This window comes from Chiloscyllium plagiosum, unplaced genomic scaffold (assembly GCF_037043375.1).
Source record: "Chiloscyllium plagiosum isolate Xiang-an unplaced genomic scaffold, Cpla_swu_hap1 HiC_scaffold_14, whole genome shotgun sequence".
Lineage (NCBI taxonomy): Eukaryota > Metazoa > Chordata > Chondrichthyes > Orectolobiformes > Hemiscylliidae > Chiloscyllium > Chiloscyllium plagiosum.
Window position 1 is genome coordinate 28254925 of NW_028270152.1, and position 68895 is coordinate 28323819.

A 68895-nucleotide genomic window follows, 5' to 3' on the forward strand; every position below is an offset into this window, starting at 1 on the left:
TGAAAATGTGTTGATTTTCACGTTCATATATTAGTATTGACTAATGTTTTCTATGACAGCAATGAATTTGAAAGAGCTTGTGTGTTTATTACACGCTTTCACAATGCTGGGACATCCAAAGCACTAGGCAATTTTTAATTATATAATGTCGAAACTCAACTCAATAGTTATTGGTTCATTACCATTGCATCAGAAATTGTGAATAACTTTCCTTTGCGTCAGGATCTGTACATGTACACTTCCAGCAATTTGACGATGATCAGAATTGGACTTCCCCCATCCCCATTATTTGCAAATCATGTGACCTGAATTGGGCACAGTCCAAATTTCAGTTTTGGTTTTTGGTTTGTTTCTTTTTGGATAAAAATCATACCTCTTATTTCATCCCTCTTTATGTATGAGGATTTGGTTGGTGAATTGTAGCATTTTTCATTGAGTTGTATCAGTGAATGAACAAATTGCACATGCATCACTCCAGAGATCAGATACTGAAATATCACCTGCACATTAGATTAGATTGCTTACAGTGTGAAAACAGGCCCTTTGACCCAACAACTCCACACTGACCCACCGAAGCGCAACCCACCCAGACCCATTCTCCTACATTTACCCCTTCACCTAACACATTATGGGCAATTTAACTTGGCCAATTCACCTAACCTAAAAAATGTGTTGCTGGAAAAGCGCAATAGGTCAGGTAATATCCAAGGAGCAGGAGAACCGACGTTTCGGGCATAAGCCCTTCTTCAGGAATGAGGAAGGTGTGCCAAGCAGGCTAAGATAAAAGGTAGGGAGGATGGGCGTTGGGAATTCACCTAACCTGCACATTTTTGGAATGTGGGAGGAAACCGGACCACCCGGAGGAAACCCACGCAGACACGGGGAGAATGTGCAAACTCAACACAGTCACCTGAGGTGGGAATTGAACCTGGGTCTCTGGCGCTGTGAGGCAGCAGTGCTAACCACTGTGCCACCAGGCTGCCCACCGTGCACATGTCACTCAAGTTTGGAGGAAAGAGTCTATAATTTCACCAGCCCTCTTGAGATATCTTCATATTTGTGTCACTGACGTGTGTTGAAAAGGGTCACTATGCAGAGTATTTACATTAGTGGGCTTTTCCTGCATTATCATGGCCTGGCCCTGGAGTGGGAGAATTGGTGATGCACTTGAGACTTTCTGTGACCTATGGGCATTAAGACCTATGGGCATTCTGTGACCTATGGGCATTAACATGTACCACAAGAACCCAAACACTAGCACGTGGTTCTGGATTGTGGCAGTACCAATGGCCAGGTTAGGTGACTATGGGCATTGGTACTGCCCCAATCCAGAACCACGTGCTAGTGTTTGGGTTCTTGTGGTACATGTTATAACACATACAGGCAGTCCTCTGGTTGCAATTGGGTTCCATTTTAAAAATCCATTTACAAGTTGATTTGTATTCCAGTTAGAACACAATGTAAGACACTATAAAATAGCTTTCATTTATGTACAGGAAATATTTGTATGTCTGATCTTTAAAATTACATCAGGGTATGGGATCACGTTCATAAGTTGGAAGTTTGTAAACAGGTTGATTACTGTGTGGAGTTTAATATTAGAGTCATAGAGTCATAGAGTCATAGAGATGTACAGCATGGAAAGAGACCCTTCGGTCCAACCCGTCCATGTCCGACCAGATATCCCAACCCAATCTAGTCCCACCTGCCAGCACCTGGCCCATATCCCTCCAGCAGTGGCACTCCACTGGTCACAGGCCTCCAGTCTGAAAAACAACCCTCCACTACCACCCTATGTCTTCTACCTTTGAGCCAGTTCTGTATCCAAATGGCTAGTTCTCCTCCCTGTATTCCATGAGATCTAACCTGGCTAATCAGTCTCCCATGGTGAACCTTGTCAAACGCCTTACTGAAGTCTATATAGATCACATCTACTGCTCTGCCCTCATCAATCATCTTTGTTACTTCTTCAAAAAACTCAATCAAGTTTGTGAGACATGATTTCCAACGCACAAAGCCATGTTGACTATCCTGAATCAGTCCTTGCCTTTCTCCTCGTGTCTGCGTGGGTTTCCTCCCACAGTCCAAAAATTGCAGGTCAGGCGAATTGGCCACGTTAAATTGCCCACAGTTTAGGTCCATTAGTCAGGGGTAAATGTAGGGGAATGGGTCTGGGTGGGTTACTCTTTGGAGGGTCAGTGTGAACTTACTGGACTGAAGGGGCTGCCTCTACACTGTAGGGAATCTAATCTAATCTAAATCTGGTTGAGGTGGTGATGGCACAGTGGTAATGTCACTAGGCGAGTCTCCACAGCCATGATCCTGAGGGCATAAGTTCAAATCCCACCAGGGCGAATGCTGTAAAGGGGAAGGAAAGGCTGTTTTGGCACAATGGACCAGAAGACCACTAGGGGTGTTTATAAACGCAAGGCAACAGGTTGATCTAAAACATCTACACTTGAGGGCGCCTGTGCTCTAGAAAGTTTCAGGTAAGGGGGCGGAACAATCGCTTGATGGGGGGGGTGGGGTCTGTAGGGGAAGGGGCGGGGAAATCCGGGAAGGGTCTGTGATCCCAGGGGAGCGGCAAATGTGACGCCATCAGGGGGGCGGGGCTCCCGGGGAAATCTCGCGATACTCTGCTGTCTGCTGGTGCTTATGACCGGCGGTCGCGCACGGCTTCCCTTCAGTTCGTCCTCAGTGCAGGACAACGTCGGCGGAGGGTGAGCCATTTACAGTGCAGTTCGTCCTCAGTGCAGGGCAACAGCGGGCGGGACAGACTGAACTATTCCAATCCAGCCCGGCCCAGTCGCAGACGGCACCGATATCCTGTAGCATTAATCACCGGTAAGGCGCCTCTCTTGTCTGTTCCTTATTCCCTTCCCTTTTTGGAATTTGTTGGCTCCCTGCCTTTCCGCGGCGACTAGGCCCGGTTACCCCGGCGACGCCAGCTGTGCTGCTGGCCCTTTCACAACAGGGAGAGGCTCCCTTTTGCTTGGGGCAGGGGAAGGGAAAGGAGAGAGAGCCTTTTAAACCAACTTTAGCCAATCTCTGATTTGAGGGCTCGGACTTGCAGGAGCCCCCGAGATGGCATTCCTGTGTGGTGCTCCGTGTTCCCTTTGTTCGTAAAGCTGAAATATTCCTCAGCTACTTTTAAAACAAGCTGCCAGTGGAAGTGGTGGAGGCTGGTGCAATTACAACATTTTAAAAGTGCTTCCAAATAAACCTGCTGGACTATAACCTGGTATTGAGATTTTTAACTTTGTCCACCCCAGTCCAATACTGGCTCCTCCACAACATTTAAAAGGTATCTGGATGGGTATGTGAATAGGTAGGGCTCAGAGGGATATGGGCTAAATGCTGGCAAATGAGACGAGATCGATTTAGGGTATCTGGTTGGCATGGACGAGTTGTACCGAAGGGTCTATTTCTGTGTTGTACATCTGAGTGTGACTCTAAATGATCAGCTTTTTGATACCACCACCTTCACTTTATAAAGGAACTGTCACTCTCAGGAATCATGGCGTAGCTGTAGGAAATCTGAAATAAAAGTTGCTTTGTCTTGTTTAAAAAAAAAAATAGGTCAGTGTCTTTCAGAGCCATGTAAAGGTCACAAAAAGAGTTAGGAATTCTCAGCTGGTCAGGTTGCATTTGTGAAGAATGAAGGTGAAAAGTCATGAGCCTGAAATGTTGACTTAGCTCCATTCTCAGCAGATGCTACCTAATCTGAGTATTTTCCAAAGTATTTCTGATTTTTCTCCTTTTTTAGTTGATTTACTTTTTCTGTAAAACTTACTTGCTTTGTGTTTTAAATTAAGCACTGTCACTTTCTTAAATAGCTCAAATTTGTCAAATGTATATCTATGTTTTGAGTACCTTAATGTCAACATGTGCTAATTCAGTTTTTTAAAAAAAACTTTAAAATGCTTTAAAGAATATAATCACCTTTATTTTATTTTTTTGGATGAATGGCCTCATGAACCTGATGTTATGTTTTGCACCTTGCTCACAATGCAAAGATTAAGTAAATTTTACTTGAAATTATGTACCCTCACCTGTGAACTTGTTTATGGGAAAATACATTAATTTGTAGCCTAAGAGATGAGTGTGATTACTAGATGTGTGGAGTACAATTGGGGACATACTTTTTAGAGAAGGTAAACAACACTGTAGTGCAGGCTTTGACTTGGAAAGGAAGTGCTTTGATTGCAAAGCAGGTATTTTCAATAAACACCAGTTTCAGCCCCTAACAATCACTTTTGTCAGTGGCTTTGATTTCCTTGGCCTAAAAGGTTATTGCTCATTGTGGAACATTCATTGTTTTAGTTGAGTTGATGTTTGTTGCCACTTTCAAGCTATTTTTCAGTTTTGAAAATGTAGCAGAAATTTTAATATGAATAAATGTCTCATTCTTGATCACTGAGTTAAAATAGGTTAGGTGCATGTTGGCACAGTTAGTAATGTCAATGTTTCTCTCTTTGATAACGCCGTTTATATTGCTCTGACTTATTACCACTGAAATTTTACAGAGCTATGAATAATAGTCTTGCTGATGTTGCATCATAACATTGTCAATCTACTGTAATAAGATACATTAGTCCAGTCCTATGATGTAACTCTGGCAATTCCACAAGTTAATTGAAGAAGGAAATATATTGCAAAAATATATAACTATCTCTACGTTTCTAAGTTCACAGTTGATTGTGCTGAGTTTTTGAAATGGTGCTAGAAAGCTACTTTAGGTGAAGTCTGAAGTTTGTGCTCTTTATTAGCACATTCCAACTCCTGCCATTAGACAATCTAAACAGACACAGTACACTGTTTCCTCCTTCACATTTGCCACTTGTTTGGCAACAGAACTGTTTAATATCCTGTTGGGAGCATATATTTCTAATACTTAGTTTTTTTTTAAATAAATCTAATATTGAAGGCTCCCATTATGTAACATTCTGAAGATTTGAATTCAACAATAGTCCAGTAAATAGAGATGCTGGGGCCTAAATATTGTGACTAACTTCGAACAATGTTCAATTGATACAAATTCTGAAAGAGTTATCTGAATGTAACCTAAACAATTGCAGGCTATTGTTTATTGGGAGTCTTTTTCAGATATCAAATTCCTGGGAGCAGCTCATTTCTTCTTGAGTTTACTGTAATCTTCTATACAAAAGTTACAAAAATTTGACTTTGTTTTCACTTCTTCTGTTATCGCTTTCAACTTGAGGGATCATTTGAGATGGAGGTGGCTTGACTGAACTTTAGCCTAGTCTTGCTTTTGAGATGACTGCTAATAGAAACGTAAAAGGTGAAAAATGTCTAGAAAATGTGACCTTGGAAATTCTAAGTAGAAAAGTTTTAAGTTTTATTTTGTTCTATCATTGGGATCTATCCATTTAGAATCCCTAGGATCCAAGGAATTTCATGAGTTTGAGGTAGAAATTGAATGGGCTTGAGCTTTCTTTGCAACTGCAAGAGTTTTTTTAAAAATAACCTGGAATATTTCTTCTTAATAAAATAGAACTTGTGTTTATTTACTGTAAATCAGTGGCCTTGGAAATTAAAAGGCTGTGTCTTGCAGCTGGAGACTGGTATGGCTCCACAAAGAACTCATAATTGAGTCCAACTCCTGTTTTATGAACACTTGTGCTCCAATTACTTATTACAAGAAATATTGAGAAATTGATTTGACATTAGGAGTGTCATTTCATTTTCTTGTCACAAAGATTCCAGTTCGTCTCAGCCCAATTTGTACAACAATGAGAAAAATGTTTTTGAAATTTAAAAAAATACTTTTCTTCCACCTCCACTGCATTTTTTAAAAAAAACTCTTGACAGTAGTTGAAAGTATTGATCCCACCCTGTTTTTTTTTGTCAACCTCTTCTCTAATACCCACTTTGGATAGAGCATAATGTTGGTAAGTACAGTTGCAATTCAACTTTGTTAAACTGAACACTTTGGTCTTGCAACTTATAGACTTTCAACTGTGACGCTGTGTAAAGTAATTATCCATGTTGTTTGGAAGTAGACTATTTACAGTGGTGCCTACTTAAGATGTTTTTGTGTTTATAATATTTGTAACATTTCCTGCATTGTGCGTCACCAGTGAATCCTGAATTATTTTCAGCACTTCACTGTTGGCCGCAAGGAAATGAGATCCCTTCTGTTGGTCTCTTAAACGTCAAGAAAATGACTGGATTTGTCATAAATTCTAGTAAAATTTGTCACAGATAATTAAGGCTGGTATTTCATGATGCAAGAGCTCTCCTTTGTTTTAAGACTGGATTTGTTTCCGTAATGCCACTTAACCATGGGTGGCAAGAAGAAACACTTGAGGCTGTAGCATCAAGATCTCCCATTAATACTTGTGTCAAAAGTTTAATTTGTAATTTTCTCATGCTTTTCCTTGGTCTCCCATCTCACTCTTGATTCATTCTTTCTGTATCTGACTTGGAATTCACCATTTCTTCCTCTATCTTTTACATTTAAATATGATACAGCTTTATAATTTGTCTACTGTGGACTCAGATTTTCACCTGATCTAGCAGTGTCATCAATGTGCATTTCCCAAACACTTTTTTTTTTTTTTTTTTTTGTTTTGCTTCCCTAAGCTGAAGAGTGAGGGTGACGAGATCAACTCCTGGGAAATGATAAGAAATGGAAAAAGGGATCTCCATGGCAATGGTTGTAGGGCTTCTGCCTTTGAAAGACCTAGCTCCACTTTAAGTTTCTGTCCCTTGTTATCCCAGTAATTGGAAATAATATCCATGTATCTATTCAATCAAATCCTTCATAGTTTTTTAACTATTCAGTCACTAACCCCACAAACTTCTACACTCAAGGAAAACAAGTCAAGTTTATGTAAATGATGCCTTGATTTAATACTCTTAAATCCCATTATTCTGATCTACGAACAATTAAAAGCCATTCTTTTAACTGAATATAGTGGTTTGGATGATATTATTTTTAGAAAGAAATTGTTAAAATAATAAATTTAATAGATTATGTAATGCACAAATTGAGAACCTCTGCACTTTCCACTCACAAAGCTAAAATGGCCAGACAGCTCAAATTTAAACTGTACCTTGCAATCAAGTTATGTTGCTAGTACTAAAATTAAATTTAGCAAGGTTGTACTGACCTGTTTTGATGTAACTGACTATTTACAATCTATTCTGGTGAAACTGCCACTTTGTTTTGATGTTTATTTATAACAATATCAAATTTTTCATTGCCATGTTTTTTTTTCACCTCCTGGTGTGGATTAGTTGATAGTAGCAGGAGAACTATCTGCTCAAACACTGCCTCTTTAAATTAATTTTTGAACTAATTGCTAGGAAGTTCAAGGGCACTTCTCCACTTGTTTTTTAATTGTGAAGACTACCAAGCTGTATAACCAACATTGGAAGCTTATATGGTGGAGGGCCAATGCTTTTTATTGTTTATATCATACATTTTAAAAATATAGTTGTTTAACTTTGTTTTCTCCAGTGTGAATAAATCAAGTAGCATGCCAGTAAATGGTCTTAATGATCAGATATTTCTGGCAGTGTATTTTGTTTAAGGTACAAAGGCTTCTATTAAAATCTTTCATTGTCTCGGGGCTTGAATAGATGATGAGTATGTCACAACCAGCTGTCTAGTTCTGTAGCCTTATTTCAAAGCTCTTGACTGCAGCCATTTCAGATTATGTCTTGCATGCTGAACTAGGTTTATGTCTTCCAGCCTTTTTGTGAGGGAACAGTTTAGAGTACAGTAAAGATGAGTTTTTTGAGATGTGTGTTTGTTCTGTATCAGCATTACCAATGGAATTGTTCATTCGGGTGAGTTTACATTTGAGAGCTAGTTAGCTTGGTTTTAAGTTGGTATTTTCGCATTTATTGAGTTATGAATATTGTCGTAAGTAGTTGTAAAGTTTTTTTTCTCTCTATAAAATAGAAAACATCAAGATTATTTAATAATGAATCTCACTTAAAAACTGGTTTCCTTCAGCACCAAAAAAATTAGTTTTTCTTAAACTTTCGCAACGTGAAAAGTGGTAATCCAGAAGTAGCATTTTAAAATGTTGCTAACCTTTTATTCATTAGATCAGTCCTTTGGTTAACCTACTCCGATTTTCATGTATAGTGTGTATTTGTATAGAACTATACCTCCCAACCAAGCTTGAGATGAAAATCACTAGGGTAAAGAGCCACATAATGTTTAAAAGAAAATCGCAATGTTGTAGTAAGTGAGCATGCTATTCCCATCATTTAGAAAGCAGCAACTAGAACTTTTGTTTTTCTTCAATATTTCAGAAAAAAACATCAGTTTGAAACTAAACTTCAAGACATTTTTTTGTAGGGAGGGTATGAAGATATTAATTTGTCTACTGAGTTTTAACATGCGTTAAAGGCACTTTTAAAATTATGGAAGGAGCTCATCTGGTAACTCAAAATACAAATGCAACTTGTCGAAAATGTTGTAAAGCAGTAACTTCAAATAATGTTTGATCATGAGCATATGGGGCCCCTGATGAATTATCCTGTGGTTCAATATGATTGTCTCATGTTTCTGTCTTGCTCAGGAGATTGTGTTCCATGCATTTTCTGTGTGAAATGTTTGCTGATTTGGATTCCTGAACTTGTCATTTACTCGTTTGGCAATACCCCTTGCCTTGTAGTTGAAATAGTATGAAGATTTTTTTTCTATTCAGTTTACCATCTTGTTTTAAAGTTAGCCCTCCTTCAAATTTTAATCTTTTTAAAGTAAGATTTCCCTTACAATTTATTTTTAACTGCTTTGTAATGAGCAATCCCTTCTTTCTGTGCCTGGGTTCAAGTCCGCAAGTATTTCTTAAAAATGTAACATCCCAAACTTGTAATTTTAAATTTCTTTTCCTTGTAATGTAATATTTACATCTGGATTACATTTGTGAATCATTATGAAACATTACACTTCAGCCCTCATTTCTTTGAAAAAACAAACCAAGTATGTGTAATCTTTTCAGATGTAAGTAAGAGTCCAAAGTGTTGCAGTTGCACAATGAATCTTCCATAAACATGATGTTTGAGTGTTTTCTGTTCAGGATGAGTTTTTTATTTTTCCTTGACCAAAAACAGAATTTATACTATAGGTCGAATTCTTTACTTTCCTCTAGTTTAAGAACTACAATGGAGACCATTGTCCGTCGCTGTCCATTCCTTTCACGTGTATCCCAGACTTTTCTTCAGAAGGCTGGCAAGTCACTGATCTACTATGCACAACACTGTCCTGTTATGATGATGAAGGCAGGGGCTAAACCTATAACCCGGACTGTAGCCACTTCTGCTGCTCACTGTCAACAGACCAAAGAAACCACCCCGGTGAATGAGAGTAAGGATCTGCTTGTCTTTTTAAGCGTGATAACTTTTTAAAGCTGCTTTGCATATACTTAAAAGCTTTGAAAGGAGTTATTGTTGGAATATGACAAAAGGAACAAAATTATTCCTTTTTTGCTCCAACATTCTTGAGACTTGTCAATCAAATAAATGGGCATAATTGGTTATGAAAATGGTTACAGCAAAACTTGGCCTGCAGTTCACTGAATCATTTGAAGTACTTAAAGTCAATGTTAAAATGTCATTAATTTATCCTTTTTAATTGCCAAGCTGAAATAGCAACCTTTTTTTTTAGTTTAGGTGTAAGAACCCATTTTTAAAAATAGGACTCCGGTGTGACTCCATCCTGAGATTCTGCCTGTAATGGGTATACTATAATAAATTGAATTAATAGAGCTCATTAGTTTAAGAATAAAGTGGTGACAGCTTTGTTCAAATGGGTTCATATGGACAGCGGATGTGGGTAAAATAGCAAAACTATGCAATCCCTCAGTTTGGACTTATGTTTTCAGAGCTGTGTTTTTTTTTATAAATACAATAGTTGTAACCTGTAATCAGCAGTTTCTCGAGTATTTCATTACAATTGTGTAAACTATCAATCATTAGATTTAAAATAGTCCAATTTGATTGAGTTTGTTCAGTTTAACTTAATTTCGAAGCTTTTAAAGCTCCAGACCTTTCTTTAATGGTTTCTGAAGATGTTTTCCTTTTTGATTTCATGTTAAATTTTGTTGTGCTTTTCTGAATGCTTCACAGAACCTACAAGTTTGACTTCAGCCCCAAGTGCCCCAGCTTCTCTGCTTCCCCCTGGACACCCAGTCCCTAATGCTGGACAGACAATTGCTTCCAAATGTCCATTCCTTGCTGGTGAGATGAGCCATGGTAAGAGCTCTGTTGTGCGAAAGGCCAGTGTGGAGTTATCAGAGGATGTGCAACAGATGCATGCTGTGAGGAAAGGTAGGATGATCTAGGTGTTTGATTATAATTTAGTTTGTGTACTTTTAATATTGAAGGCTTGCTGTCGTTTTATATCAGATGTTACAAAGTGCTTTACAGCTGTCATTACATTTTCTTCACATGGCGTCACTGTTTTATGGGTGGATTTGGCAACTAATTTGTCTTGCAAAATTTCATGAGAAGTTGTCACACAGTAACAGGAGACTGTTATTTCGCAATTAATCTGTATGTAAAGTGGCTGCTTGATTTCTAATGATAACTAGTATCCAAGTTCCTGAAGCTACTAAATTGAGTTTTTATGATTTTAAACAACAATTGTATCCTTTTTTTTAAAATGGTATTGACTATGATATCTTCCTAAAGTGGTGTTTGATTATTCTTGACCAGAGTTACCTGTGTCATCGGTCGACTCGACTGTTACCAACATCCAAAAGGCAGATGAACAAAAGGAAGCTGGCCTGCAAAAGAACCTGAATAATGGGGCAAAGCAAAGACCTTCAATTTCTCACCTCATTCAGGATAACATACCAAAATGTGAGTGCACAACAATATAAGATTATGCGAGTATGCCATGAGTAGTACCAATTTTAACATGTTCTTACATTTTGAACAGCCATGGTCATGTTACTTGGTTTTATTTTTAAGTTTTAAAATCCTAACTTTGTATTTCTGCAGCCATTTCAGCTTTTAAATATGATGGATTCTTTGAAAAAAAGATTGATGAGAAGAAGAAAGATCATACTTACCGTGTCTTCAAAACTGTGAATCGCCGTGCTGATGTATTTCCCATGGCAGATGACTATTCTGATTCTGTGAGTGTCAAGAAGGAAGTTTCTGTTTGGTGCAGCAATGATTACCTTGGAATGAGCCGTCACCCACATGTTGTGGGCTCTATCATGTGAGTTCTTGAAATAAAAATCAAACCTGTATTATGCCACAGATCATTTCTTTAGACTTGACCAGCCTCAAATTGTTTTTTAAAAATAGTATTGGTTTCATTCTAGGAATATTTTTCAATGAACTTGAGCCATTCTGCATCTGTTGCAGTTAAATGTTCTTTGAGCTATAATGATCAGGCAATAGATTAGTCTGGCTAAATTATCAGAAGTATGCCATAGTTTTTCATTAGTGTCTTTATCCCTCAAGTTAGTACCCAGATTGACAAAGAAGTAAGAGCTAGTGTTTGACATTGATCCCTTCCTGATCCTTTGTAAACATTTGTGCGTGAATAAAGGTTTGTATGTCAGATGCCCAGTGGTGATAAAGGAGGCATCAAATTGAAAAGGTTTAAACATACTACATTTTCATATAATGCATGTGTCACTGGTCTATTTTCTTTTTCAATAGTTGGATTCTTAAATTTATATCTAGGGACACCCTTCGAAGTCATGGTGCTGGAGCTGGTGGAACCAGAAATATTTCTGGAACCAGCAAGTATCACGTTGATTTAGAAAATGAATTGGCTGATCTCCATGGCAAAGATGCAGCACTACTGTTCTCATCATGCTTTGTGGCAAATGATTCTACCCTCTTTACACTGGCCAAAATGCTTCCAGGTATGAGTTGCTACTTGTTTAGTTTATAAGTCAAACAGTCTACTTTTTAGACAAGATTTCCCATTTACCCCTCTCCCCATTTAGTGGTGCTGATCTTTGTTTTAAGGATGGACCTACCACTCACTCCCTATAATGAGTATTTTTTCTTAATAGAGGGCATTGTAGCTGTTGTCTTTTCTTTACTGTTTTGAGGAGTTGGATATAAACCAAAAGTAGGTCTTAGTTGAAGCTTCCCCTCTTATTAGTTGCATTGCTCTATTAATTCTAGCCTTTGAACTTGGCTGTTAGAGAAGACTGCACCACACTTTTTGGGGAGTGTAAATTCGTACACATCCTCCCTAACAGGATATACTTTCCTTCATCTGCAAATCGTTCCTGCTTCAGAGTTTCTCACCTAATATCTCCACTTGATTACCACAGCCTATGCGACCTAACCTGTTTATGATGCCAGTGTTGCAGTCTCTCCTTGATCATATGCAGTTTTAATCCCTCTCCTCTCTCTTCTCCCAATGACCAGGCTTCCCATTGCTCGGTTGTACTTTTTTTTTCTAAAAGCCAACTAAAGGCAGATCATATCCTGCAATGGCTTACTTTTTATTTGCAACTTTTGCTGACTTAGGAATAAGTCCTCCAGAGAACGGTCCTTTCCTCCTTCAAGCTGTATATTCTGATTTTTGTGCCTTCTTTCTGCATTTGTTCCTCAATGGGGACATCTAGACCCCACCATCTTGAATTCCTCCAGTTTTCTTTTTGATTCCCAACAGTATGGTTCAACAAGTCCACACTGACCATCTGAAGAGTAACCCAGCCAGCCCCATTCCCCTACCCTTCCTTTACCCCTGACTAATACACCTAATATTATGGGCAATTTAGCATGGCCAATTCACCGAACCCTAACATCTCTTGGATGTTGGGAGGAAATCCATGAGCAGACGGAATGTGCAGACTCAACACTGACAGCTTGAGGATGGAATCGGCACTGTAAAGCAGCAGCGCTAACCATTGAGCCATCGTGCTGCCCTTTTGTCTCTTTCTCTCTCTGTGTGTCTGTCAACAAACTTTTTGTTGAAACTTATATTATCCCTTCTGATTTCTTTGCTTTGTCCCTTTTTTTTATTTCTTCTAAATCTTTGGGTTTGAGAAGCCAAAATCTTTGCTTTGCTTTACCTGCAGTTGTCCACTTGTTCATGGAATTTAGAAGCTAAGCCTCTGTAGTGAGTGACTTCCTAGTGTCTGATAGCTGACCAGCTGGTTTAATGCAATGAAGAGATTGTGCTTAAATTTGCCAGTATCTGCAAGAGTTAGGCTGTTGTCACTAGTTTATCTCGAGGAAATGGATGAGAGTCACTTCTAAGTATGGGCGATGAGAACAAGATTGGGTTTTGCTCTGGGCACATTTATAAAGCATGACGATTTGATAAGTAGACTTGCATGTGAGGACTCTTAAGAAGGTAATGGAGGATGGTTCTACAGACTCGAACCAAAAGTCAGCAAGAGAAGAAAATGTGCAAGATGGGAATGTAACAAAGGGAGGGGGGGCAATGTGGATTTTCCTATAAGATTTTTTTATCAAAGCTTTTTGGTTTCCATCAAGAAAATAAATCATTTTTTTGTGAAATTAACATGGTTCAGACAATTTTATATTGTACAGTTAGTCACTATTGATATGATGATCTCTAAGTATTGTGCTTTATAATCTCGCTGATGTCCCAGGTGTTAAATGTGGTTTCTGTTTTACCTTTTCTTAATATGTTTTAGGATGTGAAATCTACTCTGATGCCGGAAACCATGCCTCCATGATACAAGGCATACGAAACAGTGGAGTTCCGAAGTTTATATTTCGTCACAATGACGTCAATCATCTACGAGAGCTATTGAAGAATTCTGACTCGGCTACTCCAAAGATTGTAGCCTTTGAGACAGTCCATTCAATGGATGGTAGGCAGTGCACTCCTAGTTAAATTTAAAACTTTATAGGGGAGGGGACAGTTACCATATTTAGTGTTGTAAAACATTAACCTGCAAAATTTGCCAAGCTAGCATCCTTTGTATTTCCTGATGTCATGCATAATGTAGTTTGGTTAAAGTTGATTTTTCACCTCTTGGAAGGAGTCTGTAATAAAGTGATGATGCAACATATTTGTAATTTTAAGCTTTTGAAAGCATTTCGCTGTAACCTTTTTCAGTTACTGACATCTTAGATAAGCAGTTAACCTTTTTTGGTGTTGGCGTAAAAGTTTTACTTAACTCTTCCTGGAGGAACTACTTGGCATCCTAGTTATAATCCTGATATTCTGCATTAATCAGATTTCTGAATTAAAAATTACTGAACTTAATATTGATGTTGCAAAATGCTAACTATCGCCATTCTAGTAATTCCTTGACTGTTCTATATCTATGATTCGCTATTACGTTTATCAAAACACAATCAAATTTCTCTCCAACACTGAATCACAATGCTGTGGGTCATGAAAAGAATAGATTAGATTACTTAGTGTGGAAATAGGCCCTTTGACCCAACAAGTCCACACCGTCCTGCCGAAGCACAACCCACCCATACCCCTGCATTTACCCCTTACCTAACACTACGGGCAATTTAGCATGGCCAATTTACCTGACCTGCACATCTTTGGACTGTGGGAGGAAACCGGAGCACCCGGAGTAAACCCTCACAGACACTGGCAGAACATGCAAACTCCACACAGTCAGTTGCCTGAGGCGGGAATTGAACCCGGGTCTCTAGCACTGTGAGGCAGCAGTGCTAACCACTATGCCACCGTACCGCCCAATGGTTGCCTCAGGTTTGCTGTAAATCAAGAGCTTCATTGCTCATGAAAATTTGTATCTACAGTATAATGGTAGAGGAATTCCAGAGGGTTGGACCTAGTAGGTATCAGTGAGAGGGTACTGTATAGCACTGCTGAAGAAAACCTTTTTAATTGATGGCAGGATTTGATTGGATTAGCATTGAGGAAGAATAGGCAGAGGAAAATATTTCAATGAAGATCAGGTTATGGAAATGGGAGTGGAATTCTGTGGAAGTGAAAGATAGGACCTTTTTTAATGGAGAGAGATTCAAGTGCCACTATGAATCCGGGCATGTGGAAGAAGACTACTGTCTTGGACAAGGTTGGAGCTCATTAAGAGTGCCAATACTTACTAATAGGATTAGAGGAGTATTTCTTTAAAAATGTGAATAGTGGGATATTCTGTCAAACATTTTAAACTAGAGCATGACTTCTGGCTGATGAAAACTGAATTTATATTCCAAATCATCTGGATTTTTTTTGTTTTAAAATCTAATCTTGGTTCAGGTGACCATGAAACTATTGGTTGTTGTAAACATCTATCTGGTTCACCTGATCTTTTTTGGAAGGGACAACATGCTGGCTTTGCCAGTAATGCTCACATTAATTAATAATTGTCTGGATATTTTGAGGTAACTTGTGAAAACTATCTAATGTAGTTTTTTTCCAGGTAATTTTGAGATTTAAAATGCAGTTGTGAAATATTGAGGAACAAAATAATCTAGAGTGCAAAGGTTTTTTTTAAAATCCTATTTGTTAACTTCTGACAACCCAAGCTTCTCCAGATCATTTGCTGTTATCTTTGAATGCTTAAATGGTCCTCAAAAGAAGAGGTATTGGCAGGATGACTTAAAATTACCAAGTCTTACCCTTCTTTCCCCCTCCCCGAGTTGGTTCTTGAATTATCTACTCTGGAGTAATTTTTTTTGTTTTAGTTCCTTCATACTTGGTATCTGGCTTAATGGTCAGGCATATATGCATTGTGCAGTTCTACCAGCACACTGTCCTTTTTTATGCTTTAAGTATAGGTTCATTACATGGTTGAATTTTTGTACTTGTGAACGAAAGCAGGATAAAGCAAATCTCTCCACCTTCCAAATATCAATAGGTGCGGTCTGTCCTTTGGAGGAGATGTGTAATGTAGCCCATCAATATGGTGCAATAACTTTTGTTGATGAAGTCCATGCTGTTGGCCTTTATGGCTCTAGGGGTGGAGGAATAGGAGATCGAGATGGAGTCATGCATAAAATGGATATAATATCTGGAACACTGGGTGAGTATGTTAATGCATTTTAAAAAAAAGTGTATTTTTTTTGTCTTTGAGCACGGAGTGCATGTGACAGCAAGAGTTATTGGTTAGAGTTTGATATGAAGGTTGTTTTCCTATTATCAACTTGTATGTCCTTTTAATTTTCTTTTTGTATTCTGGGTATCTATCTCTGCATAATACAGCAATTATGTTTTTGATTCTGTAATGTTACAGAAGTTACCACTTTAGGGTTGCCTCATTAGAGGCAAGGAAGAAAATGTTGTAACAAAATATTTCAATAGTAGAAGGTTAAAGAATGGTATAAAGCCATGTTGGGGTGGATATTCAAAGCATTTCTTGAAGATCTGGTTAAGGAAACAGCCATGAAATTTAATTCACCTTTTTGACATTCTTTAGTGAATTTTTTACGATTTTAACGATTTTTTGATGAGTACCCTTGGCAGTGTTTTTAAAGTCTAGTTCAGCATCCTAGTATGTAAGTTTTTGTTTTAAAACTGTTCACTTCAGAATAGCAAAATACATTAGGCCTATTTGGAATCAATTACTTAACTGTTGTTCAGTTGTCATAAGTTGAGGGAAAGGGTATTATAACTGCAGTCACTGTCAACTTCGGCTCTGCATATTTTTCTGTCAAAACAAATCATACCCAAGGATTTTATGGTAATAAAACGCAGTGAGGCAATAATTTAAAACTTCCAAAACTGAAAATAGGAAGTCTCTAAAGCTTTGTTGCAAATGTAAGGTCAACTGAAAATCTTTTTAATTCCTAGGCTCAAATTTTAAAATCTAAACTAAGTAATGTGATATAACTATTTAAATTCATTTGAAGTGCCTTCTAAATTCATGTCAGATTCTTTTTTGTCTCCAGTTACAATATGGTTGCCAAGATGCACAATCTGTTGGATCCTTATTCCTTTTGTGTGGTTTCAAAGATCTGATTTGTCTGTAGGTTTAACAGATATTGTTGTCGAGATTTGCTTGAAGCTTTCTCTACCCTTTTTGTGTATAACATTGTTCTTTGACAGTTGGCTACAATCCAAAAGTAATTTTGCAAGGGTTCACTTGGTCAGTGGCAGGCAAGAGCACACGCCTATGAGTCCTGAGACACTTGTCTTTGGCAGCTGACGGCAATCCATAGAGAACTGTACTCTGATTTTAGGCTTGTGGGGTTAAAAGGTGTGATTTAATCTGCTAGTTTTAATATACATTGGCTATACCTGTGGGTTTGCAAACCTTTTTTTTTGTAAAACTGTGCCCAACCTCTGGTGTCCGCATGATTTCTTGACTCTTGCCTTGTAAAGGAAAAGATAAACACCTCTTCTAAAACTAATAGTAAGTCTTGCTTCATAAAATAACACTACACTGACTGTATGTGCAAAAAGGAAAGTTGAGTTGTGACAATCTCCAACCACTGAAGAATGTTGACTAAGTTAGACATGCATAGATGTCCATGTCTTCTGGAGGATTTTGGATAATTTAAGTTACTTTTCTGAAAGGCGGTGTATGACTTTTTTTTTAGGAAAGTGAAGCTTGGACAGCAGTTCCACTAGGATGATTTTTAGAACATGCTAACAGCATTTGTGGTGTGAAAACCTTAATCAGCTTCCCCCTACTCCCTTCCCAAATAAAAACTGGTACTGCATTATATTTTATCTTGAATGGTGCATTGCCTATATAAATACTGTTTCTTGACTTTTTTTTTTGAAAACTGCGTATCAGTTTGAAGTTTTCATTGTCCACACTTCATGTAAACTAGTAAGGAGCCAAGTAAATAAAATCCATTGAATTAATCAGGTCATTGTGAGAACATCCTGTCCCTCTGAGAGAATTTATTGCCAGCAATCCCTTTCGAACCAAAATCTACCCTCTGAATTGTATTGAAGTTTTGAGAGGTGACGCAAGAGCACTTCATGTTGCTTTTAATTTAGAGCAATTGAATCAGTTTGATCTTTAGTAGTTGAACTAAATGCGCTTACTAGATAATTTTAATGACTTCCTGCCACATTTGATTTTGTATTGAGGTGTGGTGAACTTGGAACCTCCTTTTTTATTCTGAAATAAATGAATTTCCATCCACCAATTGTGTGCAAAATAGAAACAAAGTGCCAACACCATGTCCATGTACCCATTAATGCAATTTTGAGAATTGCTGATTTTTCTTTTATTAAATACGTTCTTTCTGTATTGTGATTTAAAGTACTATCTTTGGATTTTTGATTTATTTATAATTAAGTTGTTACATATACTGTAGTTGTGACCGAGAAGGCGGTTTCATTTCAGAGTGCAAACAAAGCACTTTTTTAGTGAAACGGCCTGCAGCCTTCTCATTCTAAACAGTTGTTTAGAATATGTTCAGAGCTGACGACAGAATGTTTAAAAATTGGAAATAGAAGTTAACAAAAACTATTAGTTGGCTAAATAGTTTAACTAGGTAGGAAATGCAAGTATGAACTGTGGAATAAAGGATTTTTTTTTTTTTGAAGATTATTTTACCACCGAGTATTTTCAGGTTTCGCTATTGCTTTTTCAAATATTGTGTCATTTGTGCAATTTGATTCTCCCACATTTGTGAGAGCATTACCTAAGTTTTGTACATCTTTGTTGAATATGTGGCTGGCTATGATGTAGTGATGCCAACAATGGGAATCCGTTCCCATACTGGCTGCGGTCACCATGGAAATCCTGACTCCTTCCCTTACCTGGGGCATGGTGACTCTCTGGCTAAACTTGCTATGCGTCATCTCTCACTAATGAGAGAGCAACCTACTGTCCTAAGAGTTTTTTGTGACTTTAAGTAAACTTAGATTTGAGTAGAGCTGTAATTAGTACTGAAATAAGGTCTCCGCAGCCTTTGAGTGTCTTTGAAAAGTCAATGCCAAGGTCACCTATTTACGTGTTGAACACAGATTCTGACCATTGGAGGGGATTGAAGGAGATTACATTATTTGTTGGAGTGGGGCATAATTTTCATGTTGAAAATTAAACTGAGGAGCATGTAAATAATTTATAAAAGCAACAAGTATTTGCAAGATTTGATTAGGATCAATCTTTCATTTTTAAAAAAACTTGACTATCCTTATCTTTTGAGCTTAAAAAAGCCCTCCTGAATTTATGCACAGAAGTCCAGCTGAAGTATTCTGCATTGCACTTTCATGTTAGTGACTGATCTAGCAAATCGTTATTGAAAGAAAATAAAGTTTTTGTATTAATTTGGACAAAAGTGGATCTGCAATGGACGTGTTACACTGGGTGGAGGAGGAGGTCAACTATAACCGAATTAGGTATGAATTGGAGAATATGGATTGGAAATGGTAAATCCACATCTGACGTGGAAGTCTTTTTTTTTTAAAGACCAGTTGATTAGAGTGCAAGGCTGGCATTTTCCTGTGAAAATGAATGATCAGAATGACAGGATTTGGGAACCTTGGATGACAGTTGTTTTTTTTTGTCGAAGCTGATAATTTTCTAAGGTCGAGGCAAATAGAAACCAAATTATTTTAAAAATGTAGAGAAATAGGCAGAGGCTCAAACAGTTAGGACTGAAAGGGGCTATGAAATCTCCTTGACCAAAAGAGTAAAGGGGGAACTCGAGGCATTTTATACATGATGAGGACCAAGAATGTAGCTCTGGAAAGAGTAGGCCAACTAAAGGATCTCTTCCCCCTTTTTTCATCTGATCTGTACAACCTTCGTCCTTTTCTCCTTGATGAATATCTTGCATCGGTACTCACCAGAGCAGGACCTGAGGGATGTTGAGGTTGGGGAAAAGTATGGGCATACACACTGGCAGGTTAACATAATGAAGGAGAAAGTATTGAGTATCTTGAAATGCATCACGGTAGACAAATTCCTAGGGCCAGGTGGGAGGTATCCCAGGATATTGTGGGAGGGAGGCAAGGGAGCAAATAGCTGAGGCCTTAACAAACATCTTTGCATCCTCTTTGGCCTCTGGTTCCAGAGCGCTGGAGAATGGCCAGTGTTGCTCCTTTGTATAAGAAGGGAAACAGGTAATTACAGGCAGGTGAGCCTGATATCAGGTGGTAAAACTGTTGAAAAAGCTACTGAGACAGGATTTATTCACATTTGAGTGAATGGACTGGCTTGTGATCAGCAGTATGGGTTTGTGCAAGGAAGATCTTGTCTCAGAGTTGATTTTTGTGGTTTTTCAGATATGGGGGAAATGCTACATGGACTTTAAGGTACATCATGACGGGCTGTTACAGAACATAGTCTCGTGGGATCCAAGGTGTGCTGACTAGATGAATACAGAACTGGCTTAGTCATTAAAAGACAATGGTGAAAGGTTCTTTTTGGAAAAGCGAGCAGTAACTAGTATTGTTTTGAAGAGATCAGTGCTAATCCTTTTCATGTTTGTAATATAAATAAATGATCTGGAAGAAAATGTCGATGGTCTGATTTAGAAAGTTTGCTGATGACACCAAAGTTGGTAGAGTTGCAGAGAGCAAGGAGGATTGTCAAAGGAATACAATGGGATTTAGGTAGCAAATTGAGAAATAGCCAATGGAGTTTAATTTGGACAAATGCGAGATGACTTATTTTGGAAGATCAAATCCAGGTGAGAGTCATACAATAAATGGCAGAGCCCTTAAGAGCATTAATGTACAGAGGGATCTGGATGTACAGGTCCACAGATTCTTGATAGTGGCAACATAGGTGGATAGGGTGGTCAAGAAGGCATACAGCATTCTTGTCACGCTTGGCTGGGGCATCGAATATAAAAGTTGGTACATTGTTAGAACTATACAAAGCTTTAGACCACATTTTGGAATATTGTGTTTTAGTTGCTACATTACCAGAAGGACATGGGTGCTTTGGAGAGGTGCAGTGAAGGTTTACCAGGATGTTGCCTGGTCTGGAGCATTTTAGTTATGAGGAGAGGTTGGATAAACTCTTTACACTAGATTGAGAGGGATTGATACTGTGAATAGTCAGAGGCTTTTTTCCCAGAGTTGTAAGGTCAGCTGCAAGAGGGTACAAGTTAAAGAGGAAATGTTTAGAGAAGTGTGGCAAACATTTTTGTGCGTGGTGGGTTCCTGGAACATGCAGATAGTGGAGGTGATGGAAGTGGAAGAAGGTGCATTAGCAATATTTAAAGCGTATCTTGATGGACATGTGAACAGGAGACAAACTAGGATTTAAAAACCCACATATGAGCAATAAGAAGCGGGCTTAAATAAGGATTAGGAATCCATGCAGGTTTGGGCTGAAGGGTCTGTTCCTATGCTGTATTGTGTGTGTGTGTGTGTGTGTGTATATATTATATATTGTATCAAGCTTCAATTTTATCCTTGTTTTGACTTATTGGTTATTTGACTCAAGTGAATTAATGCTATTTGAATTAAATGTAGCAATCTTTTTCTGCAGGAAAGGCATTCGGTTGTGTTGGCGGCTACATAGCCAGTACTGCATCTCTTATAGATACTGTGCGGTCATATGCTGCTGGCTTCATCTTCACTACCTCATTGCCCCCAATGTTGCTTTCTGGTGCTTTGCAATCTGTCCAATTCCTGAAAAGTGGGGATGGTCGAGCTCTGCGCCGTAGGCACCAGCGCAATGTTAAACACCTGCGTCAGTTACTGATGGATGCTGGTTTACCTGTGGTTCACTGTCCTAGTCACATCATTCCAGTCCGAGTAAGTGTTCATTTAAAATCCTCTGTTTGATATTTTTCTTGGTGTCCCTAGTTTCTTTATTCCATATGCTTCTCTCACCGAGGCATTCCTTCACTATTTATGAAATAAATTCCTGTTTTCTCATTTGAAAACAGCAATTTTGCAGCATGGCTTAAAAAAAAAGCACACTGGTACAGTATTGCATTGATCATTCTACAATAAATGCAAAAGAAAAATTGATTTACATTTACAATTAATTGTTTTTTTCCAAATTTGTCATGTTGCATTTGGCAGAAATTTAAAGGCATGTTAACTTCACTCTCATTTAACAAATTTGTGGTATAATGTGAGAAATTGGATGGGAAATAAGAATTCCCAAAGAAGACTTTGCCCATACAAGTAATGAAATTGACCATAGTGGTGTTGAGCTTGAAGAGTCCACTAAGACATTCCTTGATTCTTATGTATGCTTGCATTTCTAGGTTGCAGATGCAGCTAAAAACACTCAGATCTGTGATGAATTGCTAAGTAGATATAACATTTACGTCCAAGCTATCAATTACCCCACTGTTGCACGTGGTGAGGAACTCTTGCGTATTGCCCCAACCCCACATCACACCCCTGAGATGATGAATAACTTTGTTGGTAAGTAGATAACCTCCTATCAGTGATCAAAGAAATGTAGAGAGAGTAGTGCTGTGTTTAAAATTATTTCAACAAACTAATCATGGTTGTCTGTAGTTTTGAGTGTTTGGAAATGCGTCCCTAGTAATTTGTTTCTCAGGCCACTAGTTCAGCTAAAGTAGGCTTCCAGGAAGTAGTGGCAATCTTTGCGATCTATACCAAACTAGAAAGCTTTGTTCGTTCTTTTGACCAGTCCATAGATGACTGCAGAGCTTTTGTGATTTAAATGGAAGATGGGAAGTCAGTGCCCACAAGTATTACATTACTGGATAATTCAGGAAGCTGCACTAGTCACCTGAGGAAAGGGACTTGTTGGAACATCTGAATTCATTAGTTTAGAAGTGGGAATGCACCAGTTTACACCATAAGAACCTAGTCCAAGCTATTGTGCACTCTTAATGGTTATCTTCCCTTTTCCTTTCCCAACCAAATAACTCTCTTTTGTGACCAGGCTTAACCTGGTAATTCTTCCTGTTAGGCTAATTCTACAACCTTGTTTGAATCTTTGCTAAGTTAGTGTCTAGTTTCTGGACATGAGTTTCCAGCTGCTGCTTTCATCATGAACAATCAAAACAGTACTTTTTCTGCTTTAGGTACAGGACTGGCCACCTCTGTATAAGTTTCTCTTTAGATTCTTGCAGAGTATTCTTTCCATGAGGTTCAGCTAGATGTTAAACCTGATCTCAGTGATATGTTAGTTTTTCCTTCCAAAAAAAATCCCTATGGCAAAGTGAATCTTGTATCCAGGCAGAAATGCACCAGAGCTGCATCTCAATTGACCTGAACATTACATAAGTAGTTTAATGTATAGTGGTATATGGGAAAATGCAGGATTTTGGCTCTAGATAACAGCGCTAATGCCGCCATGATGGGATGAATGGCTTCCATAAATTCCATAAAACTCGTTTATAAAACCCTGCATGCCTAACACCACCCTGAGACCTGGAGAATTAATGTGACTATGGCCAGCACAGATGCTCCTGCCATATTCTGCAGCTATGAACCTCTTTTGTGCCTTCTCCCAGCAAAGCACCCTGGGTCCTGTTAACTTTAAACACCGTACTTATTCTAGCTGCTTGTCAGACAGAATTGAGAATGGTCGGATTAGTTCCTTCATGCCAGCATTTTTACCTTGAGTCTCAGACTATAACAATTTTTATAAATTTCACTTTGTAACAGGCTCTAGGAATAAGCTGATTAAATGTAATTATTTGCCTGCATGCCTAATCTAGTTCAATTCTGTTTTGTGATACGACTATACATTTTAAGTGCAGGAGGTGCTAAAATCCTCATAGCTCAATCGTGTAACTGGGAAGTTGAAGGCAAGGGTTTGAGTGTATTAATAATTTTTTGAATTGATTGTCTATTCTAATGTAAAACTAGACTTTATTAAACTTATTAAATACAGTTGCCCAAATTATCTTAATTTCTTATCCCCTTAACCAGCTCATTCTGTAGTCTAATTTTTTAGTAACATCTTCACTTGTTGATGAGTTAGATTTTAGACATGAAAATCTGACATTTTAACCACTTGTCTTTTGAAAGTCAGTTTATTGTGACTATCTTGGTTTTTTTTCTGGAATAACTCACTAAACTCGAGTGGTCAGCTTGAAATCATTGCAGAAGTTGAATAAGTTGTAATATCTTGTTTTATAAACAGAAAAACTAGTGATAACATGGAAGGATGTTGGATTGGAGTTGAAGACCCATTCCTCAGCTGAATGTAACTTCTGCAGAAGACCTCTACATTTTGAGATGATGTGTGACCGGGAAATATCCTACTTCAATGGAATGAGCAACCTGATATCTGTGAAAGCCTAGATCAATGTGATACAGGACTGTCTTTGTATGAGAACTTAAATTTAGACCATATAATGTATGTTTTTACAAAAATTTACATATTTAATTATACAAGATTATTTCCATAGACTAAAAATACTTAATTAAAAAAGGCAAAACTGTTTTTATAGTCTGTCTCATGTTATTAAAATATAAAAATGGTCTAAATTTTTTTTTCTACTCCTGAAAGTAGAGGGAACAACTGCACATTTTAACCTCCTAAAATGAAGAGTGAAATAAGAGGCCTTTAAAATAACGGGTATATTTGATTACATTTAGGGAGTTTGGGGGTGGAGGGAAATAGAATGTAGAACTTTCCAGTACAGTACAGGCCCTTCGGCCTTCTGTTGCACCGACCTGTGAAACCACTCTGAAGCCCTCTAACCTACACTATTCCATATGTTTATCCAATTCCCATTTAAAAGTCCTTAAAGCTGGCGAGTCTACTACTGTTGCAGACAGGGCATTCCACACCCTTTATTACTGAGTAAAGAACCTACCTCTGACATCTGTCCTATATTTATCACAATGTTTGATAATGGGTCACTTAAAGTCTTTTTTTTAAATTGAATTTATCAAAATCCAGCTGAAAATCCCACATTCTAAGTGGGAATATACATATCTAGCTTCCTTTTACTGTCTGTCGTCCTTGTTTAAATACGTTGATTTGGGTTGGATGCCGGCTAAGTGGTTTGTTCAGAGTAGGCTTAGATCATTTCAGTTGTCACCTGCTGCTATAAGTTCTTCTGTAATCAACAAATATCACATCTTGTCAGGAACAATTCAATCTGTAGAATGGTTCCAGTATTATTGAAAATACTTGCCCAAGCTTTTATCCAACACACATTTGGAGCTTGAACACGATGCAACCTTGAAAATGAGTTGTACAGCCTATCATACCCTATGCTTGTTTTGCTGGTACCAGCCCAAAAGTGAGATTTTTATCTAGATCCAAGATATACATTACTAATTCAGTTTGATATCAAATTAAAATTGTATTGTTGCTCTTTATGAAATAAAAATGGGATAGGAAAGAAGATATAAAATTTAGTAGCACCAAATTGATCATCCTCTCCACTAAAGATCTGAAAGCAAGCTTAGTATCCCAGTGTGTTCCATACTGTTGTTCTTAATGGGCCTAAAGTTGCAAGTGAGACTGTTGCAATGGTTCAGCAGCTGGTGAAAATATTAATGTCTTGTGAAGTTGAGGAATATTTAATTGATTTTCTTTTTGTTGTTGTGAAATGTCTTCCAACACATGCACCTAATTGAGTTTCAGATCCATCCTGTTTCTCCATTGCTTAAAATGTTAATTCATTTTTCAACCAGTGTGTTGCATCAGTTTCATTCCCTGGGTCTGATGTCTGCATAATATTACTCAATCTCTCCATTTCCTCTTAGCTTTAGTAGAATTGATCCCTTGCTTCCCACACAGAGCAAGTACTTTCTATCAACTCAGTGGAGAAACTTCTCCAAATATCTTGATTCGGTTTGCTCAAGTGGCAATGGTTTTATCATATTAGAAGTTGTCTTAACTTGCAGTTTTTCATTCTATGTATCATGTTAGACCAACACGTTTTAATAAAGGTATTCACAGTTCACTGATTTTATCCATTACACTTTTGCTCAATGTTTCTATGCTGCATAGTTATGAAACCAAAATTCTACCAGCCAAGTTTTAAATATGGCTATAGTTGTTTGTCTTTGCTTTCTAGGAATTTATTTTTATTATTGCTGTCTGTCCATCTACATCCTTCAATCTGTTGAACGTAGGCTTCTGGTGCTTGCATTTTTTTTTTTCCTTTTCACTATCCCTAGATCCTCATGGCATTACATGATTTGTTTCAGTCTCCAAAATGGCCCTTTTGAAGATATTAACATGCCTTTGAACATATACAGCTGCATATATTACAAAACCTGAAGGAACAATTTTTTTTTAATGGGTAGGATGAGGTAAAGGGTTTTTGTGTAATTTGTATTTCACAATCTAAGACAGCAATTACTGCACTCTCTGAAGGCAGAAAAATCTTGTTTTGAGAAGTTCCAAACAAATTGAAACAGTTTTCTCAAGCATAAATCTAGTATGTTACTTTTGGTATTAACTTGGCTGATGTCCCATTAATAATTTCTGCAAAATCTAGGTTTACGCTCTATGCAGTACTAGCTGTATGAAATGTTACACTGGTTAAGATATTATTTCTGTATCTGAGAAACCATTTCCTCCCCTAGACTATGGGACCAAAAATGTTTTAGTTATTGGAGATTATTGCCATTTGAGGCATCCTGGTGCACATAAAATATGTGCTGTGTTTGACTGTAATCACTGCACCATTTGCAAGTTTCCTTCTAAGCCACACACCGCCCTGACTTAGTGTCTTTCACTGTCATTAGGTGAGAATCTTGAAACTGCCTTCCTAATCACACTGTGACTGCAGTAGTTCAAGAAAGCAGCTTAGCATCATGTTCAGGGATAATTAATGTTTGGGTGATAAATGCTGGCTTGAGCAGCAATAATTGTTTACCATGAATGAATCTTGAAGAGTTAGATGAGGGTGATGGTGGTATAGTAACTATATCACTAGGTTAGTAGTAATCCAAAGTTCTGCTAATTCTGAGGACAAGGGTGCAAATTCCAACTATGATGACAGCTGGTGAAATCTAAGTTTATGCAAATCTAGATTTGAAATTATTAGCAACAATGAAACTTGCCAGTTGTCATGGCAAGGTGATTGCCTTGTGGTATTCTCGCTGAACTGTTAATTCAGAAACTAAGTTCTGGGGACCCTGGGTTCAAATTTAGCCAAATAGTGGAATCTGAATTTATTATAAAAAAAACATTCAAAGTTTACTGATTACTAAGTGGTCTTTGTCAATTGTTGGAAAAAAAAAACATCTAGCTCATTCATGTCCTTCAGGGAAGGAAATTTGCCACCCTCACCTGGTATGCCCTGCATTTGACTCCAGACTCAGGGATGTGGTTGACTCTCATCTGCCCTCTGAAATGGCTGAGCAATCCATTTGGTTGTATCAGTTGTTACAATGTCTCAACAAACCAGACAGGCAACCTGGACCCTAGAAAAAAATAGCAAAGAGCCCCACAAACCCTGCATAGTCTTGGGAGAGCTGTGTCACAGACTAATTAAGCAACATCCTGATAAGGTACATACCATTATCATCATCATTCCTATATGTGCCCTGTCCCACCACCAGGACACTCCCAGCATAGTGTATACTGTTGAATGGGAATTTCTCATTGACTCTGGATCCCATGAATTCTCATAACTTTAGGCTAAATGTAGGCAAGGAAGTGTCCTGCTAACCACTATACCCTGTCTTCCCGTGGCTGAAGGATCAATACTCCTCCATGTTGAACTACACTTGCAGGAAGTGCTGAGGGTAGCGAAAACACAAAATGTACTATAGGTGGGGGATTTCAATGTCCAACACCAAGAGTTACTTAGTAGCAGATCTGCTGATTTTTAGCTGGTTGGGTCATAAAGGATATAGCTGTTAGATTGGGTACTGCAGGTACTGAGGAAGCCAAGAAGTGGGGAAAAAGGTATTTTTCTCATCCATATCCTAATCTGCCAGCTTTCAATGCAACCATCCATGACTGCATCAATGAGTGATTAATTTACAGTCCCTATGGAGACAACGTCCCTCCTTCACAGTGAGACTACTCTCCATCGTGTTGTGTGACACTATCAAATGAATCTAGCAACTCAATGGCATCCATGAGGCGCTGTGGGCCATCAACCGCAACAGAATTGTACTCCACAATTTGGAACCTTGGCAATGCAATGGCTCAGTGGTTAGAACATTGCCTCATAGCACCAGGTTAAATTCTAGCTTGGTTGACTGTCAGTGTGGAGTTTGTATGATTCTCCCTCTGTTTGTGTGGGTTTCTCTGGTTTCCTTCCACAGTCCAAAGCTGTGCTGTTTAGGTGGATTGGCTGTGGTAAATTACCCCATAGTTTCAGGGATTGAGCAGGATATGTGGGTTGACTATGGTAAATGCAGGGTTGCAGGGATAGGTTGGGATGGGATAGGATACTCTTCAGAGTGTAGGTGCAGACTCAATGGGCTAAATGGCCTCTAGGTAAAAACAATGACTGCAGATGCTGGAAACCAGATTCTGGATTAGTGGTGCTGGAAGAGCACAGCAGTTCAGACAGCATCCGAATAATGGTAAAATCGATGTTTCGGGCAAAAGCCTCTATCTGCACTATTGGGATTCTATGATTCTCATGGCCCACTCAACAATTACCATTAAGCCAGGTGATCAACACTAGAGATATACAGCATGGAAACAAACCCTTCGGTCCAACCCGTCCATGCTGACCAGATATCCCAACCAATTCTAGTACTCCCTGTCAGCACTTGGCCCATATCCCTCCAAACCCTTCCTATTAATATGCCCATCCAAATGCCTATTAAATGTTGCAATTGTACCAGCCTCCACCACTTCCTCTGGCAGCTCATTCCATACACGTACCACCCTCTGTGTGAAAAGGTTGCCCCTTAGGTCTCTTTTATATCTTTCCCCTCTCACCCTAAACCTATGCCCTCTAGTTCTGGACTCCCTGACCCCAGGGAAAATACTTTGTCTATTTATCCTATCCATACCCTTAATGATTTTATAAACCTCTACAAGGTCACCCGTCAGCCTCCGACGCTCCAGGGAAAACAGCCCCAGCCTATTCAACCTCTTCCTATAGCTCAAATCCTCCAACTCTGGCTACATCCTTGTAAATCTTTTCTGAATCCTTTCGAGCTTCACAACATCTTTCCGATAGGAAGGATATCAGAATTGCATGCAATATTCCAACAGTGGCCTGACCAATGTCCTGTACAGCGGCAACATGACTTCCCAACTCCTGTACTCAATACTCTGACCAATAAAGGAAAGCATACCAAACGCCTTCTTCATTATCCTATATACCTGCGACTCTACTTTCAAGGAGCTATGAACCTGGACTCCAAGGTCTCTTTGTTCAGCAACGCTCCCTAGGACCTTACCATTAAGTGTATAAATCTTGATCTGATTTGCTTTACCAAAATGCAACACATCTAAATCAAACTCCATCTGCCACTCCTCAACCTGATTGGGCCCATCAGATCACGATCCTCATCACCACCTGCAAGTGCTTCTGTAAGCCACTCACTGTCACGACTTGGAAATATGTCACTCTTCCTTTACTGTCACTGGCTCAATATCCTGGAATTGCCTCCCTAACAGCACTGTGGGTCTACCTACAGAGCACAGACTGCAGCAGCTCAAGAAACAGCTCACCACCACTTTCTCAAGGGCAATAAATGCTGTACCAGCTAGTGACTCTAGTGTCATAAATTAATAAAAAACAGAATCCATCTGGTTTCATGAATGCTCTTTAGGGAAGGAAATCTGCTGTCATAACCCGGTCTGGCCTAGATGAGCCTTCAGATCCACTATTATGTAGTTGACTCTTAACTGCACTCTGAAGTTGTCTAGGAACCATTCAGGTCAAAGGCAATTAGAGACGGATAATAAATGCAGCCAACTTCCCATAAAAGAATTTTTTAAAAATTAAATCAAATTAGTCAGCTTGATTATCACTCTATTCACTACTTTTATCCAATTTAGCGTCCTCTACAAATATGCATTATGTGGGGTGCACTATAGTAACTTGTCAAAGTTCCTTCAATAATATCTTACAATACTTGTGACTGGTCCTAATCAAGCTTTGCTTGTTAATGGTTTACTGGCCACATTGATGTTTTATCTGGCGGTGGAAATTATAGAATAAAGCTCTCGCACAATCATCTTTTTTTTACTTATTCACTACACACAAGCATGGGCAATGTGGGCAATATATGAGCATTGCTGCTCTGTAGTGGTAATGTGTGAGATATATATAAAAATTAAAAAGGTTAAACAGGAAATTCAGAGAGTCTCCTAATTCTAGAGACTGGCTCTGAGTTGGCTGGGTCACAACCCATTATACTGAGTGAAGTTGGTTAAAAAAAAAACCTGTGCAGAAAATGTGTTGCTTGAAAAGCGCAGCAGGTCAAGCAGCATCCAAGGAGCAGGAGAATCGACGTTTTGGGCATGAGCCCTTCTTCAGGAATGAGGAAAGTGTGTCCAGCAGGCTAAGATAAAAGGTAGGGAGGAGGGACTTGGGGGAGGGGTGTTGGAAATGCGATAGGTGGAAGGAGGTCAAGGTGAGGGTGATAGGCCGGAGTGGGGTGGGGGCGGAGAGGTCAGGAAGAAGATTGCAGGTTAGGAAGGCGGTGCTGAATTCGAGGGATTTGACTGAGGCAAGGTGGGGGGAGGGGAAATGAGGAAACTGGAGAAATCTGAGTTCATCCTTTGTGGTTGGAGCGTTTCTAGGCAGAAGATGAGGCGTTCTTCCTCCAACTGTCGTGTTGCAATGGTCTTCCTTCCTCCAACCATCGTAGCGTATCATCCGCCGTCATTTTCGCCACCTCCAAACGGACCCCACCACCAGGGATATATTTCCCCCACCTCCCCTATCAGCGTTCCGAAAAGACCACTCCCTCCATGACTCCCTCATCAGATCCACACCCCCCCACCAACCCAACCTCCACTCCTGGCACCTTCCCCTGCAATCGCAAGAAATGCAAAACTTGCGCCCACACCTCCCCCCTTACTTCCCTCCAAGGCCCCAAGGGATCCTTCCATATCCGCCACAAATTTAACTGCACCTCCACACACATCATTTATTGCATCCGTTGCACCCGATATGGCCTCCTCTATATTGGGGAGACAGGCCGCCTACCTGCGGAACGTTTCAGAGAACACCTCTGGGACACCTCTGGAACCAACCCAACCACCCTGTGGCTCAACACTTCAACTCCCCCTCCCACTCCACCAAGGACATGCAGGTCCTTGGACTCCTTCATCGCCAGACCATAGGAACACGACGGTTGGGGGTCCTGATCTCCAGCATCTGCAGTCCTCACATTCTCCTAAAAAAAAAACCTGTGGCTGCTATCACCACGAAGGTCAAGGAGAGCAGGTGCATGGGAACATCACCAATTGCAAATTCTGCTGCAAGCCACACACTTGGAACTGTATTGTCACGCATTCACTGTAACTGGCTCAAAATCCTGAAATCCTACTTAATGACACCATTGGTGTACCCAAATCGTATAGTCCACAGCAATTTAAAAAAGTGGTTTGCAATTTCACCTTCTTAAAGCCAATTGACACTGTGCAGTAAATACTGGTCTTGCCAGAAGCGTGCATATCCCAGGAATGAATTTAAAAAGACATCAATCTATATCAATGATAGAAAAGAAAATATTAATCAAATAATGGGGATAAAACATTAAAATGAACAGGTTGAGAAGGGATATAAAAATTTCACAAGTAACATAGAAAGAGTATAAGATTGTATAACTAATATTAAAGAAAGTGAGGGGCTAATTAGAAATGAGAAAAGACATATGACGGGAAGATGGTGGAATGCCAAAGATATTAAAGATATCCTTTGCTTTCATTGAATAGTGCAATAGTAATAATAAAAGGGTCTAGGCCAAAGTGGTAGAACAATTAGATAGGATAACTAGAAAAGTAGGAGTGAGAAAGAAGTGAGCACTTGCTTGATATCTGGATTTAACCCTTTCCAGCAATTTCTTCTGGAAAGTGCATGACCAAATGCTGGGCAAAGTTTCCCAAGTTATGATGTTTCCAGGCAGGATAGCCCAAATTGTCAAGTTCTCAGCTGAGAAGAAATGTAGTGGTACTCCTTCTTTATTCATCCCCATCCTTGGTTGGTCAGAACTAGATTTTTTTCAATTGATGTGGGCATTGATGACTAGGTCAGCATTTATTGCCCATTCCTAACAGCCAATGAATTGAGTGTCTTAAAAAGCTCATCTGCTACAAATCCACTTTCCTGCCCTACCTTTTGATTTTTCTAGTGTCCAAAACTTTTAAATCTTGCCCTCAATTATTTTAGTCCAAAACAGTTTAAAGCCAATTATGTACTGTTGAAATGTACTGACTATTGTAATGTAGAAAATATGGCAACTAGTTTACAGACAGTGGGTTCCATCAAACAGCAGTAGGATAGTTACCCAGTAATCTGTTTCTTTTGTTAATTGTGGAATAAATAGCAAACTTTAGGGAGACAATGTTTAATGGTATTGTCAGTGGATTAGTAATCCAGAGTCTTAGTTCAGTTCTGGTGATCCGAGTCCAAATCCTATCTTAACAAATGGTGGAATTTGAATGCAACAGTTATATTATGCTGACTATGGAACCATTGTTAATTGCTATAAAAACATGTCTGGTTCACTAATGCCTTATATAGAAAAAAACTGTTGTCCATACCTGGTTGGGTCTACACATGACTCTATACCCACAGCAATATGGTTGATTCATAACTGGCAAGCCAATCAGCTGTATCAACTACTAACAGTCTCGAAAAAGAAAGACTGCCTGGGATCAACTAAGGGACTGGAAATAACAATGATGAAGGCAGCCTCTCTATAGTCTTTGTAAAGTTGTCCTAACAAGTGGGAGCTAGTGCCAAAATTGTGCTGTCACACAGACTAGTCAAGCAACAACCTGAGTCACGCAATCCTACCTTACATACAATGTCCCAGACAACACTATCAACATCAGCAGAGGTGGTACACAGCAACATGCAGTTCATAGAGTCATAGAGTCATAGAGATGTACAGCACGGAAACAGACCCTTTGGTCCAACTTGTCCATGCTGACCAGATATCCCAATCCAATCTAGTCCCACCTGCCAGCACCCAACCCATATCCCTCCAAACCCTTCCTACTCATAAAACCATCCAGATGCCTTTTAAATGTTGCAATTGTACTAGCCTCCACCACTTCCTCTGGCAGGTCATTCCATACACATACCATCCTCTGCGTGAAAAGTTGCCCCTTAGGTCTCTTTTACATCTTTCCCCTCTCACTCTAAACATATGCCCTTTAGTTCTGGACTACGCCACCCCAAGAAAAGACTTTGTCTATTTATCCTATCCATGCCCCCCTCATGATTTTATAAACCTTTATAAGGTCACCCCTCAGCCTCTGACGCTCCAGGGAAAACAGCCCTGGCCTATTCAACCTCTCCCTATTGCTCAACTCCTCCAACCCTGACAACATCCTTGTAAATCTTTTCTGAACCCTTTCAAGTTTCACAACATCCTTCCGATAGGAAGGAGACCAGAATTGCACGCAATATTCCAACAGTAGCCTAAACTGTACAGCCACAACATGACCTCCCACCTCCTGTACTCAGTCCTCTGACTAATAAAGGAAAGCATACCAAATGCCTTCTTCACTATCCTATCTACCTGTGACTCTACTTTTAAGGAGCTATGAACCTGCACTCCAAGGTCTCTTTGTTCAGCAACATTCCCTAGGACCTTACCATGAAGTGTAAAAGTCTTGCTAAGATTTGCTTTCCCAAAATGCAACACCTCACGTTTATCTAAATTATATTCCACCTGCCACTTCTGAGCCCATTGGCCCATCTGATCAAGATCCTGTTGTAATCTGAGGTAACCCTCTTCGCTGTCCACTGCACCTCCAATTTTGGTGTCATCTGCAAACTTACTAACTATACCTCTTATGCTCACACCCAAATCATTTATATAACTGATGAAAAGTAGTGGACCCACTACTGATCCTTGTGACACTCCACTGGTCACAGGCCTCCAGTCTGAAAAACAACCCTCCATCACCACCCTCTATCTTCTACCTTTGAGCCAGTTCTTTATCCAAATGGCTAGTTCTCTCTGTATTCCATGAAATTTAACCTTGCTAACCAGTCTTACATGGGGAACCTTGTCAAACACCTTACTGAACTCTATATAGATCATATCTACCGCTCTGCCTTCATTGTTACTTCTTCAAAAAACTCAATCAAGTTTGTGAGTTGGGAGGGTGTTCCCACGGATTCCTCAACATTGACTCCAGACCCCATGATGTCTCATGGCATTAGGTCAAGCATAAGCAAGGAAATCTCCTGCTGATTACCACATACCAGCCCAGCCACCTGATGAATCTGTACTGCTCCATTTGGAGGAGGCTGAGGATGGTAAGGGTACAGAATATACTTTGGGTGAGAGATTTTAATGTCCATCATAAAAAGTAGCTCAGCAGCATTGTTAACTGATTCAGCTAGTTGGATCCTAATGGACATAGCTGTTAGACTGGATCTGCAGCAGCTGGCAAGGGACCCAAAAAGTGGGAGAAACATACTTGACCTCATCGCCATGACAGTATCAGTAAGAGTGACTAGTGCACAGTCCTTGTGGAGACAAACTCCCATCTTCACATCAAGAATACCTTTCATCATGCTGTGTTGCGTCATCACTTTGCTGATCGGGAAAGACTTGGAGCAGATCAAGGAACTGAAACCTAGGCATCCATGTGATGCTGTGGGCCATCACAAGAGCAGAATCATACTCTAACACAAGCTGTAACTGCATGGCCCACCGTATCCCCCTCACTATCATTGTTATCAAGCTAGGTTATCAGCCCCGGTTCAATGAAGAGTGCAGGAGGGCATGTTGGGAGCAGCACCAAGCATATCTAAAAATGAGGTGCCAATCTAGTGAAACTACAAAACAGGACAACCTGTCTGCCAAACAGACTTTGCAGCAAGTAATAGATCGAGATAAGTGATTTCACAACCAACAGATCAGATCTCTGTTTGGCCGGCCTGCCTTATTTAGTTGTGAATAGCGGTAGATAATTAAGTAACTCATTAGAGGAGGCATGTCCACAAATATCAAGATCCTTAATGATGGGGAAGCCCAGCACATTCGTACAAAGATAAGGCTGAAGCGTTTGCAAAAATCTTCTGCTAAAAAGGCCAAGTAGATGATCCAACTTGACCTCAGCTACAGGTCTCCAGCATCAGAGATGCCAGCCTTTAGGCAATTCAATCTACTCCATATGACATGAAGAAATAGGTGGAGGTACTGAATACCACAAAGGCTATGGACAACATTCCAGCAATAGTATTAAAGCCATGTGGTTCATAACCTGCCAGACCTTGAGCCAAGCTCTTCTTGCAACTACAACACCAGCATTTACCCAATAGTGTTTAGAATTTCCCATGATATGTCTTGTAAACAAATTACAGGATGAATCCAACTCAGCCAACGGGAATAATTAGGTTATCTCTCCATTGGTGATTGGTGAGATTGGTGCAAAAGCTGTACTTGGGAAGATGGATGTTGTAGGGAATTTGGAGCATCGTAAGGGAATAGCAAGTTATGTTGAAGGCAGGTTAGAGTTGAGCTGATAGTCTTTCAATGGCTTTGCTGCTCTCATCCTTCTTAGTATTTAGGCTTGCAAAGGTTTAAAAGGTTATATGAGTAGCTATAATGATCAGTGCAGTATATCTTGTAGGCCAGGAATAATAGCCCAGGATTTGGTGAAAAGAATTGTGTATGAATGGTATATGCCATCAATAATGCACAAATTGCCTAGTAACCTGTAGCAAGAATGATGTACCTGTGACTTGATTTTTTTAATAGATATTTTTTATTAGAAATTTAACATTTTTACAAGTTTACAAAAATAAACAAAACTCTCAAATATAAACATTGATATACAATTAAATCAAATATACAATAGCCAAAATTTAACAAAAGAAGAGAAAAAAATACCGAAAAAGAAACAAAAACAAAACTCAACTATCTACTAATCTAACCTATAACTAACCAGAGTGTATATCTAAGTCACTTACATGCTCGGAATGTGTTAACATCAGATGTAATAAAACCCGTATTCGTGCGGGATTCCTCTCCTAAGGGGCCCCGGACCAGCCAGGTTTGTAATCTCAATTAAATAAAAGCCCTTGGTAGGATAGCCGAGATATCTGTATTTATGTAATTCAAGAAGGGCTGCCATATTTTATAAAATAATTCGGTCTTTCGGTGCACCATATTTGTAAGGAAGTCAAGGGGAATACATTCCATAATTAATTTGTGCCAATTTGAAAGTCCAGGGGGGCCCTCAGCCACCCAGTTCACCAAAATATTTTTCCTTGCACAGAAAGAAAGAATAGAAAATAGTCTCTTCCCGTACATATCCAGGGAGGGAAAGTTCGAAAAGCCCAAAAGGAGAGATACAGGGTCCACTTTAATTTCCGTTCCTAAAATTTCTGTCAGGGTCCAATATCTACACATCTTATGACAGGTCCAGAGGCATTCCTGAAAAAGGGCTTATGCCCGAAACGTCGATTCTCCTGTTCCTTGGATGCTGCCTGACCTGCTGCGCTTTTCCAGCAACACATTTTCAGCATAGGCAATGTACAAGAGTGTCCACCTCTATTTTGCATTTGGGACACATTGGAGATGCTCCTGCCTTAAATTTTGCCAATCGATCCGGTGCTATATGGGCCCTATGAAGTATCTTCAGCTGGATAGCCTGGGTTCTGTTACAGATAGTAATTCTTCTAGCATTTTCCCAAATATCATTCCACGTTTCTATAGAGATTTCTAGTCCCAGATCCTGATCCCATGTTTTAAGCAGATTATCCATATCTCCCGATACTTCATCATGTAGTAAATGATAAATAGTACTGACGGAAGATACCCCCACTGGTCGTAGGACACTACATTCTCTATCGGATTTATAAAGGCTATCTAATAACGTAGTCTTCTTCTGTATATAATCTCGAATTTGGAAGTATCGAAAGAGGTCTCCATTAGGTAATCCGAATTTCTGACGCAGCTGTTCAAAAGACATCAGGACCCCATCCTTAAATAGGTCCCCGAGACATGAGATACCCCTGGATCTCCAGAGTTTAAAAGTGGCATCTGTAAACCCTGGTTGGAATCCCCATGCTCCCACTATCGGTGCATAGGGGGATGTTTTATGTGAATTGCCCTCATTTTGCCGCATTATATTCCAAGCCTTAATTGTGTTTAGTATTATAGGGTTTTTACAGTGATCTGTAATGATTTTCTCTTGTCTGAAAATAAAAGGTTAACAAGTGGGTATTTTACTTGAGAGGCCTCGATGTCCAACCAGATTGATTGTGGATCAGACAAGACCCAATCAGCTATGTAACTTAATAGGGAACTTAACTGATATTTCCTAAAGTCTGGGAAGTCCAATCCTCCCCTTGTCTGTGGAAGCTGTAGCTTCTTCAGTTTAATGAGGGGCCATCTATGATTCCAGATAAAGGAACCCAGCCAGCCATATAATTTATGTAGAGCCATCCTCGGCAGCATCACCGGAAGCATTCTCATAGGATATAGGAGACGGGGCAGGACATTCATTTTGATTAGTGCTATTCTACCCAACCAGGAAATTGGAAGGTCTCCCCATCGCTGGAGGTCCTGCCTTATCCTTTCCAGTAAATGCACAAAATTAGCCTTATACAACTGACCAAATACTGGAGTAATAAAAATGCCTAAATATAAGAAGCCCTCCAGGGACCAACGAAAGGGAAAAAGGAATCCGTCCACTAAGTGGGCTGTCATAGCAAGGCCACCCATTGGCATAGCCTCCGATTTTGAAAAATTAATTTTATAGCCTGAGAATGCGCTAAATGTATTAAAAACTTGGATTAGGCGAGGTACGGACATCAAAGGGTTACTGAGGAATAGAAGAACATCATCTGCATAAAGGGTAATTTTATGTTTACCTGTAACAATCCTCGGGGCCGTTATATTAGGATCAGCTCGTATAGCTTCTGCTAGTGGTTCAATTATTAGCGTAAATAACAATGGCGAGAGGGGACATCCCTGATGGCAGCCCCTACCCACACTGAAACTATTCGAACCTAATCCATTGGTAACCACAACTGCTTTGGGATCACTATACGATGTTGAGACCCATTTGGTAAACACCTGTCCAATGCCAAACCTTTCCAATGTGTAAAACAAATATGACCATTCAACCCTATCAAATGCCTTTTCCTCATCTAATGAAACTACTACTCCTGGTATCTTTCCCTGATGACAGGCTTGAATCATATTCAAAACCCTTCTAATATTATTGGATGATCTACGGCCCTTAATAAACCCCGTCTGATCCTCCTTTATAATATGTGGCAGTACCCTTTCTAGTCTCAGTGCTAACGTTTTAGAAAGGATTTTAAAATCTACATTTAGCAAGGATATTGGTCTATATGATGTACAATCTTCTGGAACCTTTCCTTTTTTAAGGATAAGAGAGATATTTGCCTCTTTAAGCGAAGGCGGGAGACAGCCCTGACTATATGCATAGTTATACATGTCCATAAGTGGACCAGCCAATATTTCTGTAAATTCCTTTGAGAATTCAGCTTGAAAACCATTTGGGCCCGGTGCCTTACCACTCTGAGGTTGCCTAATTGCATCAAGTATTTCTTGGACTGTTAGAGGAGCATTTAGGACCGATACCTGTTCTGGAGTTAGGCCTGGAAAGGTCAAATTTTTTAAAAATGACTGCATCCTCCTCATCTTTTCTTCACAATCCTGCGATATATATAACTGAGAATAAAATTCTCTAAAGATCGCATTAATCTTTTTATGATCATGAGTCAGAATACCCGTACTTTCCTTGATAGACGTAATAGTCTGAGGGGCCTTTTTTCTCTTTGCAAGAAATGCTAAGTATCTACCCAGTTTGTCGCCATATTCATATAACCTTTGTTTTGCAAATAATATTTCCCTCTTAGCCGTTTGAGTAAGCGTAGTGTTTAGAGCTGTCCTAAGAGCCGTAATCCATTGCAATTTAATAATAAAAGGTCTATCATTGTATGCCGTTTCAGCTGCTTTTAAGCGAGCTTCAAGCAGACGCTGTTGTTCTCCCTTCAATTTCTTCTCGGTCGTTGAGTAGGAGATGATCAAACCTCGTGTGTAAGCTTTGATGGTCTCCCACATCATTGATGGGTTGCTAGCTGTACCTGAATTAATTTCTAAAAAAGTTTTAAATTCTTGAGAGAAGTACTTTACAAATTTACTATCTTTCATTAGGAAGGGGTCCATACGCCAATGCCGAGGGGATGTCCCATTGTTCCTCGCCCTAGTTTCCATATATACAGCAGCGTGGTCGGAAATTGCTATACTACCTATTTTACAGGATGACATAGAATTTTAAAAAATCAAGGGGGAGAAAACATATCAATTCTAGTATGACATTTATGTGGATTGGAGTAGAAAGAAAAATCTCTGCCCTGTGGATGAAGACATCTCCATACATCTACTAATCCTAATTCTTTGTTCAGATCCATCAATTGTCTAGATCTGGGAGATACTCCTGCAGTACTCTTGGGAATCCTATCTATTTCCGGATCCATAATACAATTAAAGTCTCCCCCTATAATTGTATGATGGGCACCAAAAGCCATCAATTTTGAAAAGGCTTCCATTATAAATTTAAAGGGGTGTGCCAGGGGGCAGTACAAATTTAAAATCCCATATTCCTCTCCATTTATGAGGGCTTTAATCAAAATATATTGTCCAGATTCGTCTTTTATCTGCTTTAGGATTTTGAAAGGGAAATTCTTCCGAACAAGAATAACAACTCCCCTGCTATTTGAGCTAAAAGAAGAAAAAAAGGCCTGATCAAATCCACCCTGTCATAATTTCAAGTGTTCTTTATCCGACAGGTGTGTCTCCTGTAGGAGAGTTATATCAACTCTTTCCTTCTTAAGATTTGATAATTTTTTTTCCTTTTGACTGGCGAATTACTCCCCTTGACATTCCAGGTGCACCACTTAACCGACTGATCAACCATAATCATCTGGGCAAATCCGAGACCCCTCAGGAGGGAAACCCTATCCAGAACATCCCAAGCATAGAGCATATAAAATTTACAAAAATAAAGCCTCTCTAATACACTCACACCAATACAATAAAAAAACTATTTCTAAATAAAAAAAAAAATAAAACGTATCTAAGTGGAGATTTTCCCCCTTGTTCCCAGGGGGTGTCACTTCCTCTCCAAAAGTCCATCATATCCTCTCCCAACCAATGCCCCACACTTGACCCAGGCACTCCTCAATAAAATGAGGAGAATTCAGATATAATACAAAGCTAGAGTTCACAGTGAGCACCCTACCTCCACCCATACCAACACCTGGATATATTTGGTAATGTTAATACCATATATAAACATTTAACTATAAAATTACAACCTCAACAAAATAATAATAAAATATACTAATACAAAATAACAAGGGAGAAACAACCCCGCTCCTAAAGACAGAGGTAAAATTGAATAAGGTAACCACCTCCCCCCACCAACATTAACCAAACCCCCCAGCTTTACACACACACATATACATACATCCCACATATATACATAAAATAATAAAAGAAAACAACCCCAAGGGGGGGGGGGAGAAAATCAAATCCCTCTCCCCACCCCCCATGATAATATTAATCAGTAAAGTAAGAAAAAAAAAGGGGGGAATATAAACCAAAGCGGGGGAAAAGGCAAACCAACATCCATTATGTCTTACAGTTTATCTAAGAGAGTCCAAGAATTCCTTAGCCTTTTCTGGCGATCCGAAGTTATACACGGATCCTTCATGGTTAAAGCGTAGCGTCGCTGAGTAGCGTAAGGAGTACTGAATATTTAAGTCCCTTAAATGCTTCTTTGCCTCGTCGAATGCCCTTCCTCTTTCGGACCAGAGCCGGGAAAAAGTCCTGGAATAACATGATCTTGGATCCTTTATGGATCATAGCTTGGGGGTCTTTTCCAAGATTTCTAGAGGCTTCTAGGAGTTGACGACAAGCAACATGAATTCGACTGGGACAACACTACCATTATAGGGCAAGCCAAACAAAGAACAGCCAGGGAATTCCTAGAAGCATGGCACTCATCCACAAACTCCATCAACAAACACATCAACCTGGACCCAATATACCGGCCACTACAGTGGACAGCTGAAACTGACAACCGGAAGCGGCAGGGACAGGCCACTATAAATGCCGGAGGAAACACCACAGAAGCGCTTCACAGGAGGCTCCCAAGCACTGAGGATGTCACCTAGACAGGGGACGAAACGTTTGCAACGTTTCCAGCTCGGTGAACAGAGCCACAACAACGAGCACCCGAGCTACAAATCTTCTCCCAAACTTTGAGCTTCTAGGAGTATCTGCCTCTCCTTATAGTTCTGCAGCCGGAACAGGACCGGGCGTAGGTGCTGGTTCGAGCCGGGCCCGCGTATTGCGAACTGGTAGGCCCATTCTACCCTAACCTGGCCTGATCCAGCTTCCAGATTTAAAAGCTGTGGCAGCCACTTCTCGAGGAACGCTATAAGCTGGCCTTCTTCTTCCTGTTCGGGAAGGCCCAGCAAACGAATATTTTTTCGGCGACCTCGATTATCGAGGTCATCAATGTAATTCTCTAAGGTCCGGACTCGCTGTTTGAGAGTCCGGACCCGATCCATGGCCGATTGCGCTGTAGTTTCGGAGGTCGCGGCCTTTAACTCCGCCCCTCCGACTCGGCGCTCGATCTCCTTAATGTCTCGGTCGTGCTTCTGCAGCGCGGCCGAGAGTGAGTCCCATCGACTTCGGGACTCCTCGATAAAAGCATCGATCTTCGCGTCCAGCTTGGAGATCATCTCCACAAGGCTTGTCACTGTAGGTAAGTCCCCCGGGGCGGCTGTGGACGCCTCTGCTGCAGCTGGGGAGGGTGGGGGAGGGGTTCCTGCTTGCTGAGAGCTGCGGGCTCCCTTCCCTTTGGTCATTTTTACTAAATATTAGACTGTTTAAATGTAATACTAAGCAACTAATTAAATTAAACAGCTATTATGAATGATTTGGTGAGTGTGATGGGAGTGGGTGGGAAGAGCACCATAGACTCAGACTTGCTGGGTCGCCGCCATCTTGGAGCCCCCACCTGTGACTTGTTAATCATCACAACACTCCGCTTTACTGATGTTAGGTTCGGGAAAATGGCATCTCTCTGAACCTCCCTGTGATTCTCATGCAGTTGCTGCATTTGCACATTAACCACACATTGAACTCACCACCACAAGGTAAGTTTAGCAATTAACAGCACACTTTGAACCGTGTGATAATTGTCTATAACAAATATAAAGTGCTGAAAAAATTCAGCAGATCTAGAAGCATCTGTGGAGAAACATGTTTAATGTTTCAAGCCCAATGGCCCTTCTTCGGGACTTTTGAGTTTTGAATTAAAGGCTCATTATACATGACATGTCGCCATTTTCAAGCACTTCCTGCATTATTTGCACACTTCCACCATTCACAGCATTTTGTTTTTACTTTAATGATAATGGGAATGATAACCAATCAAGTTGTCTTGTCCAGAAAATGAACAAGTGTGTATAGAGTCACATCCATAATAAAGGTGTTAATATAAGTCTTTAGTCCTTCTATGCTGCTCAGTCATACAAGCAGATGATGCCTAATCGACACCTAAAAACATCTGTCTTGTTGTGAATTGTTGTTGGAAATATATAAAATAGAACACCTTAATGCTTTTCTTACTTTTCCATCCTATCTTAATTTACCTTTCATTTAATCCAATCATCTCCCTTTTCATTATTCTTCCTACACCTAATTTGATATTGCATTCACTTACTTGTTTAAAAGAATTGTGAATGAGTCCTGGAGTAGAACCTGAATCCAGCACCCCATGATGCCTACCTCTTGATATTGTTGTAACATTAGGAAGGTATTATTCGACAGGCAGTTTAATTGGTGATTCCATAAGGCCTTAAAAATAATAGGAAGACTAAGAGTGAGAAGCTGTTGGTATGAAGCAAAATGGTTGAGTGAGTGACCAATACCAAAGAATACCCAGTTCAAACAAATATGTTGTTTCGGAAAATGTAGGGGGTGATGGATTCTCAGGGGAATGTAGCATAATCAGCCAAGTTTCTGGTATTGAGACTGACTCTAATGCAATGAGGGGTACGTCGGGTTCTAAGAGATCAATTGTGTTAGGGGATTCTCTAGTCCGAGGTACAGACAGACGTTTCTGTGGCCAGCAGCAAAAAATCAGAGTGGTGTGTTGCTTCCCTGGTGCCAGGATCAAGGGTGTCTCAGAGAGGGTGCAGAATGTTCTCAAGGGGGAGAGGGGCCAGCAGGAGGTCATTGTCCACATTGGAACCAACAACATAGGAAGGGAAAAGGTTGATATTCTGAAGGGGGATTACAGAGAGTTAGGCAGGAATTTAGAAAGGAGGTCCTCAAAAGTAGTAATATCTGGATTACTCCAGGTGCTACGAGCTAGTGAGGGCAGGAATAGGAGGATAGAGCAGATGAATGCATGACTGAGGAGCTGGTGTATGGGAGAAGGATTAACATTTTTGGGTCATTGAGATCTCTTTTGGGGTAGAAGTGACCTGTACAAGAAGGATGGATGGCTTTTAAATTGGAAAGGGACTAATATACTGGCAGGGAGGTTTGCTAGAGCTGCTCAGGAGGATTTAAACTAGTAAGGTGGGGTGGGGGGGGCCCAGGGAGATAGTGAGGAAAGAGATCAATCTGAGACTGGTACAGCCGAGAACAGAAGTGAGTCAAACAGTCAGGGCAGGCAGGGACAATGTAGGACTAATAAATTAAACTGCATTTGTTTCAATGCAATGGGCTTAACGGGGAAGGCAGAAGAACTCAGGGCATGGTTAGGAACACGGGACTGGGATATCATAGCAATTACAGAACCATGGCTCAGGGATGGGCAGGATGGCAGCTTAATGTTCCATGGTACAAATACTACAGGAAGGATAGAAAGGGAGGCAAGAGAGGAGGGGGAGCGATATTTTTGATAAGAGATAACATTACAGCTGTGCTGAGGGAGGATATTCCCGGAAATACATCCAGGGAAGTTACTTGGGTGGAACTGGGAAATAAGAAAGGGATGATCACTTTATTGGGATTATATTATAGACCCCCTAATAGTCAGAGGGAAATTGAGAAACAAACTTGTAAGGAGATTTCAGCTAAGAATGGCTAAACATGTCTGATTTTCTTTTTTTTCTCATCAACTTCAATATAGATTTGCCATAATTAATTTAGTAATATTTTACTGGGTACTGTAAATATTGAATGCTAACATTTGTTCTAAATGCATTGAGTTATTTATTCAGAAATTGAACCCAACTTAGATTTCCCTGTCTTAATAATACTGTCTGTAAGAATTATAGGGTGGTTTATGGTAGGGGATTTTAACTTTCCAAACATAGCATGGGACTGCCCTACTGTTAAGGGTTTAGATGGAGAGGAATTTGTTAAGCATGTACAAGAAAAGTTTCTGATTTAGTATGTAGATGTACCTACGAGAGAAGGTGCAAAACCTGACCTACTCTTGGGAAATAAGGCAGGGCAGGTGACTGAGGTGTCGGTGGGGGAGCACTTTGGGGCCAGCGACCATAATTCCATTAGATTTAAAATAGTGATGGAAAAGGATAGACCAGATCTAAAAGTTGAAATTCTAAGTTGGCAAAAGGCCAATTTTGCTGGTGTTTGGCAAGAACTTTCAAAAGCTGCTTGGGGGCAGATGTTCGCAGGTAAAGGGACGGCTGGAAAATGGGAAGCCTTCAGAAATGAGATAACGAGAATCCAGATAAAGTATATTCCTGTTAGGGTGAAAGGGAAGGCTGGTAGATATAGGGAATGCTGGATGATTAAAGAAATTGAGGGTTTGGTTCAGAAAAAGCAGGAAACATATGTCAGGTATGGACAGGATAGATCGCATGAATCTTTAGAAGAGTATAAAGAAAGTAGGAGTATACATAAGAGGGAAATCAGGAGGGCAAAAAGGGGACAATAGATAGATTTGGCAAATAGAATTAAGGAGAATCCAAAGGGATTTTACAAATATATTAAGAACAAAAGGGTAACTAAGGGAGAGAATAGGGCCCCTTAAAGATCAGCAAGGTGGCCTTTGTGTGGAGCCATAGAAAATGGGGGAGATAAGCGAGTATTTTGCATCAGCATTTACTGTGGAAAAAGATATGGAAGATATAGACTGGAGGGAAATAGATGGTGACACCTTGAAAAATGTCCATGTTACAGAGGAGGAAGTGCTGGATGTCTTGAAATGCATAAAAGTAGATAAACCCCCAGGATCTGATCAGGTGTACCCGAGAACTCTGTGGGAAGCTAGAGAAGTGATTACTGGGCCTTTTGCTGAGATATTTGTATCATCGATGGTCACTGGTGAGGTGCTGGAAGACTGGAGGTTGGCTAACATGGTGCCACTGTTTAAGAAGGGCGGTAAAGACAAGCCAGGGAACTATAGACCAGTGAGCCTGACAAAAGTGGTGGGCAAGTTGTAGGAGGGAATCCTGAGCGACAGGATGTACATGTATTTGGAAAGGCAAGGACTGATTAGGGATAATCAATATGGCTTTGTGCATGGGAAATCATGTCTCACAAACTTGATTGAGTTTTTTGAGGAAGTAACAAAGAGGATTGATGAGGGCAGAGCGGTAGATGTGATCTGTATGGACATCAGTAAGGCATTCAAAAGCTTCCCCATGGAAGACTGGTTAGCAAGGTTAAATCTCATGGAATACAGGGAGAACTAGCCATTTGCTTACAGAACTGGTTCAAAGGTAGAAGACAGGGGGTGGGGGTGGAGGGTTGTTTTTCAGACTGGTGGCCTGTGACCAGTGGAGTGCCACAAGGATTGGTGCTGGGCCCACTACTTTTTGTCATTTACATAAATGATTTGGATGCGAACATAAGAGGTACAGTTAATAAGTTTGCAGATGACACCAAAATTGGAGGTGTAGTGGACAGTGAAGAGGGTTACCTCAGATTACAACAGGATCTTGATCAGATGGGCCAATGGGCTGACAAATGGCAGATGGAGTTTAATTCAGATAAATGTGAGGTGCTGCATTTTGGGAAAGCAAATCTTAGCAGGACTTATATACTTAATGGTAGGGTCCTAGAGAGTGTTGCTGAACAAAGAGACCTTGGAGTGCAGGGTCATAGCTCCTTGAAAGTAGAGTCGCAGGTAGATAAGATAGTGAAGAAGGCGTTTGGTATGCTTTCTTTTATTGATCAGAGTATTGAGTACAGGAGTTGGGAGGTCATGTTGCGGCTGTACAGGACATTAGTTAAACCACTGTTGGAATATTGCTTGCATTTCTGGTCTCCTTCCTATTGGAAAGATGTCGTGAAACTTGAAAGGGTTCAGAAAAGATTTACAAGGATGTTGCCAGGGTTGGAGGATTTGAGCTATAGGGAGAGGTTGAACAGAGGAAGTGGTGGAGGCTGGTATAATTGCAACATTTAAAAGGCATTTGGATGGGTATATGAATAGGAAGGGTTTGGAGGGATATGGGCCGGGTGCTGGCAGGTGGGACTAGATTGGGTTGGGATATCTGGTCGGCATGGATAGGCTGGACCGAAGGATCTGTTTCCATGCTGTACATCTCTATGACTCTATGACAAATTCTTGAGATTTGCAACACATTCCTTATCTCTTAATCCTTGAAATTTACTGGTTGATTTGCACATTAACACAGCCTTATTTATCCAATCGAGAAGACTCCATTTTGTTGACAGTCAAATGAACTGTTCTGACCTGGACAGATGTTTCTTGCATAACTAACAGAGCATTCAAATTCTTTTGTCTGGTGGATGATGCAAATGCTGAGAAAGAGTTCTTTGGAAGTTTCGTAACTTCCAGCATTTTTCAGTTTGACAAGCAGTCACATGTCCATTTGAAATTGAGAAGTGGATTGATATCTCAGTTGATGGGAAAGATACCAAATTCAGTTCCTGATTCTGACAATGAATAATTATGTTTTCAGTGTACATTAAAACGTTTCAAAGATTACAACATGAAGGCAGATGAGGAAAATCACTATGTCACATCATTTAATTCTCTCATACATGTTGCCTTCACTGCTGCTGACTCTGAGCAAGAACTTATTGGCACGAATTCTGAATTTTCTTTTCTTCAGATTGAACTTTAACTTCCTAATCCTCTTGTCAAGTCTTGCCCAGAAGGTTGTCTGATTTATCTTGTTTTTAGTTTTCAATATAACATATTCTGTGAAGGCCTCCCTGTTGTCTTTTCTTCAAGGTTAAAGAACTTAAACTTTATCTTATATTTCTGTACCTTCAGCATTGGGAATAAGCCTCATGATTCTCATCAGCCATTATTGAATATTTCCATGTGTTGTGTCTAGGTTGGTAACATGAAAGAAAATATTCACAGTGTGTTTTGAGCAAGATAGCACACAGTTTCAATGTTGGCATATGCATAGAAGAAGGCTGTGTAGTGAGATTTATCACACTAACAGGAACATACTGTGGGGATAAATATGTAAGTAAATATGTGAAATGACTAATTGATATTGAATATATTCGTAAGAGGTTTTAACTACTACAAATAAACGGACTAGAGGAAAAAGCAAATAAGGTTCCAGGAATGGAGATTTTAAAATGGACTGAATTTTTACCAAAAATCAGCTGCATGGTACTGAAACAAACTCCTAGACAGGAACATCATGGAAACCTGATGTACAGGACACTTCTTATAGTTCTCATACAAATAAAACAAAGAACAGTGGAAGCTGAAGATCTGAACCAAAAACAGAAATTGCTGGAGAAGTTCAGGAAGTCTGGTAGCATCTATGGAGAAAAAGCAGTGTCTTTTGAGTCCAGTGACATTTTCAGAACATTTTTGAAGAAGGGTTACTGAATTCAAAACATTAACTCTGCTTTCTCTCCATGGATGTTGCCAGACCTGCTGAGTTTCTCCAGCAATTTCTGCTACTGTTGATCTTGTGGCTCATGTTGGCAGGTGAAAGAAGGTGTTGCATTGTAAATATGGTGGGCTCATGATATGGTGGTCTGACTGCTACCTCTAGACAAAGTATAGCACCATTGCCCCTCTTTCATCGTTTCATGCAAGATCTGTGGCTGTGGCTCTCCATCATCTTCTCCAAATCATGAGGGCACCTATGATTGGAAGCTCCATATTAAGACGTTGCTCCACAGCTGCTGGAGGTTGATGCTAATCCTGGACTTCCAGGTGTGGGTGTTTCTCACTCATACTCTGTATTAGTCCTTAGTACAGCAGCCACAGAGATGTGAGCAATATCAGAAACAAGGCATTTCTTAGTAAGGTAATCATCCATCAGTCACAACATGTTTGAATAATGTCCACCAAAAGTAGGGATATGAAGGTCTCCCATAAGTAAGCCAGTGGAATGTCTGTACTTGTATCTTGTTGATCTAATTCCAATGTATGCAGCACTAGCCTATTGGTACACATTACAGAGGATTGCAGGACAGATTGGAGTGATCTGTACTCCTGACTTTGATCAGCATATTCATCAAAATGTTCAAGGCCATGGGCTGAAATTGGATGATACCTCTGACCGATATTCCCTCACTATATATAGTTCTTTTTGACTTTACTGAGGATCACTCCTATTAGGCTTTCAGACATGGTCATTTGGTTGAAGCACAAGCAGTGCTTTTTAACATAAGCTGCTGGCACATTGGTGTCACATTGAGGTAACATGGTGTCATATGGCAACATGTCGAAAATGGTGCCTGTGGAACTTGAGTTGGTTGAGAGCTGCTGCTGGATAAGAATCTGTGGATAATCGCTGAAAGAAAATGAATTGGAATTCTATCTGAGGAAGTTCGGAACTTTAAAGGACTGTGTGGCAGATATTAATATCATAATGCTGAGTGATTTGCCCAATAGAAGTGGGAGATCCAGATTTCTAAATGCAAAATACGTAATTTTTAACTTATAGAGACTGTAATTTGTTTATTATCATTTATCATTTTTATGTTGACTTTGGTTAATTGTTAAAGTAAAATTTCTAGGAAGTGAGATTTTGTCCATTAATTTTTTTGTCAGGCCTAGTGGTAAATTAGTTCTTTCAGCTTCTTGGTGTCCAGAGGGAATTATGCCAGGACGCTTTCGTGCAGGAGAACTCCCAGAGCTATCCAGGCAGTAGAAGCAGTCTCAGCCAGTTTACTGTCTGCCCCTGTCACATTGTGGAGCAGCATGACTTCCATAGCATGCTGGCTTGTACACCAGAGTCATCATCTGGGCAGTAGGGAACTTCTGTCACAAAGTAGTCTCCTTTGGTCGCTCAAATACAGATGGCATAGTGGACTGCCAAAAAGCAAAGGTAATATTACTGCTGGTAGGATATCAGGTATAAACATGCATGTTATACTCTCTATGGTCACATTTCAGCTATGAATTGAGAGAGAGAGAGAGCAATCCCTATTGGCTGCAGCTTATCTCAGAGTCAATATGCAGCACCCACATTGTGATGTGCGTGCACTGTACGTCACGGGCAAGTCTACCAATCTTATAAAATCAGAAAGATACTCATTCTATCTGCTGCTCTCTGGCAAGATAGAAATCTGTTGCTCACTTTGACTGGAAACTTATGCAACAGTCAATAGCAAACTACAGAACATTGCAAATATCTCCAGTTTCATCCTGAAAGGAGCCAGATGATGCATGTGGTCTCTTTCACAGTCACTGGCAATGTAGCCCATGCCCAACTCTGAGGTTGATGTTTTGGCTGCAGAGGGTGACATTTTTTAATGAGGCCATCCTGGATGGAGCTTCGATATCTCAGACACTGTTCCTATCCGAGTTGAGAGGAGAATTGCTCCCTACACCTTCTTAGTGCACCTGGCCTCTTACAGAGAGTCATTCCTTTCCCTCTTCTGTTCTCTCACAGGTTGCCCCTCTCTTACCCAATCTCCCTGTCATGTTGTATTCAGAAGGCAATACCTACAGTATCGTTGCACTCATCTCAATACAACACCAGAGCAATAGGAATCAGACATCAATTAGCAAGAAAGTAGTTGATGATCCATTTTAATGATTCTACCTCAACTTCCTGCCCACGTTGAATGCACTGCTCTGGCCTGGGCATTGTCCAGTTATTGCAGGGCAGGGCTTTAAGCGACTCCTTATTCTGATCTCATGAACCTAAATTCACAGCTACCTGCTTCCTGCCAGTGTGCAGTTGATTCAACCTTGAGCTGGCCTCTTTCAAAATGGCTCTGGTTCTGGATGATGAAGGGGAAATAGTACAGAAGACAGTGACACAAACTATGCCTCCTATACTGTGAGTGGCAACATATTACACACAACTTTACTCTGTCAATTGTTGCTGGAAGACAGAATTTGCTGACTGTTTTAAATACAATCAATTGAGCAGGACATTGAACACTCGTCATTCACTGTTCCTTTACATGTCCAATGCTCTACCATATCCAGGTTTATTCTGTTGCAGTCTAGCTTGTCCCATTCACCCTTCCAATCTCTTCTGCTACAAAACTGCATTTTCTCTTTTTGCAGATGACACCAAAATTGGAGGTGTAGTGGACAGCGAAGAGGATTACCTCAGATTACAACAGGATCTTGACCAAATAGGCCAATTGGCTGAGAAATGGCAGATGGAGTTTAATTCAGATAAATGCGAGGTGCTGCATTTTGGGAAAGCAAATCTTAGCTGGACTTATACACTTAATGGTAAGGTCCTAGGGAGTGTTGCTGAACAAAGAGACCTTGGAGTGCAGGTTCATAGCTCCTTGAAAGTGGCGTTGCAGTTAGATAGGATAGTGAAGAAGGCGTTTGGTGTGCTTTCCTTTATTAGTCAGAGTATTGAGTACAGGAGTTGGGAGGTCAAGTTGCAGCTGTTCAGGACACTGCTTGGAATATTGCATGCAATTCTGGTCTCCTTCCTATCGGAAAGATGTTGTGAAACTTGAAAGGGTTCAGAAATGATTTACAAAGATGTTGCCAGGGTTGGAGGATTTGAGCTATAGGGAGAGGCTGAACAGGCTGGGGCTGTTTTCCCTGGAGCTTTGGAGGCTGAGGGGTGACCTTATAGAGGTTTACAAAATTATGAGGGGCATGGATAGGATAAATAGGCAAAGTCTTTTCCCTGGGGTCGGGGAGTCCAGAACTAGAGAGCTTGGGTTTAGGGTGAGAGTGGGAAGATATAAAAGAGACCTAAGGGGCAACATTTTCACAGAGAGGGTGTTACGTGTATGGAATGAGCTGCCAGAGGATGTGGTGGAGGCTCGTACAATTGCAACATTTAAAAGGCATTTGGATGGGTATATGAATAGGAAGGGTTTGGAGGGATATGGGCCGGGTGCTGGCAGCTGGGACTAGATTGAGTTGGGATATCTGGTCAGCATGGACGGATTGGACTGAAGGGTCTGTTTCCGTGCTGTACATCTCTATGACTCTATGACTCTAATTATATACCTGGCTGTCTGTTGAAATTTACTTTTGAATTTACTTTCTCCACAGTTCTCACCTCTGCTCTGGTTCCCAATTAATTTTATGATTTGGGGAAAGTAGGCTTGAATTTGTAAAGGTAATTTTAGAGGTGTTAATCTGTAACAACTAATTAAACTTGCTTTAACATAAAGTGGGGAGGATAGTGATAGCAAGAGCAATGGCAAAGTTGTAATGAGAGGAATAGATCTTCTACTTCATTGATATCTGATATGAAGAACTTCATTCCCGACAGTGCAGAGTTCCTTCAGGAGCGCACTGAAGTGTCAACTTAAATTTTGGAGTGGGATTTGAACCAACAAATTCTGACAAATGAGAGAATGAGCCATGGTTGGTATAGAGTCATAGAGTCATACAGCACAGAAACAGACCCTTCGGTCCAAACAGTCCATGCTGAACATAATGCAGAGCGAAACTAGTCCTGACTGTTAGCTTCTAGCCTGTATCTGTCCTAACCTTTCCTACTCGTGTACTTATCCAAATGTCTTTTATTGTAATTGTGCCCACATCCACCACTTCTTCAGGAAGTTCATTCCAAACACGAACCACTCTCTGTGTAAAATATTTGCCCCTCATATCTTTTTAAAATCTTCCTCCTCTCACCTTCAAAATGTGCCCCCTACTCTTGAAATCCCCGATCCTAGGGAAAAGACACCTACCATTAACCCTATCTATATCTCTCATGCTTTTATAAACTTCTACAGTCACCTCTCAACCTCCTATATTTGTTAAAAACAGTTTTTTGTAATGTGCTCAGTTTATACACTTTCTTCGTTAGGATATATTCTTGATTAGTAAGGGGATCAAAGGTTATGGGGAGAAGGCAGGAGAATGGGGTTGAGAAACGTATTAGCCATCATCGAACAACAGAGCTGATTTGATGAGCTGAACGGCCTAATTCCACTCCTATGTCTTAGGTTACATTCATACTTTTAAAAAATACATTAATGAGTTTCAGAACATTTTCTTCAAACTAGATTTTAGGCTTGGTTGAGCCAGGGCCCATCTTTGGTCTGATTGATTTGAAAAAATGAACTTGGGTTTATAACAGAAGCTATCATAACTTCAGTACACATACTCAATCCTCTTTTCAGCTTATAAAGTACATGGGACGCTGCTGTGGGCTCAGAGGTCATTTTGATGAACCAATAGACATGGCATTCCTTCAGCTGATAAAAACAATATCCTGAGGTGTAGTGGGAATTTTCAGAAAGAACGCCATGCCTAATGGTATGGACCAGTTCCCAGTGCAGTCCATATCAATCACTCAGATTGACAAATGCATCACGACTGCTTTATTGCTTACCAATATTGGTTCCTGAACCTTTCAAAATGAAATTACTACATAGCTGGTGGGAGATGGTGGCATAGTGATAGTTATGTCAATAGACTACTAAACCATAGGTGCAGGCTAGTGCTCTGGGAGCATATGTTCAAATATCTCCATGGTATTAAATTCAATCTCAGTGTCTAGTCCCAGTGCCCATGGAAAGATCTTTGACTGTTTTTCAAACCCTATCTAGTTCACTAATATCCTTTAGGGAAGTAAAATTGCCTCTTTTACCCAGCCTTTCTGAGATGTGACAACACATGTACATCAATGTAGTTGACATGTAATTGCTCTCAGAAGTGGCTTAGGAAACCAAGGGCAATTAGGGATGGACAACTAAGGTTGGCCTTGCCCGTGGCTCCCACATCTCATGAACGATGTAAAAGAGAGAAGAGAGTAGGCCCAGGAAGTTTGGTATAAGACTGATGTGGAACATGAAGTTTATTGTGCTGATAGATCTCCCCGGCTCCATCCACAATATATTATTGTACCTGTACTTATTATGTTATGCCCTTTCAGCACTCACCTCTAAACTATTCATATGGAATTTAATAATTATTTTTAGTTGCTAAGCTTGTTAAATTCATAACAGAATATTCCAGAATGTGAACAAGCAGGAACTTGATCTGCACAGAAATAACCATGTCCTTGTTTTAAAGTTTGTGATTTTTTCTTTCTTCCTTAAAGAATTACATGCACAACATTTGCAACCATTGGGCGAAGCTCTGTTTAGAATTCATAACAAGAAAAAACTGTACAGACAAGTACAAAAATAAAATTGAGACATACTGTACCTTGTCAGAATATAACACAATTATCACTAATTACTGTCCCTAGCCCTTTGCATTGATTTCATGATGGGCACTGCTCTGATAGATGTGTTTACCTTAGCTGACTGTGCATCCAAGTTTCCAGAAGACTGCTTCCACTTTTCCATGTATTTGACAAGGAAGTGCTTTCACCTGATGCTCCATCTGATTGAATACTATAAAACCCAACACATTTCAATGCTTAGGTTTTGCATCCCTGTTGAAATTTTTTTTTCGCGATCAGCAATACTATCATAAGGGATGCAGATTCCAAGTCCTTCTGATGGACCCTGTTGGAAGCTCATCTTCTCAGTTCATAATTAAGGGGTCAGTTCAGAAGGGAGTTCTGTTTCACCTAGCAGAAAAAAATCAACCTTCAATTTCAGTGGAACCAGTCACCATAACAGAAGTATTGTAGTTTGTGAAGTTTCCAAACTCAGAGTATTTGGATAGAAATCTTCAGAGTTGTGAAAGGTCATGTCAGCAGACATGGAAAGGACTCAAAAAACTGACCATGCAGTGCATGGAAAATAAATTGGGAGAAGTCCATTGATATAGGACTGAAATTTCTCTGGAATTGAAGATCTGTAAAAGGATAGTGTTTGGAAACAGACTGAGACTTTGTTCTGCTGTTTGAGTTAAGAATGTTCTTAGTGTCTTGCATGGCAATGTTTTTAATTTCTTTTGTGTAATGTCTACAGCTTATGAATATCCACAGTCTATTGTAAATATGTTTCAGTGACTAGCCAGCATGATAACCAATTGCAAGAATTGAAAGGATGATCTGTCAAGCTGACGTTCATTTCGATAACTGACTTGATCAGTATTACCAATTAGCTGGTAACATTACATCGTGCCCAATTTTTTTGCGTTCACGTGCTTATTGATATAGTGGTTCAACAAAATGTTTCAGAGAGGTGTCGCTGAATTAATACTAAAATGATCATTAGCCTGGGTCACACCAAAAGTTCAATGAGCTGAGTCCTTCCCTACTCCAAAACATTGTAAACTTTGGGGAGATATAAGATTTTTTATTTTATTTTTTCATCTATAATTTGGGATTTGGGCATCACAGGTATTTGTTACCTATCCTATTGCCCAAAAAGGAAGTGTATGTAGAGAAACTTTTTTCCCTTGTGGGTGAGTCTATAGAATCACAGAATCACCCATGGGTCACTTAGTGGTTAGCGCTGCTGCCTTATAGCGCACGGACCTGGGTTTCATTTCACCCTGGGTGACTGTGTGGGGTTTGAACATTCTCCTATGGGTGCTTTGGTTTCCTCCCACAGTTCAAAAATGTGCAGGTTAATTGGATTAGCCATGCTAAATTGCCCATGGTATCTAGGGATGTGCAGCCGAGGTCAATTAACCATCAGGGTACATCAAGGTGGGTCTGGTTGAGATACTTCTTGGAGGGTCAGTATTGATTTGATGGACTGAATGGCCTGCTTCCACAGGATTTTAATTGTTATGCTGCAGTAGGAGGCCATGCAGCTTGTCTTTCCAGAACTTGGGGGCAATTTTTAAAAAATCAGGATCGTTCTTTCAGATCAAGATGAGGAGAAATTGAGGAGATGAAGATTGTGCAACTTCAGAACAGTGGAATCCAAAGTTATTGAGGGTAGATGAGAATATGAAATTTGAACCATAACCTGATAAGCCATGATCTTGTTGAATAGTGGAATAGAAACGAGGAGCTAAATGGCCTACTTTTTCTTTTATTTCATATGTATCCCAAGCCGTGATCACCCAAAGATTGGTTTCCATGGGCACGCTAATACGTTCTACACTCTACAATCTCATTGCTTTTGATGGCTTATCTGTGCTGATGTGCAATTTTTTCAGCTAAATAATAGGAAAATCAAAGACTGGCCAAAGCACACGCAGCTTACATAATCTATGACATACTTCAGCACAATACAGTCAGTGCAGTCTTTTAGAGTTTGCTCTGTCTACCTTGTGGGATGAATGTAGAGATTCTTGGTACTGTTTGAAATCACTATTTATCAGTGGCTCAGTGGTTAGCACTGCTGCCTCACAGCACCAGGGACCTGGGTTTGATTCCTGCCTTGGGTAACTGTCTGTGTGGAGTTTGTACATTCTCCTTGTGTTTGTGTGGGTTTTCTTCCACAATACAAAGATGTGCGGGTCAGGTGAATTGGCCATGCTAAATTGCCCATAGTGTTAGGTGCATTAGTCAGGAGTAAATATAGGATAAGGGAATGCATCGGGGTGTGTTACTCTTCGGAGGTTTGGTGTGGACTTGTTGGGCTAAGTGGCCTGTTTCCATGCTGTAAGGCATCTATTCTTATTTGACTATATCTTATCATTGTGTGTGGCACTTTGCTGTTCATCACCAGTGTCAAAGCATTGGTTATCATTAATATAGAGTTTCATTTTGGCATTGATGCAACTCCAACATGTATTAGAAGAATCTTATCTGAAATATTATCTCGGAATAAACAAGTCATGAGTTTACCAAAGGCAGATTTATGCTCTGTTTGTAGAGAGATTAATTCTTACTGTAGTAACCTCATTGCAGCATTTCTGTTTACCTTGTCATTAAAATTACTGCTTGCCACATCAAATCTTGCTACTCCTGTGATAAAACGTTTTATGCACTGCGACTATTAGTTTTACTTGATAACATAGTGAGCAATTATACAACAGAAATTAAATTAACTGAATTCTGGGTTGGGGTGGGACTTAAGGTACAACAGAAATGAAGAGAAATTCTGGAAATGCGAAGCAACATTTTCCATCTAAATGCCAAGCCAATTGCATTTTCAAAGAAAGTTGACCTCTGAAATGCTTGGGTCCACAAAGTGACAGTAGACTGCAATATGCAGAGTAGAATCTATCATCTGTGCCATCCTAAATATCTGTAATCTCTGAGCCAGCTGGTTTCCATAAACCTATGAGAAGCAGGCCACATAACTTACTGGGGAGGTGCATTCAGGATTGTGCATAACTCTTTAAAGGAAATAGTGAAGTCTTGTGAGAAGCAGTTACATGAAAAGAAGAAGCACCAACATTTACCTTCTGTCAGAAATTACAGAAAGGACGAAAGCAGTTGTTGGAATAGCTGTAAAGACGGTGTCAGCAGACAGTAGCTTAGGCTGAAAGAGATAGATGTGGTTAGGAATTGCAATTCTATAACAGAAGTGCAAAAAGGTGAACAAACATCAACACCTCATTCCCACATTTCTCCACCAAGCCAACAAAGTCTGTTCCTAGTTACATAATAGGACAAGGAAATACATCATATTTACTGTCCCATTGCTTATAGTCTAAGGCCACCTCAGTCCCATAAACTCTCCGTACAGTATGAGGAGCGATTCATTTCCCTGGTCCTTCAGTACTAATTATTTGAAGTTTGATCTTCCCGATGTTGGGGAAGTCCAGAACTAAGGGTCACAGCCAAAGGATAAGTATGAGGAACCATTCAACTCCCTGGCCCTTCAGTGCTAATTCATTGGAGTATTGGACTATGTGCTAGAAGGCATGATAGGCTTGCAGGGAAAACACAGTGTTAGGAAAGAGTAAGCAAACTATGTCTACATTTACTGGATTTAAATGTGATGATGCATGGGTGCTTATTAGTCACGAGGATTGCAGTCAAACAGGAAAGTGTGTGTTAATCTAGTGCAGACATTTTAAAGTGATGGCTATTGGTAACGACATGTTGTGATGGGTGTCATGTGATATAAGGGGGTTTTGTTTAAACAAACGTCTCTTTAATTAAAAATGGCTCAAGATGACATCAGGCTATGGTGTCCCGATAGACAAAAAAAATCAAAAAGCAAAGCAATTATCTATCCTATTTCACCCCTGGCAACTGTGAATGTTGTCCAGATGTTTTCTTTCCTAAGTTATGATCCTTTGGATTTCTTCAACTTGTCAAACGACAGTCGTTTCATTGGAAGTCTAGGGGAAGACAAAGCAATGATGCTTCTGCAGATTTTGGGCATTCTGTGAATCATGAACTGGGCTGTCCAAACAATATAAGAGTGCTTTCAAAATTCTCTGTATGGTCCTCTGTGTGATCATGTGTCTTATTGTTCCCCTTTCTCTATTTCTGGTCAGTATACATAGAATGGGCTTATCTGTTATGACCACCTGGGGAATGCTTTGTTGCTGAGGAGCCAGCATTGTGATACTTTTCTTCTTTAACCGGGTCACACAGGGCTAAATGTGACCCGGTTAAAGAAGATTTGGCAACGATTCGCAAATCAGGCATTGACAAGAAGCATCCTCTGAGAGGACTTAGCATCCTAAAAATCATCAGGTAGTCTGACCACAAAGCAAGCAACGAAGGCTGTTTAAGTCTCAGTAGCGACAAATTATAGAAAAAGCATACTGAGACTGCACCTATGTGCATTTTTGGTCTCCCTATTTAAACAAAAACCCGATGATTACATTAGAAGTCATTCAGAGAAGATTCACTTGTCTCATTCCTGAGATGAGACACATTCCTGTTGAAGGGCTTATGATTCTCCTGCTCCTCTGATGCTACCTGATCTGCTGTGCATTTCCAGCGCCACATTTTTTGACTCCTCCTCCTCGTTCCTGAGATGTTAGGGTAATAGCGAGTTTTGAGAAGATTTATACCTCAGGTTTTGATTCTGGATGTAGTATTGCTGGCTGAGCTGGGAGGTTCGGTTTCAGATGTTTCGTCACCATGCTAGGTAACATCACCGGTAAGCCTCTGGATGATGCACTGGTGTATGGCCTGCCTTTTATTTATGTGTTTAGGTTTCTTTGGGTTGGTGATGTCATTTTCTGTTGTGATGTCATTTCCTGTTCTTTTTCTCAGGGGGTGATAAATGTGATCCAAGTCAATGTGTTTGTTGATAGAGTTCCGGTTGGAATGGTGACGAGACTTCTGAAACTGAACCTTCCAGCTCAGCGAGCAAACCAACATGCAGATGGGTAGGGTAATCCTATGAGGAAGAGTTGGGTTAATTCATTGGAGTTTAGAAGAATTGGAAGTGTTCTTATTCCAACATATCAATAGGGCCATGTGATGGGTCAGTGGTTAGCACTGCTGCCTCACTGTGCCTGTGTTTGATTCCACCTTCAAGCAACTGTCTGAGTGGAGTTTTATCATTCTTTCAGTGCCTGTGTGGGTTTCCTTCGGGTGCACTGTTTTGCTCCCACAGTTCATAGATGTGGAGGTTAGGTAGATTGGCAATGCTAAATTGCCCATAGTGTCCAGGGATGAATAGGTTAGGTAGATTAGGAAAATGCAGGATTATGGGGATAGAATATGGGTTTAGATCTGGGTGGGTTGCTCTTCGGAGGGTTGCTGTGGACACAATGGGCTGAATGGCCTGCTTCAACACTGTAGAGATTTTATGAATAAGATGATGAGGGAATTTGAAAAGAGTTATTCTGAGAAGATATTCCCTCTTATGGGGGTCAATTAAACGAGTGGTACAGTGATAATACATGTAAGCAAAAAAAATTGCTAAGCTAACTCCACAAGTAATGCTTGAGGGTAGCTCGCTATCGTCACAACCTTGAAAATATAGTCCAGCTAGAAGTATTTCACAACAATTGATTGCTAAGTGTTTGGTAGATGTTGACAAGGTCAAGGAAAGAAATAACTTACATTTATTTTATTACTTACCCAAGCTATCACAAAGCGCTTCACCGTTAATAAAAAAACTTCTAAACTGGAATCACAGTTAAACAGGCAGACATGACAGTCAACTTGCAGATAGTTAGGTCCTACAGAAATCAATTTCAATAGATGACCTCTCACATCTAATGTTACTGGAGACAGATGACCAGTTCATTTAAGTTAATATAACTTAATTAATTAATTATAATAAACTCAATTCAATCCATCTCTATTTGGTGGCATTGTGTGAATGAAGAATGTTGTCTGGATAATGAAAAAAATTGTGTGCTTCTTTCAAAGGGTGCAGTGTCTAAGACAGTTTAGTTATCCTTCAGTACAGTAATGCAAAAAATGTTGTTGCACACCCTTGTAGTGCTCCTCTATCTTGTCTTCATAAATTACTGAAAGAGAAAGCAATATTTTCATCCTCCAAATGAAGTGACAGATTTGAAATATGCAAAGAAGCAGAAAAGAGCAAAGAGCAGATTGTGTATGAACAAATTATCTTAAAATATTATAGTATATTATTTGTATAATTTCTAGGTTTGAACTGAAATCCTCTGAAAAATAGTGATGGCGATGTCTGGGACATTATCTGCAAGGTATTATTCCACGAGAATATTAGGTTGCTACTTGACTGTCCTGTAGGATAGCGCTCCCACATTTGACGCAAGCCCTCATATGTTAGTGAGGAGGACTTCACAGAGGCAATAATATTATAATCCCCATTGATATTACTGATAAGTTAGAGACCAAAGAAAGACCTGGCTTGATAAACAAAGGAGAAAAAAAAACTTATGGAATTCACTCTCTGAAAGTATTCTCAAGAGGCAGCCAATATGTAGCTGATCCACATTCTTCCCTTCCATTTTCCTGCCCTTTCCCATAATCTTTGATTCTCTTACTGATCAATAATCTATCTCAGCCTTAAGCATATACAAAGATTCTGCCTCCACAGCTCTTCATGACAAGGAGTTCCTAAGAGACAAGATTCCTAAGAGAGTAATCCTTTGAGACAAGACATTCTTCCTCATCTCAGTCTTAAATTGGTACCCCTTTATTCTGAGACTATGTCCTCTGGTCTGGGACTCTTCCATGAAGGAAAAACATCCTCTCAACATTTACCCTGTCAAGATCTTTAAGAATCCTTTTTGTTTCAATGAGATCACCTCTCATTCTTCTCAACTCCAGTGAGTACAGTCCCAATCTGTTTAGCTTTTGCTTGTAACACAATCGCTCCACACCGTGGATCATCCTAGTGAACCTTCTCTGAACTGCCTCAAATGAAATGATATCTGTCTTAAGTCAGGGAGCTAAAACTGCTCACAGTACTTCAGGCGCTGTCTCACCAGTACCTTGTACAGTTGCCATAAGGCTTGCCTATTCTTATACTCCAACCCCATTCAAATAAGGGCCAGCACTCCACTTGCCTTCCTTATTACCTGCTGCACCTGTGGGCTAGCTTTCTGTTTCACAAGTACCTGCGATTGCCTTTGTGTTGCTGCTTTCTGCAGTTTTTCTCCATTTAAACAATACTCTGTTCTTCTGTTCTCCCTTACAAAGTGAACAACTTCGTATTTTCCCATATTTACACTTCATTTGCCAATTTTTTCTCACTTACTTGACACATGAATATCTCTCTGTAAACTATCTCTTGCTCACAACCTACTTTTTCACCTATTTTATTGTTGTCTGCAAATTTGGCTGTAGAGTATACACTTCCTTCCTCTGAGTTACTGGTATATCATGTAAACTGTGGCAGTCCCAACACACTGATCCCTGTAGAACTCCACACATTACAGGTCACCAACTTGAAAAAGAATCCCTATCTGCACTCTGTATTTCCTAACTATTAGCCAATTCTCTATCCATGCAAAAATACTACTAAGACGTGTGAATGAGCCATAGTATGAGCTCAACTACTTTGTTTAAGTTGTTGTTAGTGTAGCTGTTTGCACACTCAATGCTGCTCAGCAGATGTGCCCAATTGCAAAATCACATCTAATTGTAAATGCTTTGCTTTGGGTTTTGTAATTGTGGGTTGGTTAAGCACATTCTGTACTCTGCCCATTACAAATGAATGAAGGAACATGCTGTTTGATTTGATCAGCTAATAAGTGAGACCTAGGTATATATACTTGGTATTACACTAGACTGAAATTCATGTGCAACATTGCTGAATTGTCTGTTAGATAGAACATGTTTGTATTCTGCTCAGAGAAAGTACCACAAATATAGCCACAGCATAGTCATTGCATGAGAAGTCTTGCTTAACCTCTTTAGAGGTTAGTGTGGATTTGATGGGCTGAGTGGCCTGCTTCCAGACTGTAGGGATTCTATGAATTTATGTTACATATTCTACATTCTACTCATTTGAATGTTCTGTCCTAAAGTGATGACAAGAACTAACTGTGACATGCAGTATTCAAATTACTTAAGTCACAAATTCCTGGAATTGTGTAGTAAGTAGTGAGTTGAAACATTACTATAGAAATAGTCAAGGTCAAGCTGCAAATATGAATATGCAAGATTAAGACGATAGATAAGTTAAAGCTATATTTTCCCAGGTCTTCAGTCTGTTATAAATCAAATCCTCCACTTTGTTTTTTTTAGCATTACAGACCAACAAACCATATTCATCAACAAAACAAAACAAAACATGCTGGAGGCACTCAGTGGGTCTGGCAGCGTCTGTAGAAATGAAAACACAGTTAACATTTCGTGTCCAGTGACCCTTCATCAAAATGATTCTATTTATCCATTTTCAACCTATTTTTGATTATTGATATGTTTAACAATGTGAAAATAAACAGATAATTATGAGAGACACTAATAATAACTCTCCTGCTCTTCTTGGAATAGTGCCATGGGATTTTGCACCTGAGCAAGCAGGTAAGGACCTTTGTTTAATGTCTCTACAATAACAGCATCTGCAAAAGTGCTGTGTTCCCATAGTAATGTCATCTTTGTGTTTTATGTACTCCACAGTGAAATGGAACTTGAATGCAGGATCTGATGGTTCAAGGGCAAGAGTGCTATAACTCAGTCACAGCTGACAACAACACTCACTGCTGGCAGATCCAGGTGTTCACATTCTAGCCTAACACTGCTTCGATCTGTTGGATTCACATTGTTAGTAATATTAAGCTGGGAATTGAATGAACAGAATAGAAAATGTCTTGAAGGAAATTTTACTATGAGAAAATCCCACCTGTTTCTGTGGGATACTGACTAAGTAAGGTGAGTTGTTGTTTGTACTTAATGGGCATGAATTATTGGTTGGGTTGGGTTGGGTTGGGGAAGTCTGTGCTGGTTGTCGTGCTGCTGGGGTAGGCAGGACAGGACAGAATTTCATGCTGGCAATTTATTAATTGGAGGGAGAGAAAGTTGGTCAGGATTGATAGCACCTATGTGATCCTGTAAATCTCAAATTTCCACATGCTGCCCACCCAATACGTCCATGCTGAGCAGATATCCTAACCTAATCTAGTCCCATTTGCTAGCTTTTGGTCCATATCCCTCTAAACCCTTCCTATTCATGTATGCATCCAGATGCTTTTTAAATATTGTCATTGTACCAGCCTCCACCACTTCCTCTGGCAGCTCATTCCATACACACACCATTTTCTGCATGAAAAAGTTGCCCCTTAGGTCCCTTTTAAATCTTTCCCCTTTCACTTATGCCCTCCAGTTTTGGACTCATCTACCCTGGGAACAGCATCTTGTCTATTCACCCTATTTTTGCCTCTCATGATTTTATAGACCTCAATAAGGTCCTCCCCCTCAGCCTCCAATGTTCCAGTGAAAAAAGCCCCAGTGTATTCATCCTCTCCCTATAGCTCAAACCCTCCAATCCCAGCAATATCATTGTAAATCTTTTTTGAACCATTTCAACTTTAGCAACATCTTTCCTATAGCTGGGAGACCAGAATTGAACACAGTATTCGAAAAGTGGCCTCACCAGTGTCCTGTACAGGTACAACATGGTGGCCTGGCAGATTACTGTGTCACACCAGTGACTGCTGTCTGTATACGGGAAGGTTTTGGCCTAGTGGTATTATTACTGGACTCTTAATCCAGAGAGCCAGGTAATGTTCTGGGGACCCAGGTTTAAATGTTGTTGTGGCAGATGATGGAGTTTGAATTCAATGGAGAGGGAATTTTTAAAAAAAATCTGGAGTTAAGAATCTAATGCCAATTGTTGGGAAAACCCCATCTGGTTCACTAATGCTCTTTAGGGGAGAAAACTGTCACCCTTGTCTGGTCTACATGTGACTCCAGACCCACAGCAATAACTTTCCTCTGGACAATGAATCTAACCAGCAATGCCCTTATCCTATGACTGAATTAAAAATAAATGTATCCTTTCTTATAAGCATTGTTCACTGATGATGAGTTATTTCGAACTTTGGTTTGATCTACAGGGTTGTCAGATAACGGTCATTAGATCCACATATATTTTTGTGCTGCTATTAACAGAAAATCCAGGGCCTGGTCCTGATGGACACACACAGGTGCTGAACAATACAATTGTCCTCAGCTGCACCTATAGTGACAAAGCCAGAGAGCTGTTCGTCCAAATCCAATACACTGCACACATACATTTACAAATCCTCTTGCTCCTGGTTTCACAATCAAACACATCCACTGAACATTAAAAAAAACAATAAAATCATGAGAGGCGTATATAGGATGAATGGACAAGATCCTTTTCCCAGGGTAGATGAGTCCAAAACTGGAGGGCATAAGTGAAAGGGGAAAGATTTAAAAGGGACCTAAGGGGCAACTTTTTCATGCAGAAAATGGTGTGTGTATGGAATGAGCTGCCAGAGGAAGTGGTGAAGGCTGGTATGTGACTAAGTAAATTAACATGGATCTGACATGTGCATCAGCTGTGATCTAATTGAGGTTGAACAGACCCAATTGACAAAATGAATCGCTAATCTCCTCCCATGAGGAATCTTTACCTTTAGTAGCAATTTAAATATAAAATGCATAACTACGGAAACAGTAAATATTGTACTTTTTTTCATTCATTCACAGGACAAGGGCATTGCTGGCTTACCCAGCATTTATTGCCCAGAGGGCAGTTAAGGGTTAACTACATTGCCGTGAGTCTGGAATCACATGTAGGCCAGGTCAAGTGAGGGTGGCAGTTCCCTTCCCTGGAACCAGATGGGATTTTACAGCAATTGACAATGGATTCATGGTTATCATTACACTCTTAGAGTCTTGGAGTCCTACAGTATAGAGACAGGCCCTCTGGCCCACACTGGTCCATGCCGACTAAAATTATCATTCCAGATTTTTGTTGAATTGAAGTTCCACCATCTGCTGTGGCAGGATTCAAATCCTGGCCCCTAAAACATTACCTGGCTCTCTGTATTAACAGTCCAGCAATAATACCACCATCACCTTAATCTGCAGGTTGGGACTGATGAGTCATAGCTTCAGTGTGTACCCCCTATTAAAACTGAAGATATCACTGAACGACAACTTATTTAACATACTCAATACTGAGCTCCAACAATCCATTCTGTGGTAGAAAATTCCAAAGGTTCATGACCATCTAAGGAAAAACAAATCTCCTCCTCTTGGATTTAAGTGGCCGCCTTACTTTAAATTGTGCCTTCTAGTTTGAGACTTCATCTATCTTGGCAATCCCTTTAAGTAAATTTCAATGCTATCACCTCTCATTCTTCAGACCTCTAGAGAATATAATCCTAGTTGTCAAATCTCTCTTTATAGAACAGTACCAGTATCTATATTTAGCAGGCCTGGCCTGCTGTGTTTTTCCAGCACCACATTTTTCAACTCTATATTTATTCAGTAAAATATGTACATACGTACATAAACCTGACAGAGTGAACTTTATGAAACTGACAGAAGGTAAAACCAGTAAGATTGGTCCAACTCATTTTGGAAACTCCAAAATGAATCTCCAGTATGACCAAAATGTTTCTATTCTCACTTTTTGTTAAGGAAGTTTTCCAGAAGATTGGTGTTGTTAATGTAACAACACCATCCAAGATGGAGAAAGTGGAAAACTCAGAATGCTATGAGTGAGACAATCTTGGACCAATAATTGCAAGCTCTAAGAAATTATAACACAAGAGAAGATGAATTATCAGAATGACACCGGTCACACATATATTCACTCGTATGTGTGTCCCATTTACAAACACTGAGCAAGGTCTTATCAGGGTTTAGTGCATGAACATAATTCTCCTCTTTCAGTTGACCTCCTGTTGTGTGACAAGTAGTGACTGCTATTTCCTCAAGCCATATTTTCTCCATTTATCTTCTTCAAAATTAATTGACAAGTTGACCCCTCTTGCAGCTGGAACACGTTGCCTTAATGAATGGACAAATCATGCCCAATCAGTGATCGGGCTATGTAGTGTCATTCTACTGCATGCTGCCATTGTTGGTGTCTTTTACTTACTCTGCTGTAGCTTATTTGTTTCAACAGATGACTAGCGGTTGTTAATTCTGACTTCTCTCTAGTCCCATTCTGCTACGTCCATTGTATAACATTGCAGCTTGGCAAGTCACATCAAAAATTAACTTCAGCAATATTAGCAACTTACTGAGAATGTACTCACTTTTCAAAAATCACACAAAGCTCTTTCCTGCAATGCTTTCATTTCCATAATGTTTTCTTTTGGAATTCTCCAAAACTATAATGAATAGTTGGCCTTTTCAAAGCTAAAGTAAACTCTACAATGTTCTCACTGGGTCACATTTTACTGAGTTTCTCCCCTCATAAAAGAAATGTAATTGTTGGAAATGAATGTACTGATCATTCTGGAGCTCCATTTTGAAGTATAAAAGGTGAATTGAACTAGTCTGTAATTCACAAGTTTTTTTGGTTTATCTCCTCATTTATTGTCCCAAACTTTGCTGCAGCTGTATAGAGCTGAAAATGTGTTGCTGGAAAAGCGCAGCAGGTCAGGCAGCATCCAAGGAGCAGGAGAATTGACGTTTCGGGCATGAGCCCTTCTTCAGCATCTGCAGTCCTCACTTTCTCCTGCAGCTGTTTAGAGCCTTGATTAGACTGGACTTAAGAGTTGTGTCCAGTTCTGTCCCCATATCTCACTTGCCATAGATGGAGTGTTATGGATGGTCAACAGATGAATCGCTAGGAGGGTGGGATTGTCTTATGAGGAGAGATTGATGGGACTAGGTCTATATTCCATAGAGTTTCCAGGAATGAATGGTGATCTCATTGAGAGTGAGATGGGGAGGAGTTTCTTCACGCAGTCGGTTGAGAATTGTTAGATATCTCTACCCCAGTGAGCTGTGGAAGCTCAACCGATGAGCAGTCTCAGTTAGAAATCAATAGATTTCTGGAGATTAATGACATTAAGGAATAAAGAAGCAGCACGGGAAGTTAAAATTAGGTTTATTGTTGCATGTAGTCAAGTAGTGAGATACAGGAGTACAGAGAAGTGTTTACAATGTTGCCCCTCACTGTGCCATCTTAGGTACAAGTACCTAGGTACAAATCTTAGATACAAAATAGAGAAATAAAGAAAAAAGGTTACATTACCTTACGGTGATTCAGTGTATAAGTTTGATAATAATAAATAAAGTGAAATGGACAACATTACAGTCAGATAAACAGATTACAGATAAATATTACATTTTAGTAGATCAGCAGCATTGAGGCTGATGATCAGGTGGTCTAATTTTTAAAAAATTCGTTTGTGGGATATGGGCATCACTGGCTGGTTGCCGTCCCTAGTTGCCCTTGAATGGCGGGGTTAGCTCAATTGGCTTAATGGCCTACTGCTGTTCTCATGTTTCTGTGTTCCGATGGGTCAGGCTTGGTCTGACAGCAATGTATCTTTTGACTTGACGTGAACACTCTGGGGCATTGCATACAATTCTGGACCTGCTTCAGTCAGAAATATCACTCCTGTCCTTTTCCTCACTGACTGATTAAGAGCTGGATAAACAGGATAATTGAGGATATTATTAGCAGTGAAAAACAATCTCTAGGTGTGCCACACATACACCAAAACACTCTTGGTCATGGTTATTTTCTTCCAGTTGTCCCACAGTATCTGTTGACGTGGCAAAGTTTGAAGCACGGTTTCCTCATGAGCACAGCCTTTTCTTTATGACCACATTTTAAAGCAAATGTCTCAGCAAAAATAAGTTCACAGTTTTTATGCAAGTTTGCTGGAAACTTTTCCAACCAAAATTATTTTGCTCATGAAATTTCTAATTCCATGCTTCTACCAGACAGATATCGTTCCAGACAGAAATACTGATGCATACTCGGAAAGATTGAGGGTCCAACAAAGTGGCTGATTCCAGTTTGATTTATTTACATACTTGCACAAACAGTTACAAAAGCATTTTATTACAAATACCTTCTTTGGAACTGACTGTAGACCCAGCGCTTGAGTGACTGATAGTTCCTGAAGGCCAGACCTATTCCCAAGATGGTGGTTGGAAAACCTGCCTGAAACAAACGTATCATCTGAAAAGCTACAGGAGTAGCCAGTCAACTGAGACGGACTCACCAATGATAGCTCCTTGTAAAATCTAGACCTCCGAGTTACAATTAGACAAGACCTGGCAGTTCAGGACTGTTAAAATCAGCAAGTATCAGGAGTCTGAGACACACATCTCTTCCTCATGTCTCTCATCACTGCACTGGGCACTCTATACTAAGGGACCCCATTTCAGCTTCTTTGATCTCAGCCAGCATTTCAGAATCAGAATCCAGTTCTTTTAAACATAGGGGTAAAACAGAGTTTCTGGGGAGAAGGGATCCTGCTTACCTGCAGAATTCACCCACCCTTAAATTTTTGCCCCAAGGCTTTGCTAGCACATTACAGAATTATAAGCATTTTTACATTGTTGTCCTTTCATTCAAAAATGTGACATTTTGGTTTTAAACAAATGTGCTTTTCAAGTGTTGCCATAGGAATCTCTCTGTGCAGCTGTAAATCATACCTAATGATACCTAATTGCTACACGATTACGTTGATGATGCTGACCTTTTAGATATGAAGCTTAACTAGGCCTCCTGTAAGAATGCTGAGTGTCTGAATTTTCACACCACTTTCAGGGACACCTTCCCCACCCAAGTGTTTACTGAATTCCAATGCTTCTGCTGCTTTTATAATGATGGAACCCTTATAAAGTGAAAATCAAAGATTCTCAGGTGGTGTTAGTTTGATTAAGTTGTTTTTTTGAACATTTTTAATTGTTTGTCTTTGTTGCTATGACTGCAGTCTTTCACTGAAAATGAGTATTGTTTGCTTGGTTATTTTGCGACAACCTTGTTCTTCCTTGAGTTTGGAGCCCCTTAGGAATCAGGCCATGACATAAATGCTGAAGACTTCCTGAGTGTTTTGAGAAGCTGTTGGCAAGGTTTATATGGAAAGTTGGTACCACTGGCTGTCCATCATTTGTTTTGAGCATGTATTAGATGTGCAAAAGTAGGCCAGTTGGTCCTTTTAGCTTCGTCAGCAATTCAACAAGATCCAGGCTGATCTGAATGTGGTCTCAACTCCACTTTCCCTTCCTACTCCACCCCTTGACCCTTGACTCTTATTCAATCAAACATCTATCTACCTCAGGTTTCAATACCCTATATACTCGAGTAATAGTCAATCTCATTTTTGACCAAAACGTCTGGAGTTTTCCATATATCATATGCAAAAGTCGACTCTAGTTCTTCACTGATAACAAATCAACATTTATGAGTCAGTCTGCCAGCTGTCGCACTCTGCTCTGGGTCTGCAGAATTACTGCAATTCCTTGTGTTTGCTTTCTATGTATGTTTAGAAA

The 68895-nt window shown here is 39.9% G+C and overlaps 1 protein-coding gene across 1 annotated transcript; it reads left to right on the plus strand.

Annotated features, from left to right (window-relative positions):
- Positions 1-2686: 2686 nt before the first annotated feature.
- Positions 2687-25698, plus strand: alas1 (5'-aminolevulinate synthase 1). The gene is made up of 11 exons (XM_043707923.2): positions 2687-2844; positions 9135-9349; positions 10111-10311; positions 10699-10845; positions 10987-11209; positions 11683-11867; positions 13626-13805; positions 15783-15947; positions 21330-21598; positions 22060-22222; positions 23922-25698. Exons 2-11 carry the CDS (start codon positions 9148-9150, stop codon positions 24080-24082), a joined length of 1896 nt encoding a protein of 631 aa, XP_043563858.2. The 5' UTR covers positions 2687-2844; positions 9135-9147; the 3' UTR covers positions 24083-25698.
- The last annotated feature ends 43197 nt before the right edge of the window (positions 25699-68895 follow it).

What these genes read in the sequence shown, in the direction of transcription:
- alas1 (XM_043707923.2), top strand. Translation starts at nt 9,148, where the DNA reads ATGGAGACCATTGTCCGTCGCTGTCCATTCCTTTCACGTGTATCCCAG. An exon ending in GATGCATGCTGTGAGGAAAG is followed by an intron (nt 10,312 to 10,698) that starts GTAGGATGATCT and finishes ATTCTTGACCAG; the next exon opens with AGTTACCTGTGTCATCGGTC. An exon ending in GACAGTCCATTCAATGGATG is followed by an intron (nt 13,806 to 15,782) that starts GTAGGCAGTGCA and finishes AAATATCAATAG; the next exon opens with GTGCGGTCTGTCCTTTGGAG.